The 67,949-nt window shown below is 45.6% G+C and overlaps 2 protein-coding genes across 5 annotated transcripts; one reads left to right on the top strand and one right to left on the bottom strand.

Moving 5' to 3' along the window:
• Positions 1 to 7,221: 7,221 nt before the first annotated feature.
• LOC141097461 (IST1 homolog) lies at positions 7,222 to 40,703 on the top strand. Its single transcript, XM_073584659.1, has 7 exons — positions 7,222 to 7,268; positions 7,340 to 7,425; positions 10,508 to 10,609; positions 10,701 to 10,878; positions 30,067 to 30,292; positions 31,041 to 31,194; positions 40,237 to 40,703. The coding sequence occupies exons 2-5, from the start codon at positions 7,416 to 7,418 to the stop codon at positions 30,116 to 30,118; spliced, it is 342 nt and encodes a 113-aa protein (XP_073440760.1). The 5' UTR covers positions 7,222 to 7,268; positions 7,340 to 7,415; the 3' UTR covers positions 30,119 to 30,292; positions 31,041 to 31,194; positions 40,237 to 40,703.
• Positions 29,607 to 47,078, bottom strand: LOC141097442 (IST1 homolog). Of its 4 annotated transcripts, none has more exons than XM_073584621.1 (12): positions 47,023 to 47,078; positions 46,872 to 46,950; positions 40,723 to 41,620; positions 39,654 to 39,752; positions 38,429 to 38,609; positions 37,987 to 38,074; positions 37,512 to 37,595; positions 35,164 to 35,259; positions 34,643 to 34,732; positions 31,410 to 31,517; positions 30,485 to 30,515; positions 29,607 to 30,086 (listed from the first exon to the last, which is right to left on the bottom strand). In XM_073584621.1, the coding sequence occupies exons 4-12, from the start codon at positions 39,739 to 39,741 to the stop codon at positions 30,034 to 30,036; spliced, it is 819 nt and encodes a 272-aa protein (XP_073440722.1). In that variant the 5' UTR covers positions 39,742 to 39,752; positions 40,723 to 41,620; positions 46,872 to 46,950; positions 47,023 to 47,078; the 3' UTR covers positions 29,607 to 30,033. The 4 variants fall into 4 exon arrangements, with proteins under 4 accessions (XP_073440722.1, XP_073440730.1, XP_073440738.1 ...); XM_073584629.1 differs by having other exon boundaries at positions 41,530 to 41,620; XM_073584637.1 differs by lacking the exon at positions 47,023 to 47,078 and having other exon boundaries at positions 46,872 to 46,999.
• Positions 47,079 to 67,949: the final 20,871 nt, after the last annotated feature.

The following is a 67,949-nucleotide window of genomic DNA, read 5'->3' as shown; positions in this document are numbered from 1 at the left end:
GCACTTTTTTTGTGCTGAAACCGCCCCCCTTGGCTTATACACGAGTCATTGTCCCAGAAGCTGGCGGGGGAGATGGAGCGGCGGAGCAGCGGGTCACAGGAGGAAGGAGCCGGTGGCTGCGGCTGTAACTGTGCCCGCTGCTAAAGAGAAATGAATATTCACGGCACTGGCAATGAATATTCATTTCTCTTATAGCGCACACAGTTACAGTCGCAGCCACCGGCTTCCAGCAGCTGTAAAAAAAAACCTCTTACTTACCTTCCTTGCCTGCCCTCGCAGCATCCTGTTTTGGTGCCAGTAGCTCCTGCGGCAAAGCGATCACGTGTCCCCAGAGCACGAAATAGGATGATGCAAGGGCAGGCAGGGAAGGCAAGTAAGAGTTTTTTTTTTTTATGCTTTTCTCATGGGGGTCATGCATTCAAGGATAGGGATGAGGAACCATGCATTAAAGCACAAGGATGAGGGGCTGTTATGAATGAGTCACCGAAGGAGGAAAAAACAAAAATAGAAGCTAAGTCCAGAAAACCGGAGGGGTTGGCAGCTATCGGATTGCAGACCCCTGATCCTATTCACCACAACTAACACTAGCCGTGGGGGGTTCCTACGGTGCCCTAGACCCCTCGTTCACAGCCGGAGAACTAAATAAGCCTAAAGAAAGAAAGGGGAAGTCTAAACTGCCCCAGAGCAGACCCCAAAGCAATAGACAGCCCCCAACATGTATTGTCGGTGAAAAGCAGATGAAAACACAAACACAGACAGAAAGACAGGTTGAGCAAACGATGGGGCCCAACTAACTAAATAGGAAAGGACAGAAAAGATGCTGGCTGCAATCCGCAAAAAACCCTACCAAAAATGTCCCAACCGTCTGATAGGGAAAAAGGCCCTGAAGTTGCTAGACTTCAAAATCGCTATATCAGCACTCAGGTATATTCTGAAAACAGAGCAAAGAGATAAACTGATCAGAGACAAAAATGCAGCTCAGCCCGTCCCAATAAAGGCAGGCTGAACACAAAACACGAATCAAACAGACAAAATCTCATGGAAAAATAAGAGAGCAAAAACTTAGCTTTCAGTAGACAGGACTAACTGGTTGCAAGAGCTCAGAGCAGAAAGGATCACCAGCACCCCAGTAGGGCGTCGGCTGCCTTATATCCACTCAGTGATTCCGGGTGTCCAATCAGGCTCCACCTGTTCAGATGACAGGTTCTTCTCAACCCAATCAATTTCACTACCTCTCTTCACCAGCAGAGGGAGTTCATCAGACATCAATAGTGAAGGGGAAAATGAACTCACAACAAGGGGCCATGCATACCAAGACAGGGATGAGGAGCGATGCATACCAGGATAGAGATGAGGAACCATGCATACCAGGACAGGAATGAGGAGCCATGCATGCAAGTATAGGGATGAGGGGACAATGCATACCCAGCTTATACTCAAGTCAATACGGTTTCCCAGTTTTCCGTGGCAAAATTAGGTGCCTCGGCTTATAATCGGGTCGATTTATACTCGAGTATATACAGTATATATAATTATTTGTTTTACTCACCATTTGCTTGAGTATGTCAGAGAGATATTTGTCCACTTGTTCCTTGGAGGGATGATCCGTTCTCAGTTTCTCAACAATCTATAGAAATAGATCATAATGACTACAGATCAAACGTGAACTATCAAATGTTCTTTGTCATCTCAAGCTATGTGCACACATATGCAGAAAATTTCTGCATGAAAATCGGACTCCTTCCCAGAAAACACGCATTTTTTTCCGCGCTTGTTTTGCGCATTTTTTGCTGCGATTTTTTGCGCTTTTTTTGTGTTTTTTTTCCGGAGCGGTCCCAGGCACATAGAAAAAAGCCAGAAATGCAGAATTTACAGCAAAATTAATGAGCATGCTGCGTTGTTTGTTTTTTTTTTTACCAAAAAGCGTTGTTGTTTTTTCGTGGAAAAAAACGCATCAATATTCACAAAAGTGCAAAATGCATTAAAATGAATGGGAAGCTTCTTTTAAGCGTTTCTTGAGCGGATTTTTTGGTAAATCCGCGAAAATAACGCAACGTGTGAACACAGCCTAATAGTCAAGCCAACCCCCCCTTCTCTGTTGATGCATCACTTCAGGTGTGATAAAGAAGGGGGCTGGCTTGGCTATATAAATGAGAAGTCAGCAAGACCCCTTCCCACACTGTTCAAAAAGCTCTCCTTTGTGGCCAGAATAGGATGGAAGCAGAGCTAGACACCAAATAATTGGGCACCTGGCATAGCTAAACTTACTTTTATTTAATGCTCATTTATGTTGGGCATTGATTGATATATTTTTCTCCATACTCCTCCATACACAGGAGCTCTAACTTATGTGTCGTGATGATCCTTCTTTCTGTTGGGGGAAAGTCTGGAGCCCCCCTAAAAACTAGACTGTCAGCTGATCCTCCCGATATCGGCAAGTTTGTCACCTTTTTAGTTCAATGTATAATGGGGGGCATTTGGGTGTATTGAAATATCAATGCAGGCAGTATCAGAATTCACAGAACACTAAACACTTACCACTTGATTGACAGTTCCAGCCTGGTTTAGTTTCCACATATGGCAAAGTTCCTTGCCGTACTTACTGGAAAACTGTTCATATACCTGTTGGGAAAAAAAAAATTTTCATGCTTAGTGAAAAGGGGAGACCACCAGGACTCCTGGAAGAGTTGGCTGATCACCTGGACAGCACTAATTTGATAGAGGAGTCATGAAAGAATTGGGAGAGGTATGGCCTGAAATAGGGGCATTGCTATGGGAGAGAAAAGAATTATGTTGCCACTTTTTGTGCACTGGATATGCTATGCTCACAGAACGAGTTGGCATGAATGTTATGTTCAACCCCATTACTTATTTAGCGTTAGGATATATGGATTCCATAGGATAGCGCTCCATACATATCAGTATCACAGTACAGGGTCCCCTGCTATGGAAAACCATGCTTTTCAATTAATTCAATATTAGTCATGTTGCTACATTTGTTGTCTTGTCAGACACAACTAACCCTGGTGTAGACCTGATTTCTGAAGCCTTACATGCAGTAACCAACAGTTTCTCAGGCTGGCTACAATGTTATATCAGATACATCATCAAGTTTTGTAACACAAACAGCTTAGATTTTTATTAAATATATATACACTGTTCAAAAACATAAAGGGAACACTTAAACAACATAGTGTAACTCCAAGTCAATCTCACGTCTGTGAAATCAACCTGTCGAGTAATGAAGAAACACCAATTGTGAATTAATTCTCCTATTGTTGTGCAAATGGAACAGACCACAGGTAGAAATGATCGGCAATTAGCAAGACAACTCTTATAAAGGAGTGGTTCTGCAGGGGGTGACCACAGACCAGTTCTCTGTTCTCATCCTTTTTGGTTGTTGTTTTGGGCACTTTTGCATGTTGTCATTGCTCTAACCCCTAAAGGGTACTGTACAGTAGCATGAGGTGGCGTCTGTAACCCACAGAAGTTGCTCAGGTAGTGCAGCTCATCCAGGATGGCACATCAATGCGATGTGTGGCAAGAAGGGTAGCTGTGTCTAGCACAGTGCCCAGAACATGGAGCAGCTACCAGGAGACAGGCCAATACATCAGGAGATGTGGAGGGGACCATAGGAAGGCAACAGCCCATCAGCAGGACCATTACCTCCTCTTTTGTGCAAGGAGTTACAGGAGTGCCACAGCAGTACAAAATGACCTCCAGCAAGCCACTAGCATCCATGTGTCTGCTTAAACTATCAGAAACAGACTCCATGAGGGTTGTATGAGGGCCCGACTTCCACAGGTGGGTGTTGTGTTTACAGTGATTGGCATTTGCCAGAGAACATCAAGATTGGCAGATTCAACATTGTCACCCTGTTCTCTTCATGGATAAGAGCAAGTTCACACTGAGCACATGTGCCAGACGTCTGGAGACGCCGTGAAGAACATTCTCCAGCATGACCGATTTGGCCGTGAGTCAGTAATGGTGTGGGGTGGCATTTCATTGGAGCACCGCACAGCCCTCCATGTGCTCACCAGAGGTACCTGACTGCCATTAGGTACCAGGATGAGATCCTCAGACCTATTGTGAGACCATATGCTGGTGCAGTGGGCCCTGGGTTACATCTGATGCATGACAATGCTAGGCTTCATTTGGCTTAATTGTGTAAGCAGTTCATGCATGATGAAGGCATTGATACTATGGACTGGCCGGCCCATTCCCCTCACCTGAATCCAATTGAGCACATCTGAGACATCATGTCTCACTCCATCCAACAACGCCACAATGCACCACAGACTGTCCAGGAGTTGACTGATGCTTTCATCCCGGTCTTGGAGGAGATCCCTCAGGAGAACATCCGCCACCTCATCAGGACCATGTCCAGGCATTGTAGGGAGGTCATACAGGCGCGTGGAAGCCACACTTAATACTGAGCATCATTTTCTTGTCTTGAGGCATTTCCACTGAATTTGAATCAGCCTGTAATTTGATTTTCCACTTCGATTTTGAGTATCATTCCAAACTCAGACCTCCATGGTATATTAATTGTGATTTACATTGATTATTTTAATTTTTTGTTGTTCTCAGTGCATTCCACATGTAATGAATGAAGATTTGTAACGGAATATTTCATTCAGTGATATCTAGATGTGGTATTTTAGTGTCCCCTTTATTTTTTTGCGCAGTGTATGTGTGTATATATATATATATATATTTCTTAGAGCTGAGGAGGCTGGTGTACTTACTTTGATAATCCATGTCAGAATGTATTGAATACACTCTTTTCCATCAGGTTACACAGCCATTCAAATATCATTGTTAAATCTGGTTACAGATCTTGCCAGGGACACATATACAGTTGTGGCCAAAAGTATTGTCACCCCTGCAATTTTGTCAGATAGTACTCAGTTTCTTCCTGAAAATGATTGCAAACACAAATTCTTCGGTATTATTATCTTCATTTAATTTGTCTTAAATGAAAAAGCACAAAAAGAATTGTCCTAAAGCCAAATTGGATATAATTCCACACCAAACATAAAAAAGAGGGTGGACAAAAGTATTGGCACTGTTCGAAAAATCATGTGATGCTTCTCTAGTTTGTGTAATTAACAGCACCTGTAACTTACCTGTGGCACCTAACAGGTGTTGGCAATAACTAAATCACACTTGCAGCCAGTTGACATGGATTAAAGTTGACTCAACCTGTGTCCTTGTGTGTACCACATTGAGCATGGAGAAAAGAAAGAAGGACAAAGAACTGTCTGAGGACTTGAGAAACCAAATTGTGAGGAAGCACGAGCAATCTCAAGGCTACAAGTCCATCTCCAAAGACCTGAATGTTCCTGTGTCTACCATGCGCAGTGTCATCAAGAAGTTTAAAGCCCATGTGTGACGGACTCAGCTCCTGCTGAGCCCATTTTTTGAGTGGACCCTCTGGGTCGTGGCACCCACCCACCGAGGGCGAGCTGACCTTGTGAGAATCCACCCCCACAGGTGGATCCACAGGTTCACGGTCTGATGACGTCATTAGGACCGCCCCCAGGACCAGGCCAGATGGTGATGCACCAACCCCTTCACGACCGACAGAGGAGCGCAGCCTGCGACCGCCACATGCCTGCAGAGGAGCCTCCTCCGTGTTAGCAGTACTCACGGGCGGACCACGGCGCCTCCCAGTGGTCGAGGCAGGACAGCCATCCCCGAGTTTGACCATGACATGACAGTCTGGCGCCTCCCAGAGGGCCGAGACCGGAATAGCAGAGCTCGGGTCTGACGGCGACGTGCCAGTCTGGTGCGTCCTAGTGGCCGAAGCAGGAACAACAGTCCCTGTATCCGATGGCGATGTGACAGTGTGATACTGACTGCTGAGCCATGTATCTAATCCTATTCTGTGTGATACTGTCTGCTGAGCCCTGTATCTAATACTATTCTGTGTGATACTGTGTGCTGAGCTGTGTTTCTAATCCTATCCTGTGTGATACTGTCTGCTGAGCTGTGTATCTATTCCTATCTCGTGTGATACTGACTGCTGAGCTGTGTTTCTAATCCTATCCTGTGTGATACTGACTGCTGAGCTGTGTATCTAATCCTATCCTGTGTGATACTGACTGCTGAGCCATGTGTCTAATCCTCTCCTGTGTGATAATGACTGCTGAGCTGTGTATCTAATCCTATCCTGTGTGATACTGACTGCTGAGCTGTGTATCTAATCCTATCCTGTGTGATACTGACTGCTGAGCCATGTGTCTAATCCTCTCCTGTGTGATACTGACTGCTGAGCTGTGTATCTAATCCTCTCCTGTGTGATACTGACTGCTGAGCCGTGTATCTAATCCTATCCTGTGTGATACTGGGCTCCCCCTGCAGTCTGTGTCAGAGGGTGGTCTGTGTTGGCACGGTAATAAATTGTGTTATTTCCAGCTTTACAGAAGGACGATAACACCATAGAAATGATAAGAACAATAGGCCTCAGTTACCATAACTGTCTGCAAAGAAAACTGTTGCTGATAGAACCAATCACAGCTCATTTTTCATCTTTTAAGCAGCTCTGGGACAGCGTGGCGAGTTTTGAGTGGCGACTTTTGTGTTTCGACTTTTACGTGGCGAGGTTGGTGTGTGTGTGGTGAAATGTGCTGAGGGTGGTATATGTTTTGAAGCACGTGGTAGTGTGTGGCGCATTTTGTGTGTGTGTTCATATCCCTGTGTGTGGTGAGTATCCCATGTCAGGGCCCCACCTTAGCAACTGTACGGTATATACTCTTTGGCGCCATCGCTCTCATTCTTTAAGTCCCCCTTGTTCACATCTGACAGCTGTCAGTTTGCCTCCAACTCTTTTCCTTTCACTTTTTCCCCATTATGTAGATAGGGGCAAAATTGTTTGGTGAATTGGAAAGCGCAGGGTTAAAATTTCGCCTCACAACATAGCCTATGACGCTCTCGGGGTCCAGACGTGTGACTGTGCAAAATTTTGTGGCTGTAGCTGTGACGGTGCGGATGCCAATCCCGGACATACATACAAACATACACTGAGCTTTATATATTAGATATATACTGTTCAGCTCATGGATATTTTTCCCTGGCTAGTTTCCTCATTACTATCATTTAATTTTTACTGATAAATATTCATAGCTAGTATATAACATTACAGCTTAATTACTGGGGAAATATTAACCTACACACTTTGCACTCATACACTGTGATCACTTTGGATCTGCACACTACCCGCTGACCTCCTCCGCTGACAGGACCATGTAGCGTCAGTCAGTAAGGTAAGTTCTATCCTTGTTCTACTGTTTTCGAATCTTCTCATCGTCTGAAAGTGCAATTCTATTTCTTGTAGGCCAGAATAAAAGACGGAGCCGGCTGACGAAGAAGTGTCTGGAAAAAATTAACACCGTTTATGGGACATTACAACCATGGCCGCCGGTAAGCTGCTGTACTATTCATAGAGTATAGTGATTATATAGTTGGCAACTGTTTATACTATACCAGGGCTGTAATTTGCAGAGAAGCTCAGGCCACTAATTAATTGGCTTTTGTTGAAAACTTGTTGCAGTATTACTGAATAATTTTAAGAAAGTTTCATATGAAGCTCCAGGGCCCCAATGCAAAATCTGTAACGGCCCTCCACCAAACATGATTTATAAAATTGTTCTCTCTATACTGGACAAAAAGGCCTTTTGTGCCCTCTCTCTAGCACCTACCTCTTACAGTTTACACAGTTTTCCCAGTCTCCAAAATAAGAAGTTTTGTAATTATACAGAAATTGACATGTCCCCTTTCTTCCAATCTTAGACTGTTCATAGATTTTAGATAGTGGCTGGCCAACAAATATTTCTCTTGACTCTATTATACACATGCACACTCAATTTGGCTCAGCATGCATATGGTTTTTTTATGGGGAAAGTGTAGTAGCTGGAAAATACCTCTGGGGTGTTAGGCTCACCTAGTTAGGTGGAACCATCAAGCACAAGGGCACAGGGACCAGGGGCATTGGTGCAGCAGATGGGTGAGGAATTCAGGACACAGACAGCAGGGATACTGGAAGCAACACATAGATAGGCAACATCCTGGAGACCACACAGTTACTGGAAGCTGTAGGCAGACATGAGACGTCTTGGAGACACAGACAGGTAGCAAGTTACTGGAAACTGCAGGTAGACGGGGACGTCCTGGAGACCACAGACAAGTAGCAAAGTTAATGGAAGCTGCAGACAGGTAGCGAAGTTACTGAACACTGCAAGCAGACAGAAGTGCACTGATAAACTGAAAGTCTTAGAAAAACTGAAGTCTGAATACCAAGACACACTCCTGTGTATGTGTCTTGGTGAGCCTTATTTAGGCGCAGGCAGGTAATCACATGGGATCACGTCGGGCCATTTGCAAGCCCGACATGGAGAACAACAGAGTTTAGTGGACCTGGATGAGGGAAGCAAAGCACTGATTCAAGACGTATGCATGACATGGTGGGATCAGCCAGGGTAGAGTCTGAAGGCCCCCATAAATGGTTAGCTGGTTGTAGCAAAATCAGTAAGTTTTGTCAACGTCAATATATATGAGGGCCCCTTGCACACACATCGTAGGCACACACTAGAGCTAGGCATGAAACTCCATGCAGGCACACCGATTCTGTGAGGTTTCATATCATTGGGGTGCATCATACGATGAGTCTATACGGCACTGGAATATGAATGTGTTTTTCCCTAGAAGCAACTCACTTTCTACATAATATCTACATTTTATAGCGGTGACATGTCATCCATAATAATGGTCGGACACATAGCCACCATTTCAATGGAATCATACAAATGTAAATAATGAAATAGCAAAATAAAGTATAACTGTTCTGACCTATGCAAATAAGACATATGAAGCACATCCAGGGGAATCTTGGAAACTGTTTACAGCTCAGATCTGTTTGAATTGAAGGACTGTAGACCAATAGCGAAATACTCTCTAGGCAATAAGTCAGACATATGATAAGATAGGCTTTAGGTGTCCCTATATGAAAGTTTTCCCAGGGGTATAACTTTAGTGGGCGCAGAGATTGCTGCAAGCCTCTGAAGCGAAGGGGGACTCACAAGGTCCATTTGGCCCATATGATAAGACAAATACTAATAAACCTGTGATATTTGTGTGTGCTGTAGCATACTTTGCATTGGGGTTATACTACTTGGTTTACCCATCCTAAATATTTTGGTTGGAGTTTGACTGGAGCCTCCAGGTCTTACCAGATTTACCACTATTGATTACATAATAAAAATGTATGGACCCAAGCAGAATAGAATGTGATCAACTGTGCAGTCAAAACCAAATAGGGCTTCATGTTTTTGATTGTCTAAGCATCATTGCCATGCCAGAACTTGACCCTCCGAAGGATCCTCTAGTGCCTTGGCGGTCCATCCTACCTCTGCTTATGGAATACTGATAACATGTACAGCATAAACATTACATAGGTACCATTCTGGCCACTCAACCTTACCACAAGTGTTGTAGTAGGACAGTACTAACTCTCTTCTGCCAAAGGTCTGCCAATCCTCAGCTAAATGCATTTAAACAAAAAAAAAACAAAGAAGGTGACAAAATCCAAATAAGGTTAATTCCATTTATTATGCCATCAAATATACAGAAATAAGTAGCATTGTTTCGACCCTAGAATACAGATGGGTCTTCATCAAGCTGTAGACTATTCAATCCAGGGCCGGCCCGAGAGATTACGGCGCCCTAGGCGAAACTATTTTGTTGCGCCCCTACTATTCTTGGCAGTAGATGAAAACTTGGGATATAAATTTAGGAGCAAAATAAACCACAACAACAATGATTAATTAACTCTCTCCTAACTCTTTAATCTTCTGAGTAGTTGTATAGGACAAATATATACAAAGTAATCAATAACACGAAACAAAAACGACCATAGGTAATTAAAATTTTTGTTTCCTTGCCTTTTTTTTTGAAAAGGATGACACTAAGTCACCGAGATTAATTTGTTTAGCAACCTCAGATTCTATCGAAATTGTTGCCAACCCAACCAACCTCTCTTGCGTCATATTTGCCCTTAAATATGTACACTTTTCTTTCCATCCCTAAAACTTTTTGCCTTTTGAAAAGATTTTTTATAATTTTTTCTATTTTTTCTATGGCGCCCCCTCTGGGTCGGCGCCCTAGGCGTCCGCCTAGTTCGCCTATACGTTCGGGCCGGCCCTGATTCAATCCTTACCAGAAGTGCTCAAGTGTAAAAATTCTAATTTTCTGCAGTCTTCCCCATCAGGAGGCACATTCTGTCCTCTTCTATACATAGTGGTAAGTAACAAAAATTTGCTTAGATGGTTCTAATAGCTGGTTAAGAATGAGCTCCAATCAGTCAACCAGTCCCATATTCACAACAGTGCTAGCACATGTAAGCATTTAGACTCATACAGTGGTCACAAATTTTTTAGTACCTGTATATAAGATCCATTGTGAACAAGTATGTACAGAGAGTTTAATAAATAAATGTATTTTTTTCCAGGGAAAGTTAACAATCTTTTAGGAACAGGGTTTAAATCTGAAAAATTGGTGACTTCCCTTAGATCCGTGAAAAGTATACTCACTCAGGTGAAAAATGGCAAAGGTGCGTACTGTCCATTGGCACAATCATGGAAACACCTCCGCTTTTGATTGATCCTATAAGCAACAATCTTCTCTTTCCTGTGGCTCTACAGGTAAGACTGTAAAGAGACTGATGAAGGAAACTGCACAATGCTTAGCTGAAGGAATGGAAGAACGAGCGAGGACCAAGGTGCTAAGCCTAATTCGAGAAGAAAAACTCATCCATGCCATGGATAGCCTGGAATATCATTGTGATGTGGTCATCCAGCATATTGCTCTCCTAGCAAAGAAGTATGTCAAAATTCTTCATCAGATATAAGACAAAGTAATGTACTAGTTAGTTCACCAGGGACAGTTGGACCTACAGAAGCTTTTATGATGTCCTACTCTATATCCACAGACATTATTATGGAGTCCCCACCCTTTGTAGCGATAGCATCCTCTCGGAAGTTGGAGTAGAGGCCGGGCTCACAATCTCCGGTATAGTTCATGCCAAAGGTGTTGGATGGGGCTGAGGTCCATGATCTTTGTGGACTTTCATGTTCTTCCACACGAAACCCCCAACCATGATTGTATGGACCTTGGCACAGTCATGGGGAACAGTTCACAAAATACAGTCAGGCAGGTAATATTTTCCTAGCGTTCACCATATCCAGACTCTTTCATCAAGTGCCAGATACAGAAACGTGATTCGTCACTGCACAGAACATGTTTCCTCCAGAGTCCAGTGGCAGTGGCTTTACACCACTCCATCCAAAACTTGGCATTGCGCTTGGTGATATATAACCAATTACGGACTTGCGTAATAGAACGGCAGGAAGAAGAGAACAACATAAAATATTAAAATATCTATTTCCAAGCTTTATTATGAATCATTAAAATGCAAGATAAAAAGGTATCACAGAAACAAATGTAACAAAGTGTCCAGTAGGGCAGACCCTAGTCCTATCAAAGGTGAATATTTCACCCAATACTCCTATCAAAGGTGTGTATTACCTCAATTATAGGTGTAAATAACAATAATATCCACAAGGGTAGTAAGGTAGAAACTTCTCCAAATAATAGTATATACAACAATGATATTAAATAGGGACAGTACAGTAGAATACATAGGTTAAATAACCATGTTACCCTGATGCTAAGATATCTATAAAGTAAAGTGGTCAGGGTGATGTGCAGGGGTATTATGCCGATAAACTGTATAGATGTACAAGAATGGTAACTTTATATAAGTCTAATTATTTGGGTGCTTAAATCATCCCACATCACCACAATGAATGCACAGATTATATACAGCACTGTATTAAATGTAAATTGTAATGTTGTTAAAAGGCTCCATGCAATGAGGATGGGGTTGTGAGCTAGGGGGGGTCCAGTGCCAGCGCCGGTACCTGGCCCCCCAAATGGCACATCGCATGATCAACTGTATCGGCATCCATACATTGACACTTCCTCCTCCATCATTCTTCCTCGGTGTCTGACGTCTCCGAGCAGCAGGTGCGATGACATCACTACATATCGCCAGCTGCACTGAAGTAAGCAGCGCTTCAGAATGCTCACTGCAGAGATCAGAGCAGGGAACAAGGAGGACAGAAGAGTATTGTTATATATATATTTTTTTTAAATTAAGGTGGCCATAATACTGTATGTAGGACTACGGGGAGTGCAGTATACTATATGGAGGACTACAGGGAGTGCAGTATACTGTATGTAGGACTACGGGGAGTGCAGTATACTGTATGTAGGACTACGGGGAGTGCAGTATACTGTATGTAGGACTACGGGGAGTGCAGTATACTGTATGTAGGACTACGGGGAGTGCAGTATACTGTATGGAGGACTACGGGGAGTGCAGTATACTGTATGTAGGACTACGGGGAGTGCAGTATACTGTATGTAGGACTACGGGGAGTGCAGTATACTGTATGGAGGACTACGGGGAGTGCAGTATAGTGTATGGAGGACTACGGGGAGTGCAGTATACTGTATGTAGGACTACGGGGAGTGCAGTATACTGTATGTAGGACTACGGGGAGTGCAGTATACTGTATGGAGGACTACGGGGAGTGCAGTATACTGTATGTAGGACTACGGGGAGTGCAGTATACTGTATGGAGGACTACGGGGAGTGCAGTATACTGTATGGCGGACTACGGGGAGTGCAGTCTACTGTATGGAGGACTACGGGGAGTGCAGTATACTGTATGGAGGACTACGGGGAGTGCAGTATACTGTATGGAGGACTACGGGGAGTGCAGTATACTGTATGGAGGACTACGGGGAGTGCAGTATACTGTATGGAGGACTACGGGGAGTGCAGTATACTGTATGGAGGACTACGGGGAGTGCAGTATACTGTATGGAGGACTACGGGGAGTGCAGTATCCTGTATGGAGGACTATGGGGAGTGCAATATACTGTATAGAGGACTATGGGGAGAGTATTATACTGTATTGAGGACCATGGGGAGTGTAGTATACAGTATGGAGGACTATAGGGAGTGCAGTATATTGTATGGAGGACTATGCAGCCAGTATACTATATGGAAGCAATGTGAGGGCCATTATAATATTTCAAGGGCTATGTCGGGACCATTATAATATATGGAGGGCTAGGTGGGGACCATTATAATATATGGAGGGCTATGTGGAAGCCTTTATACTTTAAGGAGGGCTATGTGGGGGCGATTACACTGTATGCAAGCAGTTATGCAGTGTGAAGGTTTGTGTGTGGTTCATCATGCTATGTTGAGGGCTGTGTAGGGGCGATAAGGAGGTATTGTGCGGGCCATTATACGGTATGTAGAGGTTTTGGGCCATTGTACTGTATGTAGGCGCATTATACTGCACGGAAGGCTGTGTGGGGGTCACAGTTGGGGGATAATACTGTGTTGGGGTGACCATATTTTGCCAGGGGAGTTAAATTGGGGTACAGTACGGTCATCATACTGTGCATGTGGATGATACTGTGAAGAGAGTCATATAGTGCTTGAGGGGCACTTGGGGAGTCGAGTGCCCGGATGTTATACACCAGGGAGCGAGGGGTCCCATGTTATATACTGGAATGTAAGGCTGAATCTTATACACCGGGGACGAGGGGCCAGATGTTATACACTGGGGACAAGGGGCCAGAAGTAATACACTGGGGATGAGGGGCCAGATGTTATACACTGGGGATGAGGGGCCGGATGTTATACACTGTGGATGAGGGGCCGGATGTTATGCACCAGGGGCACAATGGTCCGGATGTCATAGACTTGGGTGGCCGGATGCTACACACTAGGGGGCGAGAGGCCAGTTGTTAAACACCGGGGGGGCAAAGGGTCTGATGTTAAAAAACCGGGGTATAGGGGCTGGATGTTATAAAACGTCTAGTCTCGTCTTGCTTCCTGCTCGTCCTTGTCGTCAGACACTCGTCTAGTGTCCCCTGAGCCGGCCGTCTGGTCTCAGCAGTCGTGGTGGCTCACCCCCTTGGTCTTGCCCCTGACACTCCCTGTATAGGGGGTGGTTCTCATTAGGTCAGCTCGCCCTAGGTGGGTGGGTGCCACGGCCCAGAGGGTCCACTCTTTCTAAGAAGAATGACTCAGCGTAAGCTGACGTTCGTCACATACGCCTTCTAAACTCCTGACGTTGCACCCTAGACAAACCCCTATCGCATTGCATGGGTTCAGAAGTTCGTTCGAAAGGCGGCAACGCCTCTCGTGTAGTTTTACGTTCACGTAAACACCGATCAATTTGTATGGCCAATGACATAGAGTCGTCAAGACCAGAGGGGAAAGGAAATTCCACCATAACATCTTTTATGGTTTCTGCCAAACCCTTCCGAAAGAGCTGCTAGGGCATCGTCATTCCATTTAGTAAGGACCGCCCAGTTTTGGAATTTTTGACAATATAACTCTGCAGAATCCTGACCTTGGTTCAATGACAATAAGGTTTTCTCAGCTTGATCAACAGCATTAGGTTCATCATACAACAACCCCAGGGCTTGAAAAAATGCATCCACATTAGCCAGAATAAGAACTCCGGGTGTCAAAGAAAAAGTCCAATCCTGGGGATAACCGCGCAGCAGGGAGATGATAATTTTAACCTGCTGTACAGAGCTCCCCGATGAGTTAGGATTCAAAGCAAAAAATAATTTACAATTATTTTTAAAATTCAAAAATTTAGACCGATCCCCAGAAAGCACATCAGGAGTTGGGATTTTTGGTTCAACAGCAGATGATTGAGCAAGATAGGCAGAAATTCCCTGCACTTCATCAGTGAGCTGCTCAACACGATCAGATAATTGCTTAGTCTCCATTTAGTCAAAAAATATCCTCCTACGGCCCCAGAAAAAGAGAAGAAATATTAAAAAAAAAAAATTCACCTTGCCTGTGTGGCAGCTCACTAGCGACCACTTAGCGATGCACCGGCGATCCTGACCGTGTCATATCGCTGGTCGGGTTCGCTGGTGCATAGCTAAGTGTGACAGTACCTTAAGGATGAAGTTCCACAGAAACTTGAAGAATTATCTTGCTGTAGTGTTTAACAAATTTGGAAGAATGCCAAAAGCAGATAACGGAACCGAATATGCAAGTGGTAATGTGCAAACCTTTTTGAAAAAGAATGGAATCATGTTCCAGACCACCATTCCATACAACCCAGAACAAAATGGCATTGCAGAGAGAAAGAACCGCACTGTCTGTGAAAGTGGAGGAAGTATGTTGCTTGATGCGAATCTACCTACAACGTATTGGGGAGAAGCCATCATAACAGCTTGCTATCTTTAAAACAGAGTGCCAAGTAAAGCCACAAATAAAACTCCATATGAGCTATGGAACTGTGAGAAACATAACCAGAAGCACTTCAGAATATTTGAAAGCAAAACGTTTAAGCATGTTCCCAAATAAAAACGTTCCAAGTGGGAATCACACGCAACGCAAGTAGTCCTGGTGGGCTATAGCGAAACTCAAATGAGATACAGAATCCTGCACCCAGAGACCAACAGTAACAATCAGCAGAGATGTAGTTTTTTGATGAAAACTCTGTATCACTCAAATTCTATGAAGTTAAATCAGTTACTCAACCTAAGAAGCAAGAACAAGAATCTCAATCACCAAACCCAGATGCTGAAAAGGAAAACACTGAAGTGTGGATAAGCTCCGAAGCCACCAAGGAAGACACAGAAGAACTAAGTCAGCCTCCAGTTAGGAGATCAGGAAGGCCAAATAAAAGTATCCCAGCTAGACGCCTTCCTTATATGGTCAGAACACTTATTAAACTAGTTTGGAATTTCAGAAGCCAAAGGTGCGTCAACACCAATGGACCCGTCCTATTTAAAGTTGGAAAGAGAAGATCTGCTACCCAGCAATGAGAGTTACATGCAAGCAATGTGGTCGCTTCTGTACATAGCAACCACAACTCGTCCGGATATCACAGCAACAGTCGGAATTCTCTGCCGACATGTAAGCAAGCCCCGCCAAAGAGACTGGAATGCAATGAAGAAAATTCTTCAATATCTTAAAGAAACTCAAAGGCTAAATCTTAAGATATCTGCATCAGGAGATCTCACTGTCAGAGGTTATGTGGATGCTGATTGGGCTGGAGATTCATGTGATCGAAAATCAACAAGTGGTTACCTGTTCAAGTTAGGAGAAAATTCAGTTTCTTGGTCCAGCAGAAAACAAGTGTCAGTAGCATTATCTTCTACAGAAGCAGAATATATGTCTGCTGCTTATGCAAGTCAAGAAGTAATTTGGTTGAAACAACGTTTGGAAGATTTTGGCAAGCCATTAGCACAACCAACAGTTATCTATGAGGACAACCTAGGATACATTAAACTTGCCAGCCGTGAGAAGATTAGTGCAAGGACTAAGCACATTGATGTAAAACATCACCACTTAGGTGACTTAGTGGAACGTGGTGTACACGAGTTTGTTTATTGCAAGTCTGATAAGATGATAGCTGATGGTATGACAAAGCCATTATCTAGAGCCAAGTTTGTGGACTTCAGAACCGCAATGGGACTAACAGGATTAGTAGTTGTTGAGTGGGGGTGTTGGAATATGTTTGATGCAACAACTCCATTCCTGTCTATGAGTGTTTAGTTGCTAGATTTATATTCTGTTTATAAAGTTTAAAAAAAAACTCCCAGAGGCTCACACAGGGAGAGCATGTGACTGTATTTTCTTTTTTTCTGTGTATGAGAGAAGAAGCATCCTGCTGTAGATCTGACAAATATTCAGAATTGAGAGTCCTCAGTGGTTGATACCTTTTAATGGCTAACCGAAAAGATGGTAACACATTGCAAGCTTTCGAGACTACTCAGTTCTCTTCATCAGGCTAGACTAATACAAAATCTGAAGTCATATATTTATGCACAATACAGCCTAGAAAAAATGCAATAGATAAGACAAGTGACGTGAAGCAGAACTATCAATATGGGAGAGGGAGAAACATAAATATAAACATTGGACCAGTTCATAGATAAGGTGTCCGGATGTTTTATGGTCCTCTGATTGGGGTCTAGTTCTGTGTTGTGATGCCTCCACACGGTTTTAAAAGGAAATTCCTTAATTGATGTAAAAAGACATAAATCCATGCGACACATTCATTCCAGCACTGAGAGTGTCAAAGTTCGTCATAAATTTGTACTCCCAAACTCGTCTCTCTCTCTGAGAATTGAAGTTACCTTTCAATACCAGTAATTTCATATCCATGCTGCTGTGATCAGGGATACAGAAATGTTTTGCCACAGGTAGATCCACTCTTTTTTCTCTTATTGTGTGACGATGAGCATTCATCCTTGTTCTAAGCTTTCTGTATCCCTGATCACAGCAGCGTGAATATGAAATTACTGGTATTGTGTGGGGTGCGAGTGTTGGAGCGTGGTCAGGTGCCCTCAACTTACCTGGATGGTGGGGCACCACTCCTTAGGAGAAGGTGCAGTACCTCTGTGGCAACTGAGCCTCAGGGGCGCCACACTAGCACGCCTTTTATAGCAGCCGGGACCTTCTGCAAGCTTCCAGATCTCTGAGATGGACCAATGAGATCTGGAGCAGGACCTGAGCACATGACTTCCGATCTCCAATGGGAGATCGTCCCATGAGCATGCTCAGTAGGAGGACAGAAGGACTAAAGCTGGAGTCACACATAGCGACTCACCAGCGATCCCGACAACGATATCAACGTGTCAGGATCGCTGGTGAGTCGCTATGTGATCGCTGGTGAGCTGCCAAATAGGCAGCTTCACCAGCGATCAGCACAGCAACGCCGAGCGCGCGGCGTCGCTGTGTTCGTTAGTTACCAGCGCGCTGATCCAGGGAGCTGGTAACTAGCGTACACATCGGGTATCCAAGGGACGTGCGTCCCTTAGATACCCGATGTGTACGTTAGTTACCAGCAGATCACTGGTCTCCCGCCTGTCACATGCAGCGATGCGTGCTGGCCAGCGGGAGACCAGCGATGGAAGAAATGTCCAGCGGTTTCCAAGAGCGATCAGCGATACCGGCAGTGGGGCCGGTCGCTGATTGCTGTCACACACAGCAATCTCGCTGGTGAGATCGCTGTTGTGTCACAAAACTTGTGACTCAGCAGCGATCTCGCTAGCGAGATCGCTATGTGTGTCGGGGCCCTTAGGGTACCGTTACACCTAGCGATGCACCAGCGATCCCGACTAGCGATATGACGCAGTCAGGATCGCTGGTGCATCGCTAGGTGGTCGCTAGTGAGCTGCCACACAGGCAGATCTCACTAGCGACATCGCAGGGGACGGGGATCGCTACTTACCTGTCAGACGCGGCGATCCTGCGTCCTCCCGCCCGGCTCCACGCGTCGCTCGTCGTCACAGCAGGAAGCGCCGCAGGAAGTGACCGACGAGGAATGGTCCAGCAGCTTCTCACGCGATCAGCGATTACCAGCGGGGGAGCCGGTCGGAGGTAAGTATCACATGCAGCGATATCGCTAGCAATATCGCTGCAACGTCACAAAATCGGTGACTTTACAGCGATATTGCTAGCAATATCGCAGTGTGTAACGGGGACTTTAGCCTCAGGAGAGATTTGCTGCAAGGCAATCTCTTCTGCAATCTCCTCTGCAGTAGATAAACAGCAGGAGAGTGCAGAATGTGAGGGTCTGGATCCCTGCAGAGTAAACACAGAAATACGATGCCTAACATTTTTGTATGCCTGGAGTTTTTTGTTAACCCTTGTTTGAGTGCCCTTGTTTGTCAGGTTGGTGTACTGCGGTGCACAATAGCGCCCTCTTTTCTCTGGGTGGGGGAAGAGACAGACGGAGGGCTAACTCAGGAAGATAATGCAAGAGCGGATGCCTCGGCATCTTCACCGTCTGAAGAATTCCGGGTAGCAGGGCGAGCTAGGGTGCCCCCTAGTGTTAGAGACAGGAATGGAGCCCCTGGTCCCAGGTCACCAGACAGCTGTGTCACGACATTAGCTCTGTCCACTACCATTTTTCTGATCCCTAATGGATCCAATATCTGATCTGACAGGGCAATTGCAGCAGCTGAGTCTGGAGGTGGCGGATTTACACACGGTGATTTTGCAGCACCCTAATACATCTGGTGTGGGGATCTCCTCTCTCAGGCAAACCATAGTGGAGCCCAAGATCGCTTTGCTTGACAGGTTCTCTGGAGTGCGTGACAATTTTGTTGTTTTTGGAGAGGCCTGTAAACTGTAGTTCAAGTTATGTAGTTTCCTCAGGTACAGAGGAGCAACGTGTGGGGACAATAAACTCGCTCCTCCAGGGGGACCCCAAAGCATGGGCGTTTTCTCTTCCGTCTGTCTCTCAGTCACTTCAGATGGTGGAGGGATTTTTTCAGGTTCTGGGCCTTGTGTACGATGGCCCCGATCGCGTCTCCTTAGCTGAGTACACACTGCGTCAACTTCAGCAAGGAGACCAGCCAGTGGAGGAATATTGCTCTGCGTTCCCTAGGTGGGCCACGAATACCCCGCACACTCAGTAGTCAATTCTGCCAGGGGCTTACAGTAAGGGTGAAAGATGCCTTAGCTCTGTATGTCTGTATGAGACCCTTGACTCCTTTGAGGCAGCCATGTCTTTGGCGATCCGAGTTGATCGCCGTCTTCGCTATAGGACATAGGGAGTCACCCCTGGGTGTGGGAGGTCCGGGGTCAAGAGAGGTCTGAACTGAGCTTGTAAGAGGGGGCCAGGACGGTAGTTGCAGCCGAGGACATCGAGGCTCTGGTGTCCTGACCTCCTCCCTGTCATGATCCATGTTGGATTGTGACAGATAAAAGCACTTGTAACCTTTTTTTTTCTTTAAGCTGGTTGCTTAAAGTTATTTTTGCCCCCGGTGGCCATTAGGGTCATTACACAGTGGTGTCTTTTGTTCTAGTTTGCCCCCGCTGGTGGTTAACATTATTACACGGGAATCACTAACAGGTGTGATTGCTCTGGCTTAACTATATAGACTATGACTATATAGACTATGTGTCTTGTTCTCTCACTCACTGTTGGTGATATTGGTCATTTCAACCATCCTTGGTGGAGGAAGGAGCTAGAGAGAGTTCCTTGCAGCTCAGTCAGAGTCCTGGTGTGGAAGGAGCCACAGAGAGGAGTTCCTTGCAGCTCTGACAAAGCTTGGTGAAGCAGCAGCTATTCAGGAGCAAAGCTGCATTCTGGTTCTGGACTCTGTTGCTGGGAGCAAGAGCAGCAGAGCAAAGCTAAGTGGTGTTACCCCTGTTTTGTAACTTTCCTTTGGGTGTTTCAGTGCAGTGGTGGGATTAGTTTCTGCACCGTCCATTTCACTAGAAAGGGCTAGGTGCAGGGCGAGCTAGGGTTTTTAGGTATCCTGCTCGGCGCCAGGTGCGGAACCTGCATACGGACTGTCAGGAGTGTAGAGACACTGACTCAGGGGAGTGCAGGAGGTCTCCATGTCCCCGTTCCCTATCGTAGGGCCCTCCATTGTATCGGTTTCCCTGGTGTTTCCGTTTATTATTTTAATTCGCCCTGCTGGAAGTGGTGTATCCAGATACATGTGTAATTCTGAAATTCGCCTGCTGGAGGCGGTGTATCCGGCTGCACGTTATATTATTTAAATTCGCCCTACTGGAGGCGATGTATCCAGGGTCACATGTGTCAGAGAAATTTGCCCTGCTGGAGGCGGTGTGTCCAGTCACACGTAACCATCACACTCCCATAGAAATACCATCAGCATCTACCAGTGTACCTGTTCTTGTTGCTGGTCCACGGTCAGGTATTCCACTGCAGTGTGACACAGCTCCTGCACACTTGATTTCAGTGCATGAAGATGAAATAACGGACACAGATACCAGTTCTGATGTAAAATCAACGCTTTTACTCTCCTCTTCAACGGTGCCGGACACATCAATTACATCACAGTCCACACAGCATTCCTCTTGCTCTTTCCCTTTCCTACTTTCTTTGCCCTCACGTACATTACAGGGCAGTAGCGCCCTTGGCGGTACTGCAGCTTCACTACTGTAGGACCTCAGTACATCGGAGATCCTGCTCATCCGTTTCACCCCGGACATGCCAGCTTCAGCCCTATTGAGGATCTGCCACATCATGAATATTCTGCGCCCTGCACAATTTTTGGACCACGTTTCCTTCTCCGTTCCTGCTGCTGACGTGAAGTCTAACTTCCCCTGGTGCCCCGGTCTTATCCAGCACTCATCTAACTGTGCCCGTGCTTCTTCACTTAAACAACGTTGCGTAGCTGTGTATTGCCACGTTTTTGACACTAAGGTTCGGTTACAGCTTTAAAGAAGGCTACTACTTGCGATATAACGCAATTTTATTTCAATGTACAAAATTAAAGGAATAGTATGATTGCGTACACTTTTGTATATTTTAAGATACAAAGGTTAAGTACATATAAAGACTGAATACATATGACTAAGTATATATATAGATTAACTGTATACAGTATACTCACATCATCAATCACCAAGAGGTTTTTAGATATCATCCGTCTAGAATATCTGTTAGCGTAGCTGGTCTGGAGCCGGAATCTCCAGGATTGGCCCCTCTGGGCCGTGGCACCGAGGGGCCCCGGGCGAGCTGCCAAGTGGAACCGACCCCTATACAGGGACCGCTAGAAGCAGGCTCAGGGGTTCGAGTACCACGGTAGCCGGTACAGAGAGGGGCGGCTCAGGATGGACTGGAGTAGGAGTGTGGGACTGAAGTGTAGATGGCAGAACAGAGCTGGCATACAGGAGACAGGAGTGGAGTAAGACTGTAGACTGGAACGTGGAGGGACAGAAGTGTAAATGACAGGACGGAGCTGGAACTCAGGAGACAGGAATGGAGTAAGAGAGTAGACTGGAACGTGGAGGGATGGCTGGAGCAGGAACACAGGAGACAGGATTAGAGGAGGACGGAAGGACTGGATCAGGATGGAACTGGAACACCGGAGGCAGGAGTGGAGTAGGACGGAAGGACTGGAGCAGGAAGGAACAGGAACACCGGAAGCAGGACTGGAGTAGGACAGCAGGACTGGAGCAGGATGGAACAGGAACACCGGAGACAGGACTGGAGTAGGACTGGAGCAGGATGGAACAAGAACACTGGAGGCAGGACTGGAGTGCAGCAGGGGAGACTGATAGCAGGACTGCGAGGCTGCTGCAGGGAGAACACGAGAACGGGGTGTGAGACTGCAGAGAGCACACGAAGAAGCAGGGCCCAGTGTGTTAGGAAACGATCAGACGCCTCCCTCAGGGGGAAGCGGCCTGATATGCCCCTGTCTGGTCTGCCATTGGTCAGGGGGTGCTTCCAGGTCAGAGCACAGCCGGAGACGTGGCCGCGGCCTATGGCGCATGGCGCATGCGCATTGCATGCAGAGACGCCGTCAGCCGCGCGCCTGTCAGAGGTGACCGCCGTGGCCGTCGGGCGGTGGAGGGCTGCGGCGTGGGAGTGAAGGCCGGGTAAGTATGCAGAGACGGTGTGGGAGCGGAGGCCGGGTGAGTATGTCGGCTCAGCGTGACAATATCAGAGAAGCAACACCAAGACAGAGAACCCCTGGAAGATTCTCTACACTGCATGGGCATCCCCAATTATGCAGGTATCAACATTGTACATGTGTACAGGTATCCAAGTTGTGCTTCTGTCTTAGTCATGTTTCTCTGGTCTTATATACTAAATTACACTTATGTGTAACTTTAGCTTCATCCCACCCTTCAAGTGGCCGGCTTTCAAGATTGGATGAAGCAGATATCATGGAATCATCAGACAATGGGTCGTAAACCCTAAGAATATAAAAGCCACAGGGATTTAGATAAAACTACCACAGACAGGTTAAATAAACCTTAAACTTTTTGTGAAACAACCGTTCTCAAGATTGTGTCACTTGGGAGCATTGTCTGTCACATCAGAAATGCAGCTATCTAATGGTCTGATAAACCCACCACAGACAGAGATTGTCATTGTCTGTCTGTAACTGTTAATGTCTGACGAGAAATGAGCTATGTAATATACAGAATTCATTCTATATATTTCAATATGGACTCAAAAATATCCATTTTTATATTCGCACTACAAGCTGCTATGTTGTCCTGGGCTTAGAGCCCTTGTGGACTTGTCGGGCGTGCTCGCCCTTCTGACTAATTCCTACAACCTACACTTGCTTAACCCATAGCAGCTCCTCCTACAGTTAACCCTTATGTGAACTTCCTAACCAGATATACCTATCAAGGACCCACTAGTATTCCCCATCTAGTGGCCTGTTCCAATATTACACAAACTCATATCTATGAACTCTATACTATAAGTGCCCTCCTCTAATATTCGCAAATGAAGCACTATCTTATCCTAATCTGTACAGAAATACAATACAAAAGACATAATAAAGCATAATATCTTACCGTATGGTAACACATAATGTGTCAATACCAATAAGACAGTCGGCAATACACAGCTGTGTAGCAGTACCGAAGCATAACAGTATATTTACATTAAAGCTCTTAAAGGGGAGGAGGCAATAAAGGGATGTTCTATCCCAACCCCCTACAAGCTTACTGAGGAACTGTTAGGTGTCGGGTTCCTGCAACTGCACAGCAGGAATCCAGAGCCTTTCACTCGGCAGTCTCCCATTCTCCTTCGGCCGCAGTGGAGCCTGCTCAGCAGACTCCTCGATCCCGCTCAGCAGACTCTTCGATCCCGGCGCTCCGTCCAGACCAGCAGTGTGTGATCGGTTGCTGCTGCCACCTCTGGTTCAGGTATGACAATGCAGCCTGGCCAGCAGCAAAAGACTCCAGAATCTAAGTCCTTCCGTCACTCCACTGAGCATGCCCATGGGATGATCCCCCATTGGGGATCGGGAGTCACATGCTCAGGTCCTTCTCCAGTTCTGATTGGTCCATCAGGGGGATCTGGAAGGTTCCGGAAGGTCTCGGCTATAAAAGACTCGCATGGCTGCTTGGCCATGCGCTAGTATAGACTCTAGTTGCTATTTGTGTGGATGATGACAGATGCATGTACCTGGTGAATGACTTATTAAGATTCCCCTCCCTTGGATATTACGCATGTGGTTAGGGTATCAGTATTAGAGTCAGCGCCAGTCAGTGACTAAGATATAGGCCACAGTGCACATCAGTCCATGTGACTGACTCTGCTTCTGCTGAGCCCATTTTCCTTTTTAGAGTGGACCCTCTGGGCCGTGGCACGCACCCACCTAGGGCGAGCTGACCTAGTGAGAACCCACCCCCTGTACAGGGAGTGTCAGTGGCAAGACCAAGGGGGTGAGCCACCACGACTGCTGGGACCAGACGGCCGGCTCAGGGGGACACTACGGGAGTGTCTGACGACCAGGGACAGGCAGGAAACAAGACAAGAGGTAAGTGCAAGGTATCTTCAGGATCACATTCAGTGCAAACATGAAAACAAGCAAAACGTGCAAGGTGCGCGCGTGGGCACGCCAAGGTCCATAGCATAGTGTGTGCCAGGTGGCACACCTAGGTACAGGTAAAGGCACAATGGCATCGGACTCCGGACTGCTGGCAACGATCGACATGATCAAGGAATCAGGCTGCAGACATAAGCTTCGGACATCAGGCCGCAGTCATCCATCTTACGATCTCTGGCAGCGATCGGCAGGTTCCGGGCATCCAGCAGGCAAACCAGGGTTCAGGCAAGGAGGCACGTCAGATATCCAGGGATGGTGCGTGTTAGGGAACACGCCAAGGTCCAAGGCTAGGGTTCAAGGCTAGGTGCAAGGCAAGGTACATGTGTAGGGGACACGCCAGGGTTCACAAAACGAGACGGTGCGTGTGAAGAGACACGCCAAAGCACAAGGTAAGACAGAGTGCGTGTGTAGAGACACGCCAAGGCACAAGGTAACAAAGCAGAGTCCTGCGCGTGCAAAGAAGCACGCCAGGGTCAGGCGAGGCAGGGTCCTGCGCGTGCAGAGAGGCACACCAGGGTCAAGGTTCCAGGACAGGGTTAGGGCCTGTGCGTGCAAGAGGGCACGACAGGGGACATGGCAAAGCCTGCGCGCACTTTTAAAGAAGCACGGGGAGGTATGCCATGGGCAGGCGAGGCCTGCGCGTGCTATAGAGAGCACGTAGAGCACAGTGCAGAAACAGCGTGAGGTGCAAGGGAGCACAGAGGGCATTGCTGGGGCACTGGCTAGCTGATCGGGCTGCGGCACTGACAGATGGGCAAGACTGCAGCGAACCCGACTGAGGCATGGCAGGCGACACAGCTGACACTGACCGACGAGAACGACTGAGGCACAAGCAGGCAGGCACAGCTGAGGCACAAACAGGAGGCTAGGAAGGCCAGGCGCATGCAAAGAGCATATGAAGCAGCAAAGGAAGACAAGACAAGAAACCAGGCAGGGATTAAGCAGAATACAGAACCTGGAACGGAAGCATAGGCAGAAACATGTAACAAGAACAGAGGAAGAACAGAGTTAGCAGCAGAGTGTAGACCGAAGCCCAGAGCCGGGCCAAGGGAGAGCCTTGGAACTAGCCTATAAACGTGCAAGAGAGCATAAAAGGAAAGAGTCTAGCAGAGGAGCGTAGGCTGAAGCCCAGAGCCGGGCCAAGGCAGAGCCTTGGGACTAGACATGGAAAAGAGCACAAAAGGAAAGAAAGGAGGGATGGTGCGTGTGCCAGGGAGCACTACAGAGCACCGTAGGAGAGAGCGAGGCAGAGCAAGCAAAGACAGAGACCAAAGGGGGGAACAAGGCAGAGCATAGCAAAGGCAAGACATGGCAGAAACAGGCAAGGCAGAGAATAACAGAAGGACTATAAGTCCAAGCAGGACAAGGACGAACATGGCACAACGGACAAACATAAGACGACACGGGACAAGAGACGGAGTACGAGCACAGAGCGTGTGCAGAGACGCACGACAGAGCAAGGGCACAGAATAGAGGGAGCGCCCCACAGACCAAGCAGCCATGCAGGGACACGACACAATACTCAGGCCCTGAGCATAGGAAGGGGCGGTCTAATATAGGGCATAGCACCTCCTCTTCCGGGTCAAGACCAGGGGAGAACTTCCTAGTTCAGATCCTCCAGGATCACAGAGCGCAGTCACATGATCAAGGTTTCAGACATGACGAGATGATTGCAGAACCAGACAGTGCAGGATCCTAGGAAAGGTCACATGATCAGAGTTTCAGACATGACAAGATGATTGCAGAACCAGACAGTGCAGGATCTTAGGAAACATCACATGATCAAGGTTTCAGACATGACGAGATGATTGCAGAACCAGACAGTGCAGGATCCTAGGAAAGACACATAATCAGGGATTCTAGACATGACGAGAAGATCACAGAAGGCAAAGCAGAAACGCAGGCATCTTGCAGCTCAGCAGACATGAGGTGAGTGTGCACACTGCTGTAGGGAACAAGCAGGATAGCAGATATGAGATGCGCGTGCACACTGCTCCAGGGTCATGAGGCAAAACAGACATGGCGGACATAACAGACATGGCGAGCATGACAGTCCACAGCACTAGCGTCCGATGGTGTTGCCTACTACAGGGCTCTATCGTACCGTGGCAGTCACTGTCGCTCCGCGGCAGTCAGCCTCAGTTAGCGGCGTTCACGGTTGCGTCGCCGCACGCTCAGTAGGTCTAGAAGGACGCCGGCCCGTGTCCTTGGGCCCGAGTCCTGTGACCATATACTGAGCGTTCATCTCCCCGAGCTCTGTGAGCTTGAACAGGCTCGGTATTTGTGTTTAGCGGTTCGGCGTCTCTGTGAAGCAACAGAGTTCGCCCTGTGCACACCGGGTGACGTTTAACCCGCGTGTGTTCCGCCATTATACCGCCATATTGTGCGTCCGCCATTACCTAGCAGCGGTGTACCACCTCTGCACGGTGGACCCCGGGCTGTGAACGCACCTACTATTATTTTACAGTTTGTTGCGTTCCGCCAGCCCTAACAGGAACTGTTAGATTATACTCACCCCGGCGTTCGGTCCGGTCCGATGGGTGTCGCTGTCCCATCCGGCACATCCCATCTTCATACAATGATGTCCTCCTCCTTGCTTCTCCCTCTGCTCCTGCGCACGTGTACTTTCTCTGCCCTGTTGAGGGCAGTTGGAGAGAATGGGGCATCAGACTGCGCTGCTCGCCGGTCAGGATGATGGACCAGAGGTGTCCAAGTGGATGTAATAGAAAATAGACTTTATTTCTACGCGTTTCGTGGTGATCACACCACTTCCTCAGGACAGTCTATACACATACAGGGTCTGCTATTTATCGCAAAGGAGGCAGATGGAGACGCCTCCTTTAAATGCCACACCCAATGGGCGGGGAATCAGACTTAAGCACATATATGCATCGTAAACACAACAAACAATCATAAAATATAATGGAGTATATCACTTAAAACCATTGTTCATACATTTAAAAATCTACATGCAGAGGAACACAATAAAACAGTAATTCAATAAATAAAACTTTGCAGGTTGGGAGAGTGCTTGAACCTATGGTATTAACCCATTCATTCTTTAGCGGGACCCTGCTAATTGTGCTTTAAACTGTTGAGCCATGGAAGGAATTGATTGATTTGCTTTATTTGGTGGTTCTGCACACATATAATATCTTACATTCGCATATGATGACACAGATGACGAAACTGATGACGAAACTTGTGAAGGGGTTCATCCCTTCATTGTTTTTTTTTTCCCTTCTTACAGAGTTTTTTAATCCACTATCATCTATTTTCTACCACCATCAAATAGTGTTTCAATCAATTCCTTCCGTGGCTCAATGGTTTAATGCACAATTAGCAGGGTCCTGCTAAAGAATGAATGGGCTAACACCATAGGTTCAAGCACTCCCCCAATCTGCAAAGTTTTATTTATTGAACTACTTTTTTATTGTGTTTTATTGCGTTCCTCTGCATGTATAATTTTAAATGTATGAACAATGGTTTTAAGTGATATACTCCATTATATTTTATGATTGTTTGTTGTGTTTACGATGTATATATCCTTTGCTATAAATAGCAGACCCTGTATGTGTTTGTGTATAGACTGTCCTGACGAAGTGGTGTGATCACCACGAAAAGCGTAGAAATAAAGTCTACTTTCTATTACATTCACTTGGACTCCTCTGGTCCATCATCCTAGCCGGCGAGCAGCGCAGTCTGATGCCCCATTCTCTCCACCTAGCAAACGATCATCACATCGGGGCTTGCAGCAGCCTCCAATGCTAAGTACAGTGGTTGTGTCTCACACAACAATACTAGGTGAATGAATTTGATTATCCCTCGCGAATATTCCTTTTATCTAAAGGGCCTGTCACACTAAGCGATATCGCTAGCAATATCGCTATAGCGTCACAGGTTTTGTGACGTTATAGCGATATTGCTAGCGACATCGCTCTGTGTGATACTTACCTCCGACCGGCTCCCCCGCTGTCCATCGCTGATCGCGTGAGAACGTCCTGGACCGCTTCTTGTCGTCAGCTTCCAGCTGGGGCTTCGTGTGGAGAGACGAGCGACGCGTGGACGCGGGCGGGAGGACGCAGGATCGCCTCGTCTGACAGGTAAGTAGCGACCCCCGTCCCCAGCGATGTCGCTGGTGAGATCTGCCTGTTTGGCAGCTCACTAGCGACCACTTAGCGATGCACCAGCGATCCTGACCGCGTCATATCACTGGTCGGGATCGCTGGTACATCGCTAAGTGTGACAGTACCTTAATATATAAAGCTCAAGTGTGTGTATGTATGTGTGTGTGTGTATGTCCGGGATTGGCATCCGCACCGTCGCAGCTCCAGCCACAAAATTTGGCACAGTCACACGTCTGGTCCCCGACAGTGTCCTAAGCTATGTTGTGAGGTGAAATTTTAACCCCGCGCATTCCAATTCACCAAACAATTTTGCCCCTATCTACATAATGGGGAAAAAGTGTGTGTGTGTATCAAGCCCCGCCCCTCATTATGATGTCATAATGGTTGCCATGGCGACACTGATGTCATCATAGGTTACAAGCCCCGCCGCTCATTATGATGTCATAATGGTTGACTATGGGATGGAGGAACCCCAGAAACCCCAGAACACACAGCCCCGGCTGCCATCAATGAGGTTATGGGTTATTGTCATCTGAGGAATGTTCTACGCTGAATGCACTTGAGAAAATCATCAAGATTCTCTGCTGGCAGCTACTTTTGCAATTGAAGACAACGTCCCATATTTGCTTGAAGGGAGATAAGTCTTGAGACTTTAGAACTCCTTGTTCTTCATTACACTGAAGTTAGTTCTTAACGACATTGGCTGGATGTTTCAGGTCGTTGCTACAGAAAAATCTGGAGCCAATCAAACGCCTCCTTGATGGTACTGCACGATTTATAAGTATCTGCCTGTAATTCTCAGTAAGAAATGGGCAACATTAAGAAAAGTAAAGTGATGAGAGCCAAGGAAACTTAGTGCAGCAGATGAAAGACACATCAGGCTTACTTCCCTTTGAAAGTGGAAGATGTCCAGCAGTGCCATCAGCTCAGAAGTGACAGAAACCAGCGTGAGTCAGCTACACCCAACTACTCTTCAGATAAATCTGGTCAGAAGTGATCTTCTTGGAAGAATTGCAGTCAAATACATTAAACGCTTTAATCCAAGCTCAAAATCATCTCCCATGTTATTCGTTGGCAAAGTATCTTTTTGTCCCACAATCTTAAGTACTCAGCTCCCACACAGCATGTCCTGTTTGCCCTTAGTCAGTTATGCTCCTGAGCCCCCCACAAGTTCATCACTTGTTACGCTCCATCACGGAAGGGGTTAGGGTTAATCTCGGGACAAACTGTGAGGATCAGGAACAGTAAATTTCAACAATTAGTACATAAGTAATTTCCATTACATTTCAGGCACAATAAATACGATGCCTCTAAAACTAACAAAGAAAAATATTTAATACAAAAGTAATTAGCAAGCTTTATGAACCATTCCTCAGGACTTGCAGAGTATTGTCACTTCTTCCATAATTGCGGTGTGACTTAGTGATTCTCCGGTCTGTGGTATTCATAACTTCTCGCTTTTGTCATCTTTCAACAGCTCTGGCTTAAATCCGACATCTACCAAAGACAGTAGAGAAGCAAAAAACTAATACATGTACTGAGAATAAAAACGTGGACAAATCCTTTAAGAGGAATTTATCATCACCTATTTTATAAATCAGGTTTTTGTGGTGCAAAAAAAAATGGTGATGGGATCACTTCCGGTATTGGAGAAGGTTACAGGAGAGGCCTGTACTGAATCTTCGGAGGGTGACAGCACGTGAGTAAGTTAGATTTAGTTATTTGTACCCCATTCATTCCCACAATAATGCTTTTAATTAGTCTGGACAGCCCCTTTAAATGTCCTAATTGCTCAGGCTCATATACCATGGCAAATCAGACCAATATCACTATCTGAATTCCCATCTTTTGGATCATTCAAGCGATACGGATCAGTGTAAGAATTAAGTGCTCACCTTCATTATTTACATCAAAGTCGGTATTTTCCTGTGATAAAAGAAAAATTCTAAATTAATTCCTTATATTGTTCATTAAGGAAGACCTTGCCACTTTTTTTTTCATACTTTATTCCCGCTGCTCCCCTGAATATGCCGTAATTTTTTTTTAATCCGCTATATCCGACTTGGGCTTTTATATTTAGTTCTAATTTATGATGTTTCCTAGGAGGCGTGGCTCACAAGATCCTCTGGGGCGTGTCTTTAATGTTCTCAGAAATATCATATTGTGAGCAACACCTTTTTGTTAAAGGCAATAAAATTTTTCACTAACTAAAAAGGCCAATATCTCTGGAACCGTATGGCGGATTTAAATAAAACAAAAAAACTGACAGCAGCATTTAAGTGTTTAAACTGCTGTAATTACAAGAAGCTAGTAAGTAGCAGGCTCAACTCCTGAGCCGGCTTAATACATTCCTTATCAACCTATGATGAAAATAAACGTTATAGGTACAATAAGGGGTTAATTAAATATGTTGTCCCACAATTAAGTATCACATTTTTTTTTTTCTTTTAGATTACACAAAACATTATTTTTCTATTGATATCAGTTTTGAAATAGGCTCCTGTGTCTGGATATTGCTGCTACAGACTTGATACGGCGCCCCCTACTGTTCTTTTGATTGCCTCTCAGAATGTCCGCCTAATGTGACGGTGGTCACACATGCTCAGTAAGTAGAGATTTTGACCATCTGCAGTCACTGCTAAAATTCTCTTAGGAACTATTTAATATTTAATATTGCTCCCCCTAGTGGCAGGATAAACGTTGCAGCAATTTGCTCATTTACTTCTATGGTGGAGTGGAGGGAAGCAATGAATTTGGAGCTCTGATTTAGAACCTTAGAAAGTCTCAGTACTCCATAAGCCTTTTTTTTTTAAGACTGACCGAATTTCCTGGAGTCTCATCTTCTGCAGTCCAGGGCATGTCTTGTGCCGCGGAAGGATAATCACCAACAAAGTCTTTGTAAATCTTGTCTGCATCTGGAAAGTGTTCCTATAGAAAGTCCACATTATGTCATAAGACAGGTGCATCGATATATACTCTTATTACTTTTTCTTTGTAGCAATTTTTTTGATTATGCCAAAATAAATGGAACAATTCTTTTTATGACACATTACATCTCCTGGCTCAGCTTTCTATAGCCCTGTTTACCAGATGGGAAATGTAAATCCCATTGAAGTAATGGGAGCTGAGCTGCAGTACTTGAGAACGGCCAGTACACAGTGTACGGCGCTGTGGTGTCCCAACTATGAACACCATTTACTTTTGGCAGCTGCAGGACCTGCGGGAAACTGATCGGTGGAGGTGCCCATACTTTCCAACCGTCCAGGAGCCAACGAGACAGTCCCTGATTTGGGGAGGCAGTACGTCCTGAGTAGTGATGAGCCAGCATGCTCGGCTAAGGTGTTATCTGAGCATTGAAAAATATATTTGTTTCCCTGGGGATGCGTGTCGCAACACACGCAGGGATTGCCTGTTTGTTAGCGTCGGATAACGCCTCAATGAAGCACGTCCGCACATCAATAGTCCTGAGTCAACTGTGTCTGCATCTTTAAGGCACAGATACAGTATAGTTGAATTTAATGGTGGTGCAGGGGATGTTTTTTCCTTAATTGCCAGCTGAGTGGAGTTGAAAGTCACCATATTGGAGGTAAGGGGGACAGTGGGGGCACCTCTTTACAGGAGGAAAAACTGTGGGGTACCATACTGGGAGTGACAGACTATGAGGCATCATACTGTGTAGGGGTCTTGTGGAAGTATCATACTTTGTGGATGAGGGACTATCATTCTGTGTGAGGGAACTGTAGGGATAACATACTGTGTATGAGGAGAATTTGGAGGCACCATAATGTATGAGGGGGGGATATGGAGGCATCATACTGTGAAGAAGGAACATGGGGTATTATATTAGATGAGGTGTTAGGCTTCAGATTACTGCAGCTGCACAGCAGGAATCCAGGGCCATACATCCAGCAGTCTCCCATTCCTTTCCCAACCGCTCAGGGACCTGCACAGCAATCGCTGTGATCCAGACACCCTGCTCAGACCAGCTCTCTGGATGTTGCTGCCACCTCCGGACCAGCAATGGTAGCGCAACCTGCTTTGCAGGAAACCACTCCAGAGGCTGTCCTCTCGCCGCGCTACTGGGCATGCCCACGAGACGATCTCTCAGTGGAGATTGGGGCTCACGTGCTCAGGTCCTTGTCCTGATCTGATTGGCCCATCTCAGAGGTCTGGAAGGTACCGGAAGCACATGGCTATAAAAGGCCCGAATGGCCGCTCACCCATGCGCTAGTATAGACTATACTTGCTATGTGTGAATGGTGACGGATGTATGATTCTGGTGAATGACTCATTATCAAACTCCTCTGATATTACGCATGTGGATAGGGAATTAGAGTTATAGTCAGCGCCAGTCCGTGGCAAGCCATACGCCACAGTGCATACCACACCGCTACACTAGCGTCCGATAGTGTGATGCCTCACAGCACTGTCGTACAGCGGCAGTAGTTACCGCCGCGCTGCAGTTAGCAGCACATACTGGCGTCCACGGTAGCGACGCCGCACGCACGGTAGGTCAAGACCGACACCGACCTCTGCCTTGGGCCGTGTCCTGTGACCATATACCGTGTGTGCACGCCAGCTGAGACCTGTGAAGCTAACAGGCTTGGCGTTTATGCTTTATTTGTACTAAAGCGCCTCTGTGAGGTTAACAGAGTCCGCTCTGCGCACCTCGGGTGACGTTTAACCCGAGCGCAGTATACCGCTATATAGGGAGTCTGCCATTACTCAGCAGCGGTTGTTACACCTACTGCACGGTGGACCCCGGGCGGCGAACACACTTCCTATTATATGTTTAGTGCGTTCCGCCGTCCCTAACATTAGGGGACTGTAGGGATATCATACTGAGCATGAGGAGAATGTGGGGGCATCATACTGTGTGAGGGGAAAGTAGGGGTATCATACTGTGTGGGCATCATACTGTGTGGGTAAGAAACTGTTGAGGCATCGTACTTTGTGTGGGGGGCATTGAAGCATCATACTGTGTAGGGAGACTGTGGGGACATCATACTGTGTAGGAGGACTGTGGGGGTATCATATTGTGTGGGTGATGGACTGTGGGTGCATGATACTATGTAAATGGAGTGTGGGGTCATCGTGCTCAGTGAGTGACTGTGGGGGTATCATACTGTGTGGGGGGACAGTGTGGGCATCATGTTGTGAGGGTGAGGAACCTTTAGGGCATCATACTTTGTGTGGAGACGTTGAGGCATCATACTGTGTGGGGAGACTATGAGATAATCATATTGTGTGGGTGAGGGACTATGGGGTCCTGTTACGGTGAAAACGGACTGTGGGATCATCATGCTGTTTGAGCGAGGGACTATGGGGTCATCATACTATGTGAAGGAATTGGGGGGCATCATACTGTGTTGAAAGTACTGGTGGCATCTTAAAATGTTTGGGGCACTGTAGGGGCATCAGGTACGAAGGGCACTGAGGGCATCTGGGTGGATGGGGAATTGTGGGGGAATCATACTGCATGGGGGCTAGATAGAGTATTAAGATGTGTGGGATCACTAAGAGGATTTACTAGGGGCAATATTTCTCCACTGGCATACAAAAATTGCTGTGTGGGGTTAAAGATGTGACAAAACTGTAAAATAATTTCCCGTGGCATGGTACATGAGCTGCATTGAGAATCTTTTTCCTGTCCCTCAGAGTTTGGAGGTATGAAAATGATTCGTGTCGGATCACCACCAATTTGATATTGACCTCTCCTTAGGATGTCCAAGTCCAGGAAAGCCCTCCTATATCAGACAAAGATAATGGGAGACCCTCATTTGGGACCTTCATTTATTAAACCAGGCAGCAAATACAAAGGGAAACTATCATTCTGGAAAACCTGGCCCATTGATTTCCTTCCGCACAGTCTAATTTCTCCTATACTTGTGTTGTAGGAGAGATGACCACTTGTTGCCACATACAGTGCAGATTACAGCTGAACATAGGTGGCTTTTCTAACAAAACTGAATTGTCAAACATGGACAAACCCTTTTAGAGTAGTCTCCTTTTCCACCAGAAAAAGTTGAACCTAATGCCATAGTCATACTCACGTTGCTTTGTGGATATGGGCACGATGAACTAGGTTGCGTAAAACTATCGAAACTTGCATCAGAACCAGAACTGCCATAACTAAAGTCAACCTAAAGAAAAAAAACGATAGTAATTGATTGAATGCAAATATGGCATTTAAAAAGTAGAAGGGTGTCTACAAGGACTGGTTTTGCCTTGGATTGGGTCTGTTGTAGACACTACCCTCAGGCTCGGACTGGCACACAGGGGAACAGGAGAATCCTCCGGTAGGCCGCTATGAAGTAGTGCTGATGAGCAGTGCTATGGCACTTGATTTACCATTTACAAAAAAGTTATCATCTACTCATTCAGTAAACAAGCTAGCCAAATTACTATTACATAGAGGCCAAAGTGAATTTGTGCACTGGGGTCAGGTTATTTTTGCATGTAGCTGAACAGTGGCCCCAAGAGTCAATGTTATTGGTTGGCCTTTGCCAACCCAGTCCGACACTGAGGACACTCATCCCATATTTTTCTCTGTTCTATCCTTATTAATACCAACCTTATCTATACCAATCTCTTTCTCTTTAGCAATGTTGGCCAGATGTGTGTTTATCGTGACTAAGGACGTCTTTTCGGTGGTGAGCAATTCGATCACCTGTAGGAAGAAATTTAAAGAAGACCTGCCATTTACTATAAATATATAGTTTTAGCACGCATTTCAATTTTTACCTTCGTATAAATGCCAGGCATGTATACAGAAATTATGGGCCCCATAGCAAAAGACTCCGTCCAAAATAACTAATTGGTGTTACAGGTAGGGTCACGACACATAGGCAAGGTTACACAAGGGCATACTTCCCAACTTTTAAAGACAGGGAGAGGGGCTGGTTTTGTGGCACTAATGCAGTATTTTTGCCCCATTGAAGCCCCTTTGTGTTCTTACCCACTATGATACCCCTTTCAGAACCCCAATAGAGGATGATGCCCAAAAAAAGTCTCCCATACACTGTATGATTCCCATTTAGAAAAATTCCCTAACAGTACCCCTCACATGCACAGTATAATGACCTCACAGTGTCCCCAGCCGAGTATGATGCTTCCATGGTGCGCCCCCCCATAGTATGCTGCCCCAACAGCCCCTTTACACAGGCTAACGGCCCCACAGCCCCCATGCACAGTATTATGGCCTCACAGCCCCCCAGATACTATAATGTTCTCCACAGCCCCCCAGACAATATGATGTCATCTCTAGCACCCACGACAGTATGATAGCACCCCACAGCCTTCAACACAGTATGTCGGCCCCACAGCCCTCCCATAGAGCATGATAGCACCCCACAGCATCCAACACAGTATGACGGCCACACAGCCCTCCCATAGAGCATGAGAGCACCCCACAGCCTCCAACACAGTATGATGGCCACACAGCCCCCCATAGAGCATGATAGCACCCCACAGCCTCCAACACAGTATGATGGCCACACAGCCCCCCATAGAGCATGATAGCACCCCACAGCCTCCAACACAGTATGATGGCCACACAGCCCCCCATAGAGCATGATAGCACCCCACAGCCTCCAAAACATTATGACGGCCACACAGCCCTCCCATAGAGCATGAGAGCACCCCACAGTATCCAACACAGTATGACGGCCACACAGCCCTCCCATAGAGCATGATAGCACCCCACAGCCTCCAACACAGTATGATGGCCACACAGCCCCCCATAGAGTATGATAGCACCCCACAGCCTCCAACACAGTATGCCGGCCACACAGCCCCCCATAGAGCATGATAGCACCCCACAGCATCCAACACAGTATGACGGCCACCCCACAGCATCCAACACAGTATGACGGCACATAGAGCATGATAGCACCCCTCAGCCTCCAACACAGTATGATGGCCACATAGCCCCCAGACAGTATGATAGCATCCCACAGCCTCCAACACAGTATGATGGCCCCACAGCTCTCCCATACAGTATGATAGCACCCCACAGCATCCAACACAGTATGACGGCCCATAGAGCATGATAGCACCCCTCAGCCTCCAACACAGTATGATGGCCACATAGCCCCCAGACGGTATGTTAGCATCCCAAAGCCTCCAACACAGTATGATGGCCCCACAGCTCTCCCATACAGTATGATAGCACCCCACAGCATCCAACACAGTATGACGGCCCATAGAGCATGATAGCACCCCTCAGCCTCCAACACAGTATGATGGCCACATAGCCCCCAGACGGTATGATAGCATCCCAAAGCCTCCAACACAGTATGATGGCCCCACAGCTCTCCCATACAGTATGATAGCACCCCACAGCATCCAACACAGTATGACGGCCCATAGAGCATGATAGCACCCCTCAGCCTCCAACACAGTATGATGACCACATAGCCCCCAGACGGTATGATAGCATCCCACAGCCTCTAACACAGTATGAATGCCCCACACAGTCAGATGGATCCCACACAGTCTGATGGCCCCCAAATACACTATGTCCCCACAGTTCCCAACAGGTCCTCACTCACAAAATAAAGGAAAGAGAAAACTACTCACTTAGCCCTGTTCCCCCCATGCTCCGCTCCGCTCTGTTCCGTGCTGTGTGTGCACTTGCTGCACTGGGACTCGGACACACAGGCTGTTTGGTGGTGAAAGGACCTGACAAATCCCTGTTTCACCATTCTACTCAATGGTATCTCTGCATCCTGAGGCCGCAGGGTGGTGGGGATGGAGGTTCACGTTTTCTGCCTCTATTAGCTTTACCCCACTGCTATCGGCACTGGATATCTCTATGGTGCATAAATCCTTTTTTTTCGTCTTAATGTCTAATTGCATGGATTTTTCTGTCCGGATTCTAGTTGGATAACACAAGGGACACAATATACACATTCTACTTACTTTTGGATTAACTGTCTTAAGATTGTTGACCCTACAGAGGTTGCCATATTCTTTGCTGTATCTCAGGCAAAGTTGCTGAACTACCTGTAATACATGAAAGCATGGTCTCGTCATTATACATTCAGTCTGAAGGCTGAAATCACACGAAGCCAGTGGTTTGCCCAGAAGGAAGGAGACGTCCTTCTGTTATTTTATTCCATTAAATCCTGGCTTTAACTCAACTAACTGCTACGATGTCTTCTGTACACAGACATGGCTGATTCCTGCTCTCCTGTCTCTATATAGCACATGTCCAGAAGCAGCAGCAGCAGCAGCAGCTGCTGCATGGAGGACATTATTCAACAGTACTGAGCAGTGTAGTTGTGAATCCATCACTTTAGTGATAGGACAGAGACTACTTAATTTAAATATGTATTATTGGGCTCCAGTCATTCCAAGTTTCTTGACTGCTATAAACTATGTGATTTCTACCTACTTTCTTCAGCTCGGGGACCTCAGTCTCCAAATGTGGGGCCGCCCAGATCACAGTAGACACGGCTTCCGAGAGAGTTGGGTCAAGGCTCCTGCATATAAAGAAAGCACAACAATGACATTTACAGCATATAGCTTGTAACAACTGAAAAATAAAAAAATGCATAGCTCTTTGAATGCTAGGAGGAAATATTGAAAACAAAGGGGGTCCAAATGGGAGTATAAATCTGTAACCAGCCATGATCTGACCCTCTGGATCCCCAGTGACCCCAATAATAGGGGTCCCTGCAATCCCTCTGCATTACAGTAAATGGAAGATGTGGATGCCTTTGATTGCACACTTGCAATTGACACCGAGCTAAGATTACACATCATTATTCTGCAGAACTGTTGTGCTGCACACCAGGATTTTGCAGGATGTAAGGATAAAGATGTCACTTTCTTACTCCATAGATTGGATTAATCCGATTTTTTTATACAGCGTATCGCAAAATATCTGGACCATCTCCAGGGCTTCAATCTGATTTTCTTGTTGGATAACTTTTTCCATTCCGATTCTGGCTCTAGATTCCCTTTTGGCTTCTAAGTGCTGTACAATCTCTTTCTTAGTCTGTTCCTCTATTTTATCTGTAATAGTAAAAAAAAAAAAAATGATCACTGTTTATTCCACTGATGGAGACCCCACACTGTGATTATCAGACAGGACAGAGTGACTCTTCAGGAAAGTGGCACCACCCCCTGACACTTCAGCGGTAATTTGCATACAGTACATGTCATGTTCAAACTGTGCAAAACTTTCAAAACATCTCAATTTATTCAGTATCGTGAATGATTGTGAAATCCCCGCACTTATAGTCTCCAGACTTGTCTCCCATCAAGTACATCAGGGACGTCATTGATCGGTGATTATACAGGAGCTGCCAGCAGAGGATCTTGATGATTTGTTTGCGGAACATTCCTTAATCTACCATTACTAGCCAGTAAGTGCAGGGATTTTTGTGTGGCACTCATACTTAATACTGAATCGAGATGCTTTTTAATTTTTGCTTACACTTTCTCATCATATCCATATTATTAATATGTCTATCCATCCTGTGATTTCACGGCTTTTCTTTCTTAATGTTGTAATTTCCAAGTAAGAAGCTTTCAAAATTTGAAGTGTTAATAGTTTATGTTTATCAAGTAACACAACAGAAAGTGAATGAACAAAAGAGAAATCTAAATCACATCAATTTTTGGTGACCGACCGCCTGTCGCCTTCATCAGGTTTTGCACAGTTTGTGAAGGAAGGTCATGAAGCGTGACGTGTTCTTCATCTACTGATTTAGTCCTGGGGTCTTGGAAGTGTTGATCCGGCCCCCGCAGAGCCCTGATCTCACATCATCCAGTTAGTCTGGGATCACATGAAGAGACAGAAGGATCTGCACAAGCTTTATACACAGACCTGTGGTTAGTTTTCCAAGATGTTTGGAACAACCTCCTGCCGAGTTCCATCAAAGACATCTTAAGTGTAACTAGAAGCTAAATGTTTGCACTGCACTACAAATATATATATGCACAGCATATAAAGAATCAGTGATATGTTTATAAACCTATTAATATCACTATAAAGAATTGGTGGCAGGGTAGGTGGTTCTCTTTAACTTATAAGCACCTCTTACTTAGACTTACTTTTGTTAGCTTTCGCATTTTCTATTTGGGTGTTGACATTATTCAGGCTGGCACTCAGGGCCTGAGCTTTAAACTTTGCTCCAAACATGATGAGAATACCTAAAAAAATACACAATTATACACGTTACTATGTTAGTCCTCATATTCTCCTCTATTCCTTTTACAGCAATAGGTGTACAGAATATTTGCCCATTAATACAGATACTGAGAATTCACACTGCGCTCCGCTGCATACATTGCTTACAACTGGCCGCTGCTGGAGCAGATATCAGCTGGTCGGTTATGGTCCTGGGTGTTGATCTCAAATTGCTGATCTGTCCTATTGATATGGATTGATCATCAATATGTCCCAGACAAGACCTTTAATCTTGACTCTAGCTTAATCACTACATACGAAGGCATTTTACAAATGTCTGATGTCATTTGTGCCTCGGTTGCCCCAATTATAGCCATAAAAATAGTGTCCAGAGTGGTTTCCACCTTTGCTGCCCCTTCATCAGAGGCAGCTGTTACACAGTGGATATAGATTGCTTTGTCTGCACTAACTCATCCACTCCAGATTAACTTTTTTCTTTTTTTGCAGGCTTATGAAACTACTACAAGCCATACATAAACACCATCACTGTCAGGAGACGGCACTTTGCTGCCTCCACCCGCCAGGGGAATTTCACGATTGACTGACGAGTAATGGAAAAGGCTGTTTTCCCTACAAGGCCAGTTACCAAAGGACTCACGGTGAGCTTTTGGTATATACTCCTCAAATTCCAGCACATTCAATATGTATATACCCCGGTACGGTCACTGCCAGCTCTACCATAACAAAAGAACTACAAGCTGCCACTACTAATCGGTTATAGTTGTCGATTGGACACCCAGTGAGATAGCGTATTATTTCAGGGATGAGGTTTACGTAGAAAAAGGAACGCAGCTATTACATTTTATGTATTTAATCAGAAAAAAAGTAGGCAGCATTTCTAAAAATATACAAAGATGTAACAAAATGGACAAAACAGTACAGTATAAAGAATTATATTAAATAAAAAGGTTAAACAAAAGAAATGTACTAAACCTGATGTCGCAGGGTTGGCTCTGGCTTTTAAGAAAGGGAGCTCTTCATTTTGTAGAGGCAACGGACAGAACTACAGTAAACTGCATCTCCCAGGACTGACAAAGAATATAATTTGGCATTTGCTTTTAGCAACACAAGTTACGCCCACACACCCTCCCTCCGGGGATTTACAACAGGGCTGGTCTTCAGAAAACCATAGGATGTGGCCCAGTCTTAGAAAATTATGAGATTTCAAAATTCTACGATATATTCACCCCTGGAGGTCCCAGGCGGGAGATAATACTGTCATGTTTCCTATCATGATTTCAACTTTACATAGATAGGAAACATGGCATGGATAGTATCATCCATCTGGCATGGATAGTATCAGCCATCTACCGATATTTAATTTGAAGTGGTCACGATCACCACCCAGTGATGTAAGACAATGCAATACGTTCGCCACGACTCTGAAAATATGAATTTCATATCTATCATATCTATGTCGTTCATAAAAGCCTCAGTATTCATAATCATTTGAATGGAACAAAGAAGCTCACATCAGTCTGTTTGTAGTTCTGAGAGGGCTATAAATCTGTCACCCTCTGCATTTCAAGGCAAGCTGGGGGATCTGCTACCCATTAGATTCCAACTGCAATTACCTCTTTGCAGAAGAAGGGGCGTTGGATGTTCTCAGCCCAAGACAAGATCCATTCTTCAATTTTAATATGAGAGCTTAATAGATATTTACAATTATATTTATAGCAAAAATGTAATAAAAACATAACATTTTACACATCATATCATGTATGACCGTAAAAGACTCACCTGAGCATCAATTCCCAGCAGCAGAGAAGACAGGGACAGGTATCCAGCAGAGAGTATTCCCTGAGATGTAATAGGACGTCTCAGCACAAAGCTGTAAATTATAAATGTGTATAATACCTAATTAAAAATTAAACACCTTTTACTGTACAAGGAATTCAGCAAGAGAAAAAAAAGTGACCTTATTTTCTTTTATAGTGACCAATAAGCATAACAACATCTGCGAGAATTATGGTCACATGGTCACGTAACTCATTTGCAGTGAAGCATGGAACATGGAGAGAAATTATCAAATTATGGCTGCGGCATTATATTAATTATTATCAAGCCAGAAATAGAGTTCCCTTATGCAGATATACTATGAAACAACATTAACTTTATTAAAGTGCATATTATTAGAGCATTTAATGCACTTTATTACAGTAATGGTTAATTATAATTGATGTTGCTGCAGTTGTGCAATATATGACTACACTGATGTAGAAACATTCAATTACTTAGGTAACTTAATCATAAATAGAACATTATACAGGTTTATCTGACATAATATTGGACTGAGGAGATATGAAAGTACATGGGAGTATATGACAGAGTCCCATTGGTGATCAGAACTGCGGTTAACCATTTGTCTACTGTAAGCATACTGAAAGATTCTCTGCTAATACTGGTGCTGTTCACACTACAATCTTCTGCAACAGTGTGTGAGCTTTTTGGCAAGAAAGTATCTAGTTTGCGTATTTATCACTTGTCTATGCCTATGTAATTGACTATCTTTCTGCTGATATCATACAACTCGGCCATTAACCATTTGCTTGCTGCCAGTCCTGGACTGACTATGCATCTACAGTTCCTGTGTATATCCACATTCCTGTCTCTGTGCCTTCTGATGTATCTTGCTCTGCTTGTTTGCCTGCCATCCTGCATTCCTTGCAGTCTTGTTGCTTGCCAATGAACATGCTTTACGTAAAGTTCTGCCCGCTATGCCATTGGTCAGGTCTGTATTATGCGCAGCAACATGAAGCTCCTTTTGTTATGACTGTACAGCAAGTCGCTTTCTGTTGTGGTCCATAACCCTGTTGAATCTGGTCAAACCTTGACCATAATTAACTATGATAGGTAACCTCAGTGGGGCAGCATGAAGCTCATTGTCCCCAATGCAAATCCTTCACCCCATACATGAAATATCATGGGTCTTCATTAATATTTGTCTTCCCGTATGAGAAAAAGGACCTTTTGGCCCCAAGTAGCATGCAGGGCTTGGGTGTGACTGCAACCTCTGCACCCACTACAGTTATAACCCTGGGAATGCTCCTTCAATTAAGGGACACATAAAGTTTATCTTATCACATGCCTGACTTATCGCTTGGAGCAGTGGTTCCCTACCTTTCTGACCTTGAGAACCGCATTCAGTTCCTGCTCCTCTTACAGTAGTGACAATCAAAGCCCCCATTACGAATAAAATGATAACCAAAGCTTTTTAATAGAAATCACCCCAAAGCTGTATACCAAGATCCAGGGGTCCCCACAATTTCTCCATTCAGTATTCTCTCATCTCACATCAAGCTTCAAGCACCTCCCCTGACAGGTAGTATCATCCTGTCTCCATACTTAAAATATCGAGAAACCTTTATATGTGCATCCAGATCTGCTCTTCTGTACTGGGGTGCTCACAGAATTCACCATTTTCAGATGTGCTTCTCATACCTATTTGTTAGACCTGGTGCCAGGGCCAGTTTTAGACAAAGTGGGGCCTTGGGCAACAGTTTAAAGTGGGGCCCCAAATGCCAACATATTGCACCATCACACAGAAACATTTCAGCTGCATTTACATCACTGAGTTCAGGCACTTAATCGAGCGTGATCGACAATACTGAAGTCGTTCAGCGCTTGTTTCTGAGTTTCTTTACACCGGCTGAGGAAGAATGATGGGAACAGATAGTCCTCGATACAGTATAATGCAGGTCCCATATAGTATAATACACTCCCCATAGTCCTATATACACTGTAGTGTGCAATGTAGCCCCCCTCAGACTATACTGCAGCCCCCTCATAAAGTATACTGCAGACCCCCTCAGAGTATACTGCAGCCCCCCTCGGATTATACTGCAGACCATCTCAGAGTATACTGCAGCCCACCTCGTAGAGTATACTGCAGCCTCTCTCATAGAGTATACTGCAACCCCACCAGAGTATAATGCAGCCCCCTTAAAGTATAATAGAGCCCCCCTCAAAGTTTAATGCAGCCCTCCTCAGAGAATAATGCAGCCCCCCTCAGAGTATAATACAGCCCCTCAGAGTATAATGCATCCACACACACAGTATAGTGCAGCCCCCCACACACAGTATAATGCAACCCCCCACACACAGTATAATGCACCTCCCACTCACAGTATAATGCAGCCCCCCACTCACAGTATAATGCAGCACCCCCTCACACACAGTATAGTGCACCTCCCACTCACAGTATAATGCAGTCCCCCATACACACAATATAGTCCAGTCCCTTCACACATGGTATAATGCAGCCCCCACATGCACAGTATAATGCAGCCCCCCACTCACAGTATAATGCAGCCCCCCATACACACACAGTATAGTGCAGCCCCCCACACAAACAATACTTAACTCTACCAGTTACACCGCTGCTCTGGCTTCTGCAGCACCTCTCATTGGCTCTATTGCTGGCACAGTGCGGCATACGATGAAATTACGTAATTGCGTGCACGCTGAGTCATAAGCAGAGGGGGCAGTGATGGGAGAGGGAGTGTTATCTGACGCTCTCTCCTCCATCACTGCTTTCAACTGTATTGGAATCTATGATGCCAATAAGTTGACTGCGTGATGCGGGGGGTGGGGCGACGCTGGGCCCCATAGCGGTAGCGTGGTGTGCCGCTGTTAGCAGCACGCCACTGGCTGGGGCGGAGCAGAGGCCCTATACAGGTGCCTGGTCTGCCTGCCCCTAACTCCGGCCCTGCCAGGAGCTAATACACCAAGCTGGCAGACAGCCACAAGCCACAATTCATGGGACTACGAGCCACATGTGGCTCTCGATCTACAGGCTGGGGACCCCTGACTTAGAGAGCCCTTTAGAGAGAAATTGCTCTTGGTTTAACTTGCTTCAATCAAAATAAATAATTTCAAAACTTCCCCTAGATATGCATCTATGTGTCATTTTTGCATTGGTCAGAATACTGATAGGTTTTTACTACATGTATTTTAATTATTCCATTGGAATAAATGGCGGCTCCAATGTGTGCAACGCGACCGTTATTATGGATGACACGTCACCGCTATGAAATATTGTCAACATTAATGTAGTAAATAACCTCATAGAGTACCGATAGAAATACTTCTCAGTGTATATATAATGGCTAATTTCCATAGTCATAATTTAAAACACATTAAAAAAGTGACAAAAGTGCAAAGGAGCTTTTAGACTATAATATGGTTATAGTGACCGCAATAATGTCCTGTGGATGTTTTATCTGAAATGCGCGTTTCGCCAAAGCTTCTTCAGTGGGTTGATTGTCCTATTGAAGAAGCTTTGGCAAAACACGCATCGGGCATTTCAGGTACAAAATCAACAGGACACTATAGTATAATACCACCTTTGCACTTTTGTTTCTTTTTTTTTAGGTGTTTTAATTTATGACTATGTAACCTTATCTATTATTATTTCACATGGAAATTAGCCATTATAGTTCATTATTTAATTTCATAAAATTCAGTAATATAGGTTAGATTTGAAGTCTGTGTCTCTCCCAGTAATATAGGTTGGGTGTGAGGTCTGTGTCTCTCCCAGTAATATAGGCTGGATGTGAGGTCTGTGTCTCTCCCAGTAATATAGGTTGGATGTGAGGTCTGTGTCTCTCCCAGTAATATAGGCTGGATGTGAGGTCTGTGTCTCTCCCAGTAATATAGGTTGGATGTGAGGTCCGTGTGTCTCTTTCCCAGTAATATAGGTTGGATTTGAGGTCTGTGTCTCTCCCAGTAATATAGGTTGGATGTGAGGTCTGTGTCTCTCCCAGCAATATAGGTTGGGTGTGTGGTCTGTGTCTCTCCCAGTAATATAGGTTGGGTGTGTGGTCTGTGTCTCTCCCAGTAATATAGGTTGGGTGTGTGGTCTGTGTCTCTCCCAGTAATATAGGTTGGATGTGATGTCCGTGTGTCTCTTTCCCAGTAATATAGGTTGGATTTGAGGTCTGTGTCTCTCCCAGTAATATTGGTTGGATGTGAGGTCAGTGTGTCTCTCCCAGTAATATAGGTTGGATGTGAGGTCTGTGTCTCTCCCAGTAATATAGGTTGGATGTGAGGTCTGTGTCTCTCCCAGTAATATGGGCTGGATGTGAGGTCAGTGTGTCTCTCCCAGTAATATAGGTTGGATGTGAGGTCTGTGTCTCTCCCAGTAATATAGGTTGGATGTGAGGTCTGTGTCTCTCCCAGTAATATGGGCTGGATGTGAGGTCAGTGTGTCTCTCCCAGTAATATAGGTTGGATGTGAGGTCTGTGTCTCTGCCAGTAATATAGGTTGGATGTGAGGTCTGTGTCTCTCCCGGTAATATAGGTTGGATGTGAGGTCTGTGTCTCTCCCAGTAATATAGGCTCGATGTGAGGTCAGTGTGTCTCTCCCAGTAATATAGGTTGGATGTGAGGTCTGTGTCTCTCCCAGTAATATAGGCTGGATGTGAGGTCTGTGTGTCTCTCCCAGTATTATAGGTTGGATGTGAGGTCTGTGTCTCTCCCAGTAATATGGGCTGGATGTGAGGTCAGTGTGTCTCTCCCAATAATATAGGTTGGATGTGAGGTCTGTGTCTCTCCCAGTAATATAGGTTGGATGTGAGGTCTGTGTTTCTCCCAATAATATAGGTTGGATGTGAGGTCTGTGTCTCTCCCAGTAATATAGGCTGGATGTGAGGTCAGTGGGTCTCTCTCCCAGTAATATAGGTTGGATGTGAAGTCTGTGTCTCTCCCAGTAATATAGGTTGGATGTGAGGTCTGTGTTTCTCCCAATAATATAGGCTGGATGTGAGGTCATCAGTATTTGTAAGCCAAAACTAGGAGTGGGTGAACGTGGCCTAAGAGGTAGGTGCTAGAGAGATGGGGCACAAAAGGCCTTTTTGTCCCTTATAGGGAGGCTAATTTTGGTGGGGGGCCGTTACAGATTTTGCATTGGGGCCCAGGAGCTTCAAATTAAACTTTCTTAAAGTTAGTGATACTGCAACAATTTCTCAACAAAAGCCAATTAATTAGTGGCCTGAGCTTCTCTGGCCATTACAGCCCTGGTATAGTATAAACAGTTGCCAACTATATAATCACTATACTCTATGAATAGTACAGCAGCTTACCGGCGGCCATGGTCGTGGTGTCCCGTATTAATCTGTTCCAGACACTTCTTCGTCAGCCGGCTCCGTCTTTTATTCTGGCCTACAAGTAATAGAATTGCACTTTCAGACGATGAGAAGATTCTAAAAACTGTAGAGCAAGGATAGAACTTACCTTACTGACTGATGCTACATGGTCCTGTCAGCGGAGGAGGTCAGCGGGTAGTGTGCAGATCCAAAGTGATCACAGTGTATGAGTGCAAAGTGTGTAGGTTAATATTTCCCCAGTAATTAAGCTGTAATGTTATATACTAGATTTAAATATTTATCAGTAAAGATCAAATGTTAGCAATGAGGAAACTAACCAGAAAAAAATATCCACGGGCTGAAGGTTCAATGTATAGTATACTGCTGAATTGTGACTTTAATAAATATATATATATATACAGTGTATATGTATGTATATAACTCTACTTCGGAGCTGCATTTAAAATAACATAGCTGATAAAGTTCTACCTTTTAGATATTTTTTTTTTTAATTCGTTTATTAAACCATAAGCAGTTTTACAATACACACATCTAGTACAAGACACCAAGCTTGATACAAATTATATATACGGTATGTTCAGACAGTATGAAAACATAAGGCATAATATGTGCATCAATTGTGTGTAAATAAAGCAAGCATAATATCAATTGAATCACAGTAGTGTTGTGTTATTGTATCGGTAATAAAACCTGCCTGGCTTCTAAACCCTACCTACATCTACCAAAACCTAAACTATCCCGCAGCCTACTTCTATATAATGGGCAGTTTACTGTGTGACATCCCCGCTCTGCAAAGTGAGGTGAGAGGAGTTCCACCTCTCCCAAATCTTTTGGAATTTACCCGGGCACCCTCTATTCTGATATAGTGTACGCTCATATGGGATAATCGAATTTACCAAAGTGATCCAGGACCCAAGAGAAGGAGGTGAACCCCCCATCCACCGTAATGCTATTACCTTCCGTGCCATGAACAGCATCTCCCGTAGAAAAATCCCAACATATTGTCCCCATGCCTCCTCATTCCACACTCCAAACAGACAGATCAGTGGCTCAAGGGGAACTGGGGTTTGTACCAAGGATGTTAATAACGACGTCACCCCTCTCCAGTATTGCACAACAACAGGACAGCACCAGATCATATGAATAAAGTCTGTATTCATTGAATGACATCTCAAACATTCCGAAGACGGGTATCGGCCCATCTTAAAGAGTCGAACTGGAGTCAAATATGATTGATTAATAATATACAGTTGTATCATTCTGTTGTTGGCAGACGGAGATACCCATATTGGTGACTCCAGGATTTCTTCCCATTCCTCATCCCGTGTATCAGGAATGAGCCTCTCCCATTTCTTCCTAACGGAATCTAAGGCTCATTCTGTCCCCACTGACAGCATGTATGTATATAGAGAGGAGATGAGACCCTGAGGGCCCTGTGATTGGAGAATCCCTATCAGGGGTAGAGACGAAATGGCATTCTCCATACCCATACATCTCATGTGCAATTGAAAGGCTGATCTTAGCTGTAGATAACGGAAAAACTGGGATCTCGGGACACCGCGATTAACCTGTAATTGCACAAAGGATACCAATGTTCCACGATCATATAGATCACCTATCGTAGAGACACTATACTGAACCCAGAACTCGGCGGATGGATGTTCACGTAGCATCGGGAGGTAGTCATTATTCCATAGGGGCATTTCAGCTATAATATCCCCGAATCTAATCACCCCCTTGATCTGTCTCCATATCGATCGTGCCAGACGAAGCAGAGGTAACAGTCTCGAGACATTTATTTTCCTCATTTCCAAAAAACCCAGTGGTCAACCAGTCCCTGCAGCATGAAGTAGATGACTCTCAGAATTCGGGAGGTGGCCTCCAGGCATCCATGTACATTACTTATGGCCTTGGCCTGTCCAGCTAGATAATATAAAAAGAAATCGGGTAACGCTGCCCCCCCCTCCCCTCTTGGGCCTCTGCAATGTGGTTAGTTTAAGTTTGGGCCTGGCTTTCCCCCAAATAAAGGATGTAGTTTGAGAATTTAGATTGGCAAAAAAGGATTTGGGCACCACCACCGCACTATGTTGAAGAAAGTAGCTAAGCTTGGGGAGTAATATTTTAATTAAATTAATACGTCCGGCTACAGACAGTGGAAGTTTACCCCAGATCGCGAATTTATCTTTGACCGTCTCCAGCAGTGGTTGTATATTGAGTTGTAGATCAAATTTACTACCCTTAGAGATATAAACACCTAAATATTTAAAACTGGTTACAATGGGCAGTGAGGAGAGAGTCTCAAGTCCGTGGCATTGGAGCATGGGAGAGAGGCATCAAAGCAGATTTCTCCCAATTTATGTATAGGCCAGAATATTTACTAAGCTTATTTATAGTAGGGATCACTCTTGTCAAGGTCTCCTCCGCTTTGTCCATAAATATCACCATATCGTCAGCATATAGGCCTATGGTATCCGTCCGACCTGCTAGTTCTATACCAGCAATATCAGGGGAGGATCTTATACGAATTGCCAGCGCCTCAATAGCAAGAGCAAAAAGGGCCGGGGAAAGAGGACACCCCTGACGAGTTCCCCTATGCAATGAAAATGACTCAGATATGGAGCTATTTACGATGACCCGGGCCTTGGGTTTCATGTATAAGACATTAATCCATTTTTGAAATCTATCACCAAATCCATATCTCTGCAAACATGCACGGAGAAAAGGCCACTCAAGCGAGTCAAAGGCCTTGGCCGCATCCAGCGATGCCAATCCCCATTCATTATCCGGTACCAGGGAGCTATATTGGGCCACAGACTGGACACGTCTGATGTTTATGGAAGTGCTCTTAGACCTCATACCCATTGGCGATTAAAAAAACGGTCCGATTTCTGGACTGGAAAAAAGGGTGGAGTGATATGCCAGTGTCATGCGATTTCTTTGCGTTTTTTTTTCCATCCGTTTTCCATCCGTTTTTAATCCGTTTTTTTTCCCAGCCACTCTTTTTCTACAGTCATTTACAGGACCATTTACAGTGTTCTATACCACATAATGGTGATGTATCCGTTAAAACCGGATGGAAAACGGATGGTCCGTTTTTGGTCCGTTTTTTTAATCGCACCCATTGACTTGTATTGTCAAAAATCGCTGCAAATCGCAGCATGCTGCGATTTTTTTCTCAGACCGATTTTGGCTGAGAAAAAAATCGCAAGTGAGATGTCACCCATTCACTAACATGGGTCAGAGTGCAATCCGATTAAAAATCGGATTGCAATAGTCCGATTTTATCGCCAGTGAGTATGAGCCCTTACCCGGCATAAAACCCGTCTGATCAGGGTGCACAAGATCTAATATAACTGAGTTTACTCTTTTGGCCAAAATTTTTGTAAAAATGTTATAATCCACATTTACTAGTGATATAGGCTTGTAAGATCCACAATCTAAAGGGTCTTTCCCCTCCTTTTTAAGAACTATTATATTGGCCTCATAAAAGGACTCCGGCATGCATCCCCCCCCAAATCCCACGAAACACTGTCAACAAGAGGGGCGCTAGTATATCCTGATATTTCCTATATAACTCCACAGGAAATCCATCCGGCCCAGGGGCCTTCCCGGAGGCCATGTCTTTTATGGTGTCCTCTACCTCCTCCAAAGTAAACTCAGCATCCATAAAGGCCTGTTGGGAAGGTTTCAGCGTAGGAAATTCTGTGTCTAACAAATAATTTAAACACTCTGGGCCATCCACCTCCGTCTATTGTACAATGAACCAAAATAATCAGAAAAGCATTTTAGTATCTCCTCAGTTGAGGAAATCAAAGTTCCACCTGAATCATGAATTTGTAGAACTGTGTTAGTTGCATTATGCTGTCATACTAAATAGGCCAGAAACTTACTTGCCTGATTCCCCATTTCAAAATAAGATTGCCGGGCAAAAAATAATTTACTTGTAAACGAAAAATACCAGTAAGAAAACAACAAATGCCCATGCTACAAGGCAACTCAATATAATACTATAGTACAGGAGGAACAACGAGTATTTGTAGCCAAAAATGCAATGAAAATCATTATATTTATCAAAAGATTAAACTTTAATAAATATTTGTAGTACAAACATTATATATTAAACAACATGCATAGGCATAAATCAATGTCATGTGACTAAATCCATGGGTCAATAAAATGACCAAGAGAGGCGGAACCCAAAGTATGAATAACACATGTAATATTCAAAAAAAAGAAGATCATTTAAAAAAAGTTATAATATATTTAGCCGCACATGTTATCCATTAATAGGGATTTAAATAATAATAAATACCCTAGAGCTCATAATTCTTATACCGCCAAATAAGCACTTCACATAGAGACACAAAAGCGCCATTAAAGTCCAGTGCACGGTAAAGAGAAAAAGTGTAATGAAATAAGTACCAAATAACTACCCATAGTGGTGTATATGGAGTCCCGTGTGGATCTTGGTCAGATACCCCGACGCGCGTTTCACGATGTCGCTTCCTCAGGGGGCGTGGTCTAATCCCGATCTCAGGCGGGCTTTTATGACAAATGAATCCGGTCATGTGACTAAAGCATGAGGTGAAAAAAGTGCGCTGACATGGAACACAAACGTGTGCTATCCACAACATCCAAGCCTCGGTCTCAGCTTACACAGAGTGGTCACATGATGGGGCTGGTACCAAGCACCCATTCGCGTCACACACTTGCGGCGTTATACCGAGGGTAAATGTGATGGAACTTTGTGAATGAAAATAATAAATATAAAATAGTGATAAACTCAATAAAAAATAATATATAATATATAAGAAAATATATATATAGTGCCGTGATGAAAGTAAAATCTAAATTTATTTATTATATATAAATATGCATAATTGAGTATACGTGAATAAATTTAAGCATAAGTGAAGCAAAGTGACAAATTATAATATGACATATGCACAATATATGCTATTCATACCATATGCTTTCTCATAACAATTGAAAAATACATATTATCAATCATACATACAATATATAAAAAAGACTTTTATGCATACATATACTCAAAGCAATAATAATGATATAATCATTTGAGCAATAATAGAACTATATATATATTTATTTCTCTTATTACACTTGAAACATTCTTAACAATGCAACAATTTTCATGTTACAAAATTACATAAAAAATCCAGGGTGAAATATTAGTGAGGACTTTGTTATATCTTTAGATAAATCCCTTCCCACGGAGTAATAATCCCCACTATCTTCATTATTTCTTTCTTCATTTCAAGTTTCATTTTTCTTATTTTCATCTTTATTGCTCACTAATAAGAAGATATTATCAAAAATATTGCTGAGGCAAACGAGCACAAACCCATCGCACACCATCAACTAAAATAAAAACAACCAAGATAGAAAATTAGTATAAAAACCAACAGTAACAGGTAGAGATAATGTACCTCGGACAAGGTAAGATAAAGAATATGTATTTATATAAAGTATTTATCTTTATAAGAAGGAAGAAAATCCATGAGTCTCATTGAGACCCCTAGGGGTCATAGTGTCCAATATTGTGATCCACTTACACTCTCTTTGTGCAAGGAGGCGTTGAATATCGCCTCCTCTAATTCCACATTGGACATGATCAATCCCCCGCACCGAGAGAGATCTGGGATCACATTTGTGGAATTGCAAAAAATGACGCGGTAAAGTTTTTAATTGTGCTATATCTGTGGTACTTTCAGCCGCAATTATATCACGTACATGTTCTCGCGTTCGTGTGCCCAGGCGTCTGGATGTCATTCCTATGTATACTTTAGGGCAACTGCATCTTGCGTAATATATCACCTGGGTAGTTCCACAGGTAATATGAGAATTAATAGAAAAAATCTTTTTGCCATCTGACGACGCAAATTCAGTTATACGACAGATATTACTGCAAGCTATGCACTTGCCACACGGGAAGCATCCCCTGGATAAACCACGTGAACCAAAGATATTTTGCTTAGGTGTTGGAACATAATGGCTTGATACAAGCAAATCTTTTAAATTTCTACTACGTCTGGAAGTCATGGATGGATACTTAGTCAAATATTTAGATAGAATTGGATGTCCCAATGCTTTTGTAAACAATTTCTCATTGAGACCCATTCTCCATTATATGTGGATATGAAACGGACAGTATCTTTATCTTTATTCATCTTAGTCCGTGGGCATAACAAATTCTCTCTTGATTGGTATTTAGCCCTTTCATATCCTCTCCTAATGGATCTGTTACTGTATCCCCTTGCTTTAAATCTAGATTTCAAATCCTCCGCTTGCAACTCAAATCTGGCAGTTGAAGAGCAGATACGCTTCATTCTCAGGTGCTGACCCACCGGGATGGCATTTATTGTGGAATAGGGATGACTTGAATCCGCATGAAGCAGAGAGTTGACAGCTGTGGGCTTCCTGCTCAAATGATTATATCATTATTATTGCTTTGAGTATATGTATGCATAAAAGTCTTTTTTATATATTGTATGTATGATTGATAATATGTATTTTTCAATTGTTATGAGAAAGCATATGGTATGAATAGCATATATTGTGCATATGTCATATTATAATTTGTCACTTTGCTTCACTTATGCTTAAATTTATTCACGTATACTCAATTATGCATATTTATATATAATAAATAAATTTAGATTTTACTTTCATCACGGCACTATATATATATTTTCTTATATATTATATATTATTTTTTATTGAGTTTATCACTATTTTATATTTATTATTTTCATTCACAAAGTTCCATCACATTTACCCTCGGTATAACGCTGCAAGTGTGTGACGCGAATGGGTGCTTGGTACCAGCCCCATCATGTGACCACTCTGTGTAAGCTGAGACCGAGGCTTGGATGTTGTGGATAGCACACGTTTGTGTTCCATGTCAGCGCACTTTTTTCACCTCATGCTTTAGTCACATGACCGGATTCATTTGTCATAAAAGCCCGACCGAGATCGGGATTAGACCACGCCCCCTGAGGAAGCGACATCGTGAAACGCGCGTCGGGGTATCTGACCAAGATCCACACGGGACTCCATATACACCACTATGGGTAATTATTTGGTACTTATTTCATTACACTTTTTCTCTTTACCGTGCACTGGACTTTAATGGCGCTTTTGTGTCTCTATGTGAAGTGCTTATTTGGCGGTATAAGAATTATGAGCTCTAGGGTATTTATTATTATTTAAATCCCTATTAATGGATAACATGTGCGGCTAAATATATTATAACTTTTTTTAAATGATCTTCTTTTTTTTGAATATTACATGTGTTATTCATACTTTGGGTTCCGCCTCTCTTGGTCATTTTATTGACCCATGGATTTAGTCACATGACATTGATTTATGCCTATGCATGTTGTTTAATATATAATGTTTGTACTACAAATATTTATTAAAGTTTAATCTTTTGATAAATATAATGATTTTCATTGCATTTTTGGCTACAAATACTCGTTGTTCCTCCTGTACTATAATAAAAAATAATTTACGTTTCGATTTGGTATCAGTGTATTGAGCATATAACCTTTGAGCGGTCAGCCATTCTACCCTATTACTGTTAGTTTGAGCCGATATATAGACTGCCTCCGAGTCTTTCAGACGTCGCTCCATCTCGCCATCCTCCTCTGATGTCACTCGCTTAATGTGAGAAATTGTAGAGGATAAACAACCCCGTAAATAGGCTTTAAGAGCATCCCAAAATACATTAATATTTCGGGGTAAGACAAGACGAAGCAACGTAACGGATCTATCGTTCTATCAGGGGGTGTTATCAACTTCAGCCAAAAAGAATTCAGCTTCCATACTATCCCATTAGTCAACGGCCCATATTTAAGCTTGAGAATAATTGGACTATGATCCAAAATCCCCCTGCTTCCATGTTTAATATCATCCACCCACGCCGCCAAACTGCTGGACCCAAAAATGTAGTCTATGCGAGACAGAGAGCGCCTAGTGGAGGAGTGGCAAGTATATTCCCTCGTCTCTGGATGGCGCACCCTCCATAAATCTAGCCACCCACTACCCGCCATGAATTGTGACAGTTGGGATGAGCCCGGAGGGGGGACCCCACCCTGTATTCCATCGCCCAGTCTCAATTTATCAAGATGGCTATTCATGACCAAATTGAAATCTCCCATACAGATGACATGTGCGTCTGGGTAATTTAAAGCAAAGCTCAATGCCTTCTGAAGGATTGATATATTGGCTGGAGGGGTATTATAAATACAAAGAATTACATATTTCTGAGAGTTAATCAGCGCATGTACGAACACAAATCTTCCCTCAGGGTCTTTCCGGGCCTCCCACCGAACATCCTTATGAATTAACAGTGAAACTCCCCTTGAGTAGCTGGTGGAAAAGCATGTAGAAACCATTGCACCCACGGTTTCTGTACCCACCGAACCGTATCCCTGGTCAGGTGCGTCTCTACCAGAGCCACAATGTGAGGACGGTGATGTCTGATCTGTGAGAACACCTTAATTTTCTTCCGAGGGGTTTTTATGCCTCTTACATTCCAGGTCATACAAATCAGCTCAGAACCCATTTCCCCGCATCTGGATATGGTGCATAATGGTGCCCGATCCCAGTGCAGAGAGCCCACACAGATAACAGAATTTGGTGTCGGCTGCGGCCTCCATCTAAACAACTATAAAAATTAAAACTTTTGAAAAAGAAAAAACAAAACAGGAACCTAACAACATAGGCGCACAGTCCTACGCCCTCATCAAAAATTAAACAAGGGGATACCATCACTGAGTACAGCGTCCGGTATAGCTGGCATCTGGGAACTCGCCGGGAGAGCTCCAATTAGACCGTCAATTGAGGAAATCTGAAGTAACAGCCGCCACATTAGGACTCCTTCGCAGGGGATTCCCCATGGGACCGCAGCCACTCAGTCGCCTCCGCCGGATCTGTAAATAATACGGAGGAACCCTCATGGACAACTTGGAGCCGGGCCGGATATACCATCGAATAAACAATGTTCCTATCTCTGAGTCGCTTCTTGACCTCGAAGAACTGCGCCCGCTGTTTCTGCAGCTCCACGGAGAAATCCGGAAAAATGGAAACGACAGCATTGTTGAATTTGATAGGACTTTTCAGGCGTGCAAGACGCAAAGTGGTATCTCTGTCCTTGCAGTTGAGCAGGCGTGCCAGGAATGGTTGAGGTGGGGTCCCCGGAGGCAGGGGTCTTGTATGGACTCTGTGAGCTCTTTCAACGGCGAACATTGAGGAGAATGCGTCCCCCAGGGAGGTCTTGAGCCAATCCTCCAGAAACTGCTCAGGATGCTGACCTTCCGAGCGCTCAGGCAGTCCAACAATACGGATGTTATTTCGGCGCATTCTGTTTTCTAAGTCATCAGCCTTCTGCTTCCAGGCATTCATGGAGCCCGCCACTTTTGTCAATTTAGCCTCCATTGGTGTAATGGTATCTTCCACCTTAGACACCCTCGTCTCCACCTCCGTGATGCGTCCCCTCATGGCCTGCATATCCTGATGGAGTCTCCCCACCTCCGTGTAAACATCCTCAATTTTCTCCGTCAGGGATGTCCTGGTCAATGAGAGAGCCTGCATCAACTGCTCAGACGCTTGTTTAAGGGTCAGTTCCTCCTGTTCCATCTCCTCCTCGCCCCCAGAATGGCGATTTTTACGTTGAACTTGAGAAGATGTGCTCCTATTAGCCGCGCACCTTCAGCGGGATCAGATCTAGCGAACTCCTTCAATTTTTCCGCCGCTCCCGCCCCTTTAAGTCGGCTCATGATTGTCTGCAGTGTGTTCTGATGAAACAATTTAGGCGTGCCATCCAAGTATTACCCACCGCAGATAGGGACCACAACAGGGCCGGCAACAGTTAATAATGGATCAAAAAAAGGAAAAAATGCCAGCTTACCCAGTTGGTTCAAACCATAAGCTGCTATACTGTATAGGCTCTCAGCAACGGATAAATGACAGGAGCTCTTGCCAACAATAGATGCGAAAAGGAGATGAATCCAGCGAGCCAGGTTTGAAGTACGTAAAAAATATTTTTCTTTATTTCAAACGTAGATTAAAAATATTTATCCATAGCAGCATATTATGAATATAGGCAGAGATGGGAAAAATTACTGCTGTAAAGCGCACGGCAAGACGCGTTTCGGCTAAACCTTTATCATTGCCATAATACACATTGCTATTTTTCTGGGATATATGAAGGAAAAGATCCTTGGATAGGTGGTGCTATAGTTGATTAAGCGTTAATAGATCACACTTGTGAGCATCCACCTATAAGATTAACTATTTAAAAACAAGTGTTAACCCTAACTGAAGCTAATACGCTAGCAGTAATTTTTCCAAACATTTTACAAATATTTTACAATACATGATATAACAGAATATATACAGAGATTTTTTTCATGTTATCCTCCACAATACTTCCATAATATAATTTTTACTCAAAAAAACATAAATTTATGAACTTCAGACATAGCAGGTTATAATTGTTAGCATAAGAATCATAATTTTAGGATTTTTAATATATTCTAATTAAATCTTGTCTATTATTTAAGCCTATTGGCATCCTAGTTTCCAAGGTAAAAATCCAAGCGGATTCTCTGTTAAGTAGTTTACGCTTTCTATCGCCCCCTCTGGTAGACCGTGTTACTAACTCTTTAAACCTGAAGCTATCAAAATTGCCAGAATGATGTTGTGAAAAATGCCTGGAGACGGCTGATGGATTGAAGCTGGAGGGGTTAATAGCATCAGAAATGTGTCTGCTAATCCTTTTCCTCAGTTTTCCCGTTGTACAACCTATATACTGTTTACAACATGATGTACAGTCAATTAAATATACTACATAGGTGGAATTACAGTTCAAAAAACTGTTAATAGAATATTCTTTGTTGCTATGGAATGAGGAAAATTTGTTGATTTTATGTGCATATTGACAGCAAGTACATCTCTTATTTCCACATAATAATGGATCAGGCTGCAGAGGGATGCCTGAGGGAGTACAAGGACGGCAACTAGGTGCAGTTCAGACCTTTATGGCCCGGGGAGGGAGGGGGGCCCCGCAGAGGCAGCTGCAGTGAGGGAGGATGCACAGAACCTCCTTTAATAATGGCACCAGCCGGCACAGTGGGCAGATAGGAGGAGAGGGATACCACGCGGGGCCCGTTTTTCCAGGGCACTCGCCGTGCGCTCCCTCAGATTGTCAGCCGGATTTCTTCACTGCCCGGCGGCGGTGCAGCAGTGGGAAGCCGGCGCTGCAGCTTTCAGCAGCTGAGCCGCGTGCCCATGATGGCCGCCGCCTCGTGGGGAGTCAGCCGCCCGATCTTATCTCCCCTGCCGCCCACTCCCCGAAGCCGTCTCCTGACCTGCCACGGAACGTCCAGGGGGTCCCAGTGTCCAAGGGGGTCCTGTCAGCTGCAAGTGAGTCGCCAGGAGAGGCGCCTAGGGACCAGGATCTGTCAGGATTATGAGGAGCTCTCCTTACAAGCGTCCTCTTTCTTTCACGACATAGCCATGCCCCCCACCTTTTAGATATTTGACAGTGAGGGTGATCAACGAGTGGAATCAGCTGCCACGTGAGATGGTGAGTTCTCCTTCAATGGAAGTCTTCAAACAGAGGCTGAGATGGTTTAGTAACTCCTGCATTGAGCAGGGGTTGGACACGATGAGAGTCAGTTTACATGCACAACTGCCTCTCCATCTATTCCTCTCTGGGGGGTTTCTGGCAGTCCCATAGAGAATGAATTGAGTGTTGGTCAAGCACCCGACCTTCCGCACCATCTGCTGATTGGTTGGAATGCCATGACTGGTATCCACACCAATCAGCAAGTTATCATCTATCCAGAGGACAAGTGATGATCGGTTTCAACTAGACAACCCTTTAAGGGCCATCTACACCTTTGGGTCAAGTGAAGTGATTGTATATACTGTATGATAGTGGTTACCTAAGTTGGAAATTTTCATTCCTTCCTTCATTTTTAGTCCCCTTGATATGCCCCATACTATCACCACTGATGACCTGCACAGTCTGCTCTGTCCCACCACTATTATTTTAAGGAGAACTTTTTGGTTTTCTAGTAAATAAAAGATGTAAAAAAAAAAAAAAAAATTCTAAAAATAGTTAAAAAAAAATTGGTCTATATCAATAGTCACATTCCAACATTATGTACCAAGTGATATTATTTTTAACTGTAGGGCAATAAACAGGGCAATCTGTACGTGAACTATGAACTTTCTGATTTACTGCAGTTATATTCCAGTGTTAGTGTCTTCTTCTGGTCCTGGCTGCTACACTCCAATCTTCATTTGATGGTGGTGTATTGTGAAGAGGGTTGGCTGTTTGGTTCAGTTCAACAGTTAAGCCAGCCTCCTCCATCTTTACATTGTCTATAAGGGAGAATGGCTCTGACTTAACTAATATACTAAGACAGCCAGGCCCTTTTACTGTCATTACATTGTTCTTAGAGAAGGGAGTTGGCTGTCTTAGCATATTAGCTAAGTGAATCCTATTCTCCATTGTGGACAGTGCAAAGAAAGAGAAGGGGTCTTGGCCATCTTAGTTTATTAGCTAAGTCAATCCACTTCTACCTTATGGGCAATGCAAAGACAGAGAAGGCTGTCTTAGTATATTCGTTAAGTCAAAGCCAGTCTCAATTATGGGCAATGCAAAGACAGATAAGGGGGCTGGTTGTCTTAGTATATTAGCAACTTTGCACTGGCCATGAGGGTGCAGAGGTCAAGAACAAGCAATACCAGACAGCCATCCCCCTTCAGAACTAGGTTTTCTTTCCCCCAGTTTGCTGGTCTTAGCATTGTATCTGAATACACTGGCCAAAGCAATGTGACTTTTTGTCCCTCAATCTCAAGTACTCAGCTCCACACAGCGGTACACAGTAGTGCCCATCTTCCCTGGGTGGGGGAAGAGAACAGACGGAGGGGTAACTCAGGAGATAAGGCAAGGGTGGCGGCTCCGGCATCTTCACCTTCAGAAGTATCCCGGGGAATAGGGCGAGCTAGGGTGCCCCTTAGTGTTAGGAACAGGGAACGAGCCCCTGGTCCCGGGTCACCCGACAGCTCTGACTGTAACAATTTTTTCTGATCCATTATGGATCCTATTACTGCAGCAGCTCAGTCTGAAGGTGGCAGATTTACGCACGGTTGTTTTGCAGCACCCTAATAAATCTGGTGTGGGAATTACGTCTCCCAGGCCAAATGTAGTGGAGCCCAAGATCGCTTTGCTTGATAGGTTCTCTTGGGGGCATGACAAGTTTATTGCTTTCAGAGAAGCCTGAAAACTGTACTTTAGTTTACGTCCAGTTTCCTCAGATATAGAGGAGCAACGTGTGGGGATAATAATCTCGCTCCTCCAGGGGGACCCCTAAGCATGGGCGTGTTCTTTCCCGTCTGACTCTCAGTCGCTTCAGACGGTGGAGGAATTTTTTCGGGCGCTGGGCCTTATATACAACGACCCTGACCTCGTCTTCTTGGCTGAGTCCACACCGCGCCAACTTCAGCAAGGAGACTGGCCGGCAGAGGATTATTGCTCTGAGTATCGGAGGTGGGCCACGGACACTAAGTGAAATGACCCCGCATTCTGTAGCCAGTCTTTTGAGGGGCTTACAGTAAGGGTGAAAGATGCTTTAGCCCTGTATGAGACTCCAGTCTCCCTTAAGGCGGCCATGTCTCTGGCAATCCGGGTTGATCGCCGTCTTCGCCAGAGACACATGGAGACACTTCTGTGTGCGGGAGGTTCGGGGTCAAGGGAGGTCAGCACTGAGCCTACTGAGGAACCCATACAGGTGGGTGCGGCAACTCACTCTGGAGAGCTGTCTGTTGTTCAGCGGAAAGGAGGAGCGTGTTTTTACTGTGGTAAAAAGGGCCATTTCGTGGGCACTTGTCCTTCCCGACCTCACAGTAAGCAGCCACCGGAAAACTAAGTGGCCCGGGTTGCGGGAAGGTTAGTAACCCGGGTGTACTCATCACCTTCGTGGGTAGGACACAATTTTTTCTGCCATATGAAATTCACCTGGTTGAAATTAAGGTAGACGTGTCTGCAGTTTTAGACACTGGGCTGGGTTTAACTTGATTATCGCTAGGATCGTCCAGGTCTGAAGCCTCAATCCACATACACTGCCCAGACCAATAATCGCCATCCCCTCTGCACCCTTGAGACAGGGGTATTTTACTCAAGTGGTGCGAGGTTTACGTCACCTTTTTCTACCACACTTTTCCCTTCCACTCAAATCTCCATTAATTTGCTTGGATACAGCACTCTGTGAACAGCCGGCTTCTTTAGCAATGACCTTTTGTGGCTTCCCCTCCTTGTGGAGTGTGTCAGTGACTGCCTTCTGGACATCTGTCAGGTCAGCAGTCTTCTCCATGATTGTGGAGCTACTGAAACACACTAAGGTACCTTTTTATATGCTTAGGAAGCCTTTGCATGGTTTTTTGTTAATAATTCTAATTTACTGAGATAATGACTTCTGGGTTTTCATTGGCTGTAAGCCATAATCAACACTAACAGAAATAAACATGTGAAATACATCACTCTGTGTGTAATGACTCTATATAATATATGAGTTTCACGTTTTGTATTGAAGAACTGAAATAAATTAACTTTTTGATGATAGTCTAATTTTGTGAGAAGCTCCTGTGTGTAGCGAGACCATGGCCGACACCTTAGAAACTGCTTAAGTGATGTAGTAAAAACATGGATTTTTGTGAGTACTCACCGTAAAATCCTTTTCTCCGAGACGCTCATTGGGGGACACAGAGACTGTGGGTGTGTGCTACTGCCGTCTGGAGGCCGACACTAAGTATACAAAAAACAAGTTAGCTCCTCCTCCGCCGCATACACCCTCGCCCCGATAGCGGGCGGAATCCAGTTTAGTGCTAAAGCAGTAGGAGAACATAACAAAAAATTAGCCTTAACACAGAAAATCATATGTCTGAAAAAGGACCACCCTACCTTAAATAAGGAATTATACTAATTAAATAAACAAGAGCCAACTGGCTATCAGGGTGGGTGCTGTGTCCCCCAATGAGCGTCTCGGAGAAAAGGATTTTACGGTGAGTACTCACAAAAATCCATGTTTCTCCTTCGTCTCATTGGGGGACACAGAGACTATGGGACGTCCTAAAGCAGTCCCCGGGTGGGAGCAACTCACCAATCCACACCGCATGCCCACCTGTTTAAAGGTGTGCCACCGCTGCCTGGAGAATTTTCCTACCCAGGCTCGCATCCGACGAAGTCTGAGTATGCACATTGTAATGCTTAGAGAACGTGTGCAGGCTTGACCAAGTTGCCGCCTTGCATACCTGCTCTGCCGAAGCCTGATGCCGAAGCGCCCAAGAGGCGCCCACTGCCCGAGTCGAGTGCGCCCCTATTCCAGCTGGAACCGGTGCGCCTCTAATATGGTAAGCCTCTTGAATAGTAAGGCGAATCCATCTGGCTATGGTCGACCGTGAGGCTGCGAGCCCCTTCCTGCGCCCTTCGGGGATCACAAACAACGAATCTGTCTGGCAAAAAGGTGCTGTGCTCGACACATACCTTCTGAGGGCCCTTACTAGGTCCAGCGTGTGTAGCGCCTTCTCCACTCTGTGTACCGGAGCTGGACAAAACGAAGGCAAAACAATGTCCTCATTAATATGGAAAGAGGACACAACCTTCGGCAGAAACGGCGGCGGTGGTCTAAGGACTACCTTATCTTTAGAAAAGGTCAGAAACTGTGCTCTGCAGGATAGGGCTGCCAATTCCGAGACCCGCCTAATAGAGGTTATGGCTACCAAAAACACGACCTTCCTGGTAAGCTATGGCAATTCGACTTCCTGCAACGGCTCAAAAGGAGCCTCCTGCAGGACACCCAGAACCAGATTAAGGTCCCAGGCGTCTAAGGGAGCCCTAAAGGGGGGCACCAAATGCGAGACCCCCTGAATGAATGTCTTGACCTGCATATTGGTAGCGATCTTTCTCTGGAAAAGGACAGACAAGGCTGATATCTGTCTCCTCAGGGAACTTGGGGCCAAACCTGCGTCTAGGCCTGACTGCAGAAAAGCCAGGATGTTGGGAACCGAGAAGGACAAAGGCGCAACCCCGTGCTCTCGACACCAGAGAAAGAAAACCTTCCAAGTGTTATGATAGACCCTCGCCGAGGCTGGCTTCCAGGCGCTAACCATTGTAGCCACCACTTCACGCCCAAACCCCGCCTGGGTCAGAACCCAGGATTCAACGGCCATGCCGTCAAACACAGGGCCCCTAAGTTCGGGTGGTAGATCGGCCCCTGGGACAGTAAGTCTGACCATTCCGGTAGACGCCATGGCACGTCTGCGAGGAGCTGTACTAGATCCGCGTACCAAGCTCGACGGGGCCAGTCTGGAGCCAGCAGAATTGCTGGGACCCTCTCTATCTTGATCTTTCTGATTACCCTCGGGCAAGAGGCAGAGGGGGGAACAGGTATGGGAGCCGAAACTGGCTCCATGGAAGAACCAAAACATCCACTGCGATTGCTCGCGGGTCCTGGGACCGGGCAACAAACCTGCACACCTTGGCGTTCTCCCTGGAGGCCATCAGATCCACGTCCGGAGTTCCCCATCATTGGCAAATCTGCTGGAAGACCTCGGGGTGTAGGGACCATTCTCTGGCCACGACCCCCTGCCGACTCAGGAAATCTGCTGCCCAATTTTCCACCCCTGGTATATGAACCGCTGAGATTACTGAGTGGTGCTTCTCGGCCCAACGGAGTACATGTTCTATCTCGCGCATGGCTGCCTTGCTGCGCGTGCCTCCCTGGTGATTTACGTACGCCACTGCCGTGGCGTTGTCTGACTGGACCCGGACTGGGCGACCCGCTAGCCAGTGCTGAAAATGCTGCAACGCCAACCGCACCGCTCGAATCTCCAACAAGTTGATCGGAAGATGAGCCTCCTGGGGGGACCGCTGCCCCTGTGCCGTGTAATGACGAAATACTGCTCCCCAACCGAGAAGACTCTCGTCGGTTGTGACCACCAACCATTGATCTGGAGGAAAGGGCTTCCCCTGAAGGAGAGAGGAGTCGCACGTCCACCATTGAAGTGCCCGCCGGACCTGACAGGACAACCTGCACTGATGATCTAGGGAGAACGGACTCCTGTCCCATGCTGCTAAAAGAGCGTGCTGCAGGGGACGCAGATGAAATTGCGCAAACGGAATTGCTTCTATTGCCGCTACCATCCTCCCTAGAACCCTCATCCCAAATCGAATCGTGTGAGGGCCTGGCTGCTGAAGACTCCGAACTCCCTGCCGGAGCGCCCGAGCCTTGTCTTGAGGGAGAATTTCCAACCCTCGGGAGGTGTCGAAAATCATCCCTAGGAATGGAATCCTCTGAGCCGGGGTAAGAGATGACTTCTTCCCATTGACCAACCATCCCAGGCGAGATAGGGTATCCAGCGTGATGCTGACATTCTCCTCGCATGCTTGAAAGGACGGCCCTTTTACCAAAAGGTCGTCTAAGTACGGCAACACTACTATGCCCCGAGAATGAAGAATGGCCATAATGACCGCCATTACCTTCGTGAATACCCTGGGCGCCGTGGCCAACCCAAACGGCAGAGCCACAAACTGGAAATGCCGGCCATTGATCGCAAAACGAAGGAACTTTTGATGCGGGGAAAAAATAGGGATGTGCAGGTAGGCATCCTGAACATTGATTGAGGCCAAATATTCTCCCTGCTCCATGGCCGATATCACTGACCGGAGGGATTCCATCCGAAAGTGCCTGACTCTGATGAACCTGTTTAGGAGCTTTAGGTCCAGAACCGGTCTTACTGTTCCGTCCTTCTTGGGGACCGCGAAAAGGTTGGAATAAAATCCTTGAGCCTCTTCGCCCTCTGGTACCGGAACAATGACCCCGTTGCACTGAAGAATCCTGATGGCTCCTAGCAACGCCTCTGCCCGGGATTCCGATTTGGGAAGCCGGGAACTAAAAAATCGCTTTGGAGGGTGTCCGATAAACTCTATCTTGTACCTGAATGACACTAATTCCGCCACCCATGCGTCGTGTGCTACCTTGACCCAGACGTGGCGGAGCCTGAGCAGACGACCGCCTACTCTGCTGTCCTTGGGTACCTGATGCCTCGAGTCATTTTGCTGAGGGCTTCTGGGGCCTGGCTCCCCTTGACCTGGGTGGACGGCCCCACCCTCTCCCCAGCGGGTTGGCTCTATACGTGACCTGGCGCTCTCTCTCTTGGTTGTAGCGAGCTGGGGCGGTAGAACTGACCGCTGTTGCCCATCCTGGGGCGTGAAATGCTCGAAAGCGCGCCTGCGGTTGACGAAGAGGCGGTCTACTTTTCTGCTGTGGGAGAAAGCTGCTCTTTCCCCCTGTGGCATCCGAAATAAGTTTGTCTAACTTCTCTCCAAAAAGCCGGTTACCCTGATATGGCAGGGATGTTAACGATTTTTTAGAAATTGAATCAGCCCGCCATAGCCTTAGCCACAAGGCTCTCCTAATGGCGATAGCGTTTGCCGCCGCTAGCGCCGCGCAATTCGCCGCATCCAAGGATGCACTAATTAGTCACCCGCCATAGCGATCTGCTTTGCTATCTCAGACACCTCTATCGGCAAGTCTCTATCTTGCAGGACTCCATTCAAAGACTCTGACCATGACATTATGGCCTTGGCCACCCATGTTGCCGCAAATGACGGCAAAAGTGCTGATCCCGATGCCTCATACACCGAGCGGGCTAAACCTTCTACGAGCCGATCTGTGGGGTCCTTAATGGAAGAACCACTAGGCACTGACAACAATGATCTTGAGGCCAGGCGTGACACTGGGGGATCCACAATCGGAGATTCCGCCCATCTCTTACAGAGCTCTGGTGCAAACGGGTATCTCGTCTCTAGCGTTTTTTGTCCCGAAAAACGCTTTTCTGGATGCTCCCTGTGCCGTTGCACCATGTCCTCGAATTCTGGATGAGTGCTAAACACCCTATGTGGTCGCCTGGCCTTTTTAAAAGATATTTTATGCCCTGCGGTTAGGGAGACATCTTATTCAATACCTATGTCATGGTCACGAGTGTCTGGACGTAGATGTTTCCGCAAGGCGAACCCATAACACACGTGACCCTGGATACAGCGCCTCCAGTGGGGCGAATTTAAATAATAAAACGTGCAGATGGATACACCGCCTCCACCTGGCAAATTTAGGAATTACACGTTATACATACATTCTGGAAACCCCGCCTCCAGTACGGCGAATTTAAATAATAAGGGGGAACCTGGGAAACATAAACAATGGTGGGCCCTGAAATAGGGAATAGGAAAGTGGAGACCTCCTGAGCTCCCCTGAGCCAGCATCCCTGCACTCCTAACGTTCCCTATACAGGCTCCGCGCCTGTCGCCGCACGCGAACCTTAAACCCTTGCTTGCCCTGACCCTAAACCCTCACTAGGGAATAGGGCGGTGCGGAGACTAATCCCACCACTGCACTAATAACACACATGAGGGAAAGAGACAATACAGGGGGACACCACTTAGCTTTGCTCTGTTGCGTGCGCTCTAGCAACAGAGCCCACCACCTGCGTGCATCTTCTCCTCCACCTGGATCCATCACCATAACAGGATCCTTCACCTTAGTGCAGCCTTGGAGCAGAGTCCACCACTAGTTGCTGCTGCTTAGTAACAGAGTCCCCAAGATGAGTCCAGCTTCTGCCACGAAGTCGAGCATGCTTGAGTCCAGCTCAGCAGCCAAGTCCCACATGGTGAGTGCCACTCTCCATAGTCGCCACTCCACCAGTCCATGCAGACACTTCCCGCCGACACCATCACTGCGACCCCACCACGCCATGCCAGCCCTTTGTCCAGACACCATAGCTGACACACGTCCCCCCTGGCTAAGCAGCGCAGGACTCCTCTCCAGCTCCATCCTTCCACCAGGCTCTCAAACTCAGAATGAAATCTCACAATCTCACAGGCCGTGATTGCACACCCTGAGACTCGTTTATAGAGCCCCACACCTGAACCATAATTATGTGCACATTAAACCCAAAGTGCAATACCACTAACCACCACCGGGGACAGTCAAGTCACTTGACACTTGCCAAAGTAAAAAAAGTTCACCCTGTGCAATTTAAAACTGTCAGATCAAATTCAGATCATGACAGTACCCCCTCCTTAATGAGGGGCCTCTGGACCCTCAAGACCACCCCTCTTTAGGGAAACACCTACAGCGGGGACGCCCAGATCCTGAGTTCACCCCACCACTACCTGACACTTCAGGTTTATAACAAACACACCGCTGGTATTGGCAATACAGTTCATTTTGGAGGCACCACTCATCTCCACAGCGCCGACCTGGGGAACGAGTTTATGTATGTGTATGTTTGTTATGAGCTGATCAGGCTCCACAACACACTTCCACAAGATGTTTTTTGGTGGCACCCATACATGCTCGTTCACACGCAGGTCCGGACCTGAACGTTTATTGCACACATTCGTTTGTCATATTTTGGTGAACTCATTCTGGACCCGACAACAGAGGCGTCCCCCTGTGTCCACACTCACACCCCCGCTATTCACCAAGGGACACCACTCTCCAACCCTTTCACCATGAGGTCTGCCCTCCCAGGGTTGGCTAATGGCGAGGGGTGAGACTTGTCCCTACTCCCCCTGCAGCACACCTGCCGCTCACACCTGAAGGAGAAGGGGACGGGAAATGGAGGAAATATACACTCACTGGTCGCCTCCACACGACCAGGAGGGGACGGCATTAAAGATTTGGCGTGAGCCCCGTGGACTCTACACCAGTCTTCTCATCACTGGAAGGTACCCCTACCTCAGGGAATACCAAGCAGCTCCGTGGGGCACCATTCCTCCCACCTGCCTTGGTACGCCCGCGTGCATGAGCAAGTCCCGCTCCTCAGCAGCGACTCTAGGGGCTTTTAGCCAGATCACAGCCGCCATTTTGATTTCCTGGTTATCTGAGCAGAGGCCCCAGACCCTGATAACTGCTGCTGCAGCGGCTCTAACACACCATGCCGCTCCTCACTCAC

Source organism: Dendrobates tinctorius, unplaced genomic scaffold (genome assembly GCF_039654945.1).
Source record: "Dendrobates tinctorius isolate UK_male_01 unplaced genomic scaffold, ASM3965494v1 ptg000009l, whole genome shotgun sequence".
Lineage (NCBI taxonomy): Eukaryota > Metazoa > Chordata > Amphibia > Anura > Dendrobatidae > Dendrobates > Dendrobates tinctorius.
The sequence above is the reverse complement of the archived record's forward strand: the minus strand, read 5'-3'. Positions and strand labels throughout refer to the sequence as shown.

Excerpts from the sequence above, each read along its gene's own strand:
- LOC141097461 (XM_073584659.1), top strand. Across the intron at positions 10,610-10,700 it reads TCAGGTGAAAAATGGCAAAG|GTAAGACTGTAAAGAGACTG; the intron begins GTGCGTACTGTC and ends GTGGCTCTACAG. Across the intron at positions 10,879-30,066 it reads ATTGCTCTCCTAGCAAAGAA|CTCTGGCTTAAATCCGACAT; the intron begins GTATGTCAAAAT and ends ATCTTTCAACAG.
- LOC141097442 (XM_073584621.1), bottom strand. The coding sequence starts at position 39,741 with ATGTTTGGAGCAAAGTTTAAAGCTCAGGCCCTGAGTGCCAGCCTGAAT. Across the intron at positions 35,260-37,511 it reads TTAAGACAGTTAATCCAAAA|GTGATCGAATTGCTCACCAC; the intron begins GTAAGTAGAATG and ends TTCTTCCTACAG. Across the intron at positions 34,733-35,163 it reads AAGAGATTGGTATAGATAAG|GTTGACTTTAGTTATGGCAG; the intron begins GTTGGTATTAAT and ends TTTTTTCTTTAG.